The following is a 72,089-nucleotide window of genomic DNA, read 5'->3' as shown; positions in this document are numbered from 1 at the left end:
TTTGATGAACCGAGTGTTCAAGGATTATCTGGATAGGTTCGTGATTGTATTTATTGACGACATTTTGGTGTACTCTGAGACAGAAGAAGAGCATGAGTTGCATCTCAGAGCGGTTTTGCAAAGGTTACGGGATCACAAGCTTTATGCTAAGTTCAAAAAGTGTGAATTCTGGTTATCCCGTGTCTCATTTTTGGGGCACATAGTGGATAAAGATGGGATTATGGTGGATCCGGCCAAAATTGAAGCTGTTCGGGATTGGCCAGCACCGAAGTCAGCTACAGAGGTCAGAAGTTTTCTGGGTTTGGCTGGTTATTATCGTCGGTTCGTTGAGGGTTTTTCAAAGATTGCTGTACCCTTAACGGAGCTGACCCGAAAGAACCAGAAGTTTGTTTGGACTGATCGGTGTGAGAAAAGTTTCCTAGAGTTAAAGCAACGCTTGATTACCGCTCCTGTACTAACTCTTCCTTCAGATAAGGAAAAGTTTGTGGTATATTGTGATGCCTCGAGACAGGGTCTCGGCTGTGTGCTTATGCAGGCTGGGAGGGTAATAGCTTATGCTTCTCGACAGTTAAAGGAGTACGAGCAGAGGTACCCTACTCACGATTTAGAACTCGCAGCAGTGGTATTTGCGCTAAAGATTTGGCGGCATTATCTTTATGGCGAGAAATGTGAGATATACACTGATCATAAAAGTCTGAAATACTTCTTCACCCAGAAGGACTTGAATATGAGACAAAGACGTTGGCTAGAATTGGTGAAGGATTATGATTGTGAGATCCTTTATCATCCTGGTAAGGCCAATGTGGTTGCTGACGCTTTGAGTAGAAAAGGTCAGAGTCAGTTGAATACTATGAAGCAAATCTCCCAACAGCTAGCAAATGAAATGACTCGAGCTCAGATTGAGTTGGTTGTAGGGCAACTGGCTAATATTACCCTGCAATCCACTCTTCTTGAGAGAATTAAAGAAGCACAAAAGCAAGATTCAGAATTGATAAAAACCCGAGCTAGGGTTTTGGCTGGGAAGGCTAGTGATTTTTCAGTAGATGAAACGGGAATGTTGAGATTTGGGAATCGAGTTTGTGTGCCTATGGATGAGAACATCAAGAAAGAGATCATGGATGAGTCTCACACGACTCCTTATTCAGTTCATCCAGGGTCGACAAAGATGTACCAAGACCTGAAAGCCATGTTTTGGTGGCCAAGCATGAAGAATGACATCGCTGAGTATGTTGCAAAGTGCCTTACGTGTCAGCAAGTAAAAGCTGAACACCAGCGACCTGCAGGGTTGCTGCAGCCACTGAAAATACCAGAATGGAAATGGGAAGATATAGCTATGGACTTCGTGGTAGGTATGCCTAGAACCACGGGACAATTTGACTCTGTGTGGGTCATAGTGGACAGGTTTACAAAGTCTGCTCACTTTTTACCTGTTCGGACGAATTTCTCCATTGATCAGTATGCTGAGTTATATGTTAGAGAAATTGTGCGTCTGCATGGTGTCCCCAAGTCCATTGTGTCGGATAGAGATCCGAAATTTACATCGAGATTCTGGGAAAGTCTGCATCGAGCTATGGGAACTCAGTTAAAGTTCAGCACAGCTTTTCATCCTCAGACGGATGGGCAATCCGAGAGGACCATTCAGATTTTAGAGGACATGCTACGGGCATGTGTGCTTGACTTTGAGGGATCATGGGTAAAGTACCTTCCCCTGATCGAGTTTTCTTATAATAACAGCTATCATGCAACAATCGGGATGGCTCCTTATGAACTTTTGTATGGAAGAAAATGTAGATCGCCCATTCACTGGGATGAAGTGGGTGAAAGAAAGTTCTTGGGTCCCGAAGCTGTTCAGAAAACAAGTGAGGCAGTTGATAAGATTAGAGCGCGAATGCTCGCGGCTCAGAGTAGGCAAAAGAGTTATGCCGATCCAAAGCGTCGAGATATTGATTTTCAAGTCGGGGACATGGTATTTCTCCGAATATCTCCGATGAAAGGCATAAAACGCTTTGGGAAGAAAGGAAAGCTTAGCCCGAGGTTCATTGGACCTTTTGAAATCCTAGAAAGGATAGGGCAAGTAGCGTACAGGTTGGCTATGCCCCCAGCGCTGGCAGCTGTACATAATGTGTTTCATGTTTCAATGCTTCGGAAGTATGTCTCAGACTCGTCTCATGTTCTGAGTTATGAAGCATTGGAACTTCAACCGGATTTATCATACGAGGAACAACCAGTGCAGATACTTGATAGAAGAGAAAAAGTCTTGAGAAGCAAGACTGTGGCACTGGTGAAAGTACTGTGGAAGAACAGTAAAGTAGAGGAGGCAACCTGGGAGCTCGAGACGGATATGCAGCAGAAATATCCGGAGTTGTTCAGGTAAATTTCGGGACGAAATTTCTATAAGGAGGGGGTAATTGTAATACCCGGGATTAAGAAAAGAATTAGCAAAACCCTAACTAGATAATTATGAGTTAATTGAGGAATTATATTATTGTATAGTTCAACATATGTGAAATTATATGAATTTAACATGTTAAGACCCCGTTGGTGAGCCAGGGGCATTTTGGTAATTATGACCCGAGAAGGGTAAATTGTTGAGATTAATTTAATTACGTGCTTAATAGAACTATATTATTATATAGTATGCCTGTGTTGTCTTTTCAGGTGTGTTCTGACAGGTTGGCGCGGTATAGTCACACCCGGGAATTTCAGGCCGAACCGGGTTCGGGCCCGAAATCTAAATTTGATTGATTTATTTGGCATTATTATTTATGGGTGATAATCTGAATTTTTATTTGAAAATAATTGAGTATGAATTTACTTGAATGCCCTTGTATGTGTGAATAGGTGAAAAATTGGCCTTAGGGGCAAAATGGTCATTTGACCTTTATTTTCTATATTTGGTAAAAGCTGATTTTTTAGAGAAGTAAATGAATTTCTGGTTTTTGTATCCCTCACACCCGACCCCTCTCTCTCTCTCTAACCCTTTCTTTTAGAAATCTTGATTTTGAGAAAAAAGGGCTTGATTTGGTGTAGCTTTGTGGATGTTCTTGCTTGGGAAGAACTTGAGGAACTTGTGGTAATGATCTTTAGCCTTTTTGATTTATTAATTTCTGATGTTATGTAATGAATTAAGGTGTTCTTGATTTTCTTAAAATTATGGATGCATGATAGTGGAATTAGAGGTGATTTTGGTGTTAATCTTAATGTTTTAGCTTGATTATATTGTTGAGTTGAGGAGTATGTTTACTAGTAATTTCAGATGAGATTTCTAAGGTTATATTGTGTTTGAAATCTAACCTTAAGTTCTGATTTTTGTTGTGTTCAAGCATGAGGTATTTGGGGTTTTGATGTTCATGATTATAGACTTGATTTCTAGGTTGAATTTTGCTCAAGTGTTGAGCTTGGCTTGAGTGTTGTTAATCTAATTTGTGGGATACATATTCTGTGGTGAATTTAAGCATGAAATTTGTGTTTTTACTCTGTGATTTGGTTGAGGTTCGAAGTTATGGAAAATTAACATGTTTAAGACCTTAAAAATGGAGTTTTGGGGTGTTCTAAACCCAGTAGTCGCGACGGGATTTTCGGCCGTCGCGACTGGATCTGGCAGTGAGAAATTCTGTTTTTCTCAATTTTGTTTTGGCCATAACTTTTGACTCGGGACTCCGTTTGGGACGTTCTTTATACCGTTGGAAAGATCTTTTCGAGCTCTATGTGATTCTCTGTATTTGAAATGCCATGAATTTATTTTATGAATATGAAATCAGGGGTTAACCCTATTTGTGAAAATCCCGGATTGTGTGTGACTAGGATTACCGGCACCTGGTCAGGAGCACCCGAGGATTTGGAATCTCTACTATTGCGGGACAACAGGTAAGACAATGATTAGCACGTAGAGTATGCGCAGTGGCGCTTATGTTGAGAATGATATGCATGAATGTTTAAGTAACCGGGATTAGGGTTATTACCCTAATAGGAACGGTCTAATAGCCTAGGGTTATTACCCTAGTGATATATGTGTATAAATGCCATGCCATGTTAATTGAAATGAGATTTAAGGATTATGTGCTCAAGGCATAATCAGGTTGGACTCGGTACTCATAACCGAGATGAACCGCTTCTAAGGCCTTAATGTATTTAGACGTGTGAGAGTAACACGTGGGTCTACGTCATGTAGATTTAATTAGATGTGTGAGCGCAACACATAGGTCTATGCCACGTAGACATAAATGGGCATGATGAAATAATGATCAGGTCTGTGCTATACAGACATATGTGAATGAGCATAATATATTTGTTATGATTTATACTGTCTTGTTGGGCTTGGCTCACGGGTGCTCTACTGTGCAGGAAAGGGTAAGGCATTAGCTGATCAGCCATGAGTTTCAGGAGCAGGGCGAAGAATGTACATGTTCATGCCACTTCAGACCAAGCGGGTTATGGGTCTAACAGTGTTGACTTTTGTATTCTGTTTTGCCGCTTAGGTCGGCTAGTAAGAAAGAACTTGTAATAATTTTGTAAATATTTTTGGGATCCCAACTATGTTTGAAAAAGTTTAAATATATTACAAGTTTATTTTCAGTCTGTTTAATATAAAAGTTTAAATTCTGCGCTGTTTTTAATTAGTAATCCCGGTTAGGGGATTAGGGTTTCATAATCATTTTGGGTAGCGTGCCTAATTATTTAGGGCGTTACAAGATGCGTGAGTGGCTTTGGCGTGGTATGGTCGACGTCTTTAGTGTGTGTTGACTGTAGATTTATGTTTGTTGCCCCTGATTTCACCCAATATACGTGGACCAATCGAACAGGGACACGTGGATCAGATAACTTGTAAATATTTGCTAAGTCTTTGTATGCCACAAGGAAGCACTCTGGGCATAGGTCCCGGAGGAGGCACCCGGAGTGCAAGGTGCTCCCGGAAGCTCGCATAGCATAAAGCCTCTCCGTGAGGTGTCAGGCTTCTCCTGAGCAATCAAGTCGCATTTAATGCTGCATGGGAGGAAGCGTGTTGGGACTGCAACACGCAATAAAGTCTAACGGCACAACCTCCAAACAACAGCGCCACAGTAATGATCATTTAAGTCTAGCGACGGCTACTCTGCGAAGAGTCACATCAATCACAAGGCAAAAAGGACATTCCTCATAAAAACCCTACAGCACCTAGGGATTTGACCATGCATTACTCATGGTATATACATTGGGAATACCCAACTTTATGGATACTTACATATACGTTTGTAAGAACAATTCTAGGGATTACCCCACCAAAACACTATAAATACCCCCTCAAAGCTCATTAAATGGGATCGAGAATCTTGGGCTGCATATGAGCAAGAAGAGTAAATACTCACCAAGAACATTCTCTGTATTTATAAGGGTGACATTCCCTCAAGTGTGGAATCTGTATTAAAGACATCCATTAATAACAAAGACTCGTGGACTAAGGCTCATTAACGCCCCAACCACGTAAAAATCCTTCTCTCGCTTTCTTACAGCTCACTATTATAATCGTATTTTAGTAGTTGCTGAAAATCTCGGTCAACATTTTGGTGCTTTCATTGAGAGCTGAAGGAAGCTGCTACACCACAAGCATTTGACTTCACAAATATGGTGGAGACAAGAAGTACACGTCAGCCTCGCCCTCTGGAAGATGCTCAAGACCCAAACGAGGAAGATGTAGCCTCAAGAGCAGCAGAGGAGTCCGAGGAAGAAGAAATAGTCCCCGATGAGGACTACGAGGGAAACCTCGACGAGTATGCCTATGACGAAGGAAGTTACTCAGAACTGGTGCTTCTCAGACAAAAAGCTATCGATCACGAAGCCGAGATCGAAGCTCAGAAAGCGCAAAACCAGAAAATGCAGGAAGTGATGCTAGCCATGCAGAAGGCTATGGAAGCAGCTGGCATTCACGTGCACCCCAAGGCAATGACCGCTGGACTCAACAGGGAGCCAGCGACATCTTCGCCTAATTCCCAGCAGCAGAAATCTAGGGAACCTAGCCCTATAAGATATCCTGCTGAGGGAAATCAGACAAAAAACCCTACTTCTACCCCTGGGCGAAAGAAAAAGGTGCAGGATCCGCGAAAGGTCCGCTCAGATTTCCCTAAAGGGAAAGGTCCGCAGAGGGGCAAGCCCCAAAAAGGGAGTCTTGGCCCTCAGGATCAAGGGGACCGAAAAAGCGTTTCTGTGCACCAGGAACCAGGGGGTAGAGGGAGAAGAGGACAGAGATGTCCTCCCATAGATCTGAGAAATCAAATCAATGGGAATCAAGGTGACCTCCGGGATCACCTTGACTAAAAAAGATACGAACCCGTGGTTTCCCCGGGTACGTTAAATGAAGGAATTATGGCGGAACTCGCCATACTCCGAAAAGACATTGCTCGAGTCTCCCGGAGGCAGAAGGGAGACGACTCCGATTCAGACAGCGAGGATCGGGAGCCGTGTGCCAAGCACATCCTGGAGGCGGAGCTCCCTAAAAACTTCAAGATGCCCGAAATGGCGGCGTATACCGGGAACTCCGATCCCAGCGACCACCTGTCACGGTTCAACCGTGTCATGACGGTCATGAGGGTCAGCAATGACACCAAATGTCTGTGCTTCCCACTCACTCTGAGTGGGTCCGCGGAGGAGTGGTTCAAAAAGCTGGAACCAGGATCCGTGGGCTGTTGGAACAAGCTCCAGACCAATTTTCGGAGACAGTTTGTCGCCGCAAGAAAGGTCAACTTGGAGGTCAGTGCCTTGACTAATATCAAGCAACTGCCCACTGAGACCTTGAAGAATTACATCAAGAGGTTCCGAGAGGAAGCCTCGAAGACCAAGAAGGTTGATGACGGACAACAACTTGCACTTCTCCAAGCAGGAATCCGTACTGGGACTCCCTTCTGGAATGAGTTGCAGCAAGAAGGGGCTGCTAGCCTCCAGGACTTCCAGAAGAGAGTCCAAAAATATATCAACCTCGAAGAAGCCCAAATCGTGGCCTATGGAGGCTATTATCCCACCGGGATAGCAGGGTACATGCCCGGAGTATCACCCTTGGATACTGCCCCGGCCGCAACTCCACAAGTGAGTGGCATACAATTCTCTGCTACCCCCGGGTATAGCCAGGGCCAAGCTTTGGCGCCAGCATCTTCTCATTTTGGCAACCTGTCCGGGGTGAATGGGCAAGCTCCTTCACATGCTGCCCCGACTGCTAGCTTAACAGGCCCTTCCCAGGGATCGAGGAGTAAAAGGTCCTCCAAAGGTAGCACCCGAACGGGAGAGAAGCGTCAGAAAAAGGGGTACACCCCCCAATATACTCAATACACGGAGCTATCGGACTCCCAGGAACGTGTGTACTTCGCCACCAGGCAAAATACGCACTACCGGAGACCACAGCCGTTATATAAAGACAGCTCCCGGAGAGATCCGAGCAAAAGATGCGAGTACCACAACGACATTGGTCATAGCACCAATGAATGTAAGAATCTCAAGGACGAGATCGAAAATCTAATCCGATTGGGCCACCTCTATGAGTGGATCAAGAATAGGCTGCCCCACCTTAATCCGGGTCAGGTGGCTGGGGGTATGCCTCCGGGAACACCAGGGGGTACAGCAGGAGTATTGGCTCCGGCTGCTCCCGCAGGTGACGCCCAGCATATTCCCGGACTGCCGCCCCGGCCTAACGGGCGGGTAGCCATGATCTCCGAAGGTCCCCATATCGGAGGGAATACTCGCAAGGAGCGGAAACGATATGCCGAGGCCGCAAAACACAATGAGATATGGGAAGTTACTCAACTCCCAGCTCAAAGGCCTCGGCTGATGGACCAACCCATCACGTTCACGGAAGAAGACGCCAAGACGGTGCGCTTCCCTCATCACGACCCGTTGGTCATAGAGACCCCCATCGCGAATAAAGTGGTGGCCAGAGTCTTAATTGACAATGGGAGTTCCGTGAACCTGCTCTTCAAAGAAGCCTTCACCGCGATAGGCTTGACCGACCGTGACCTCTCGCCTAGTGGGTCCCAGCTCACAGGGTTTAACGGGGCGACACTTATCCCAATGGGAAAGGTGAGGCTCCCGGTTACTCTGTGCCCGGATACTCCCCAAAGCACATTTAAATATTGCACCTTCGTGGTGGTGGACTGTCCAACAGCCTACAACGCAATCCTCGGCCGACCGGCCCTAGTGGACTTTGGTGCAATCACTTCGATCCGACATCTGTGCCTAAAATTCCCTACCCAGGAGGCCGGAGTCGGGACTGTGAGGGGGAATCAGGGGGAAGCAAGGCAATGTTATAATGTTGCCACCCACCTACCCGTACTTATGGTCCGGGAGTTCGCTGAGCCAGAGATGGCTGAAGAGGATGAGTTGGATCCTCGCGTAGGATCCGAAAGGATCGTGGAACCAATGGAGGACGTCGAAGAAATACCAGTGTGCGACGTCGACTCCACCAAAGTACTCCGGTTAGGGAAGAACCTGGACCCTGAGGAAAAGGACAAAATAATAAAAACACTGAAGGGCGCCATCGACATCTTTGCATGGCGCCAAGAAGACATGACCGGCATAAGCCCTCATGTCATCACCCATGTACTTAATGTCAACCCGGACATGCCTCCCGTACAGCAAAAGAGACGCCCGCTCGACTCGGTGAAAGCCGAAGCTCTAGAGAAAGAGGTGGACAAACTCCTGACCAATGGCATGATCCGCGACGTGTACTATCCGGAGTGGCTGGCCAATCCGGTCCTTGTGCCCAAGCCGAACGGGACTTGGCGAGTTTGTATAGACTTCAATGATCTAAACAAAGCTTGTCCAAAGGACTGCTTCCCGCTGCCCAGGATCGACCAAATGGTAGACGCCACTTCCGGATTCAAGCTGTTATCCTTCATGGATGCCTATGCTGGATACAACCAAATAAAAATGCATACGGCAGACCAGGAGTGCACTAGCTTCAGGACCGATAAGGGGGTATACTGCTACCTGGTCATGCCTTTCGGACTGAAAAACGCCGGAGCAACCTATCAAAGAATGGTTAACCGGATGTTTAAAGGCCTCTTAGGGCGAAACATGGAGGTGTACGTGGACGACATGCTCGTCAAATCAAAAGCATGCAACAGCCATGCAAGCGACTTAGAAGAATGCTTTGAAGTTGTCTGGAGATACGGTATGAAACTCAACCCAAAGAAGTGCACCTTCGGGGTCAAATCAGGAAAGTTCCTGGGTTTCATAGTCAGCCAAAGGGGGATTGAAGCAGACCCGGAAAAAATCCAGGCTCTCCTGAATATGCCATCCCCCAAGAAGCATAAAGATGTGCAAAGCTTAACCGGAAAGGTGGCGGAATTAAGCCGTTTTATCTCACGGTCCACGGACAAGTGCATACCTTTCTTCAACGTGCTAAAGAAATGCCAAAAGTTCGAATGGTCGGACGAATGCGAGGAGGCATTCAAAAGGCTAAAAGATCACATGGCCAAGCCTCCTATCCTATCGAAACCCATCCTTGGAGAAGAATTGTTTCTTTACTTGGCCGTCTCCGAGCACGCGGTCAGCGCTGCCCTGGTCCGGGAAGAAGAGAAAACTCAGCATCCCGTGTACTATGTCAGTAAGCGCATGGTAGGAGCCGAGACAAGGTACCCGGTCATTGAAAAACTAGTATTTTGCCTCCTAATGGCGTCAAGGAAGTTAAGGCCATACTTCCAAGCCCATCCGATCAAGATTCTGACCAACCATCCGCTCCGGCAAGTTCTCCAAAAGCCTGAAGCGTCCGAAAGACTCCTCAAGTGGGCGATGGAGCTAAGTCAATTCGACTTGCACTACGTCCCCCGGATTTCTATAAAAGGCCAAGCTCTGGCAGACTTCATTACTGAATCCAACGAAGCCGAGGCAACAGCAAATACGCCGGTACCACCAATCCCCACCTGGAGGGTATTTGTAGACGGAGCTTCTAATGAGAACGGTTCAGGAGCCGGAGTGGCCATGATATCACCAACTGGACTGCGACTCCAGGCGGCCCTCCGATTTGACTTCACAGCTTCAAACAATGAGGCCGAATATGAAGCCCTGATAGCAGGGCTGAAATTGGCAAAAGCTGTAGGAGCCAAAAGAGTGGAAGTCTACAGTGACTCCCAACTGGTCGTAAACCAAGTATCCGGAGAATACCAAACCCGCGGCGAACGGATGGCCGCGTACGTAACAATAGTCCGAGAGCTGCTCCACGAGTTCACGGACTACAAAATAGAAAGAATCCCCCGAGAAAAGAACGCTCATGCGGACTGTGTGGCTAAGTTAGCCTCGGACAGCGAAATCGAAGAGCTGGGGGTAGTACCAGTGGAACGCTTGGCAGAACCAAGCATCAAAATAAAAGAGACCACACTAACGGTTGGGCAAGAACCCAGCTGGATGGTCCCCATCATAAAATACATAACAACAGGTGAGTTGCCCCAAGAGAGGGCACTGTCTCGAAAGATTCAGTATCAGGCTCATCGTTATGTAATGATGGACCAAATTCTCTACCGGAGAGGACTCAGCATGCCTTATTTAAGGTGCGTATCGGACCCTGAAGCTAGACAAATCATGCTAGAGGTCCACGAAGGGTTCTGTGGAGATCATACGGGAGGACCCAGCCTCTCAAAGAAAATATTGAGGCAAGGGTACTTCTGGCCAACAATGAAAAAAGATTGTATAGACTATGTCCAAAAGTGTGACTCGTGCCAAAGGTACGCGAACATACCGAGAGCCCCTCCAAATGAGATCACCCTGATGACCAGTCCCTGGCCCTTCGCGGTCTGGGGAATAGATCTCATCGGGTCTCTACCAACAGGAAAAGGAGGGGTAAAGTATGCAATAGTAGCAGTAGACTACTTCATCAAATGGACAGAGGCTGAGCCTATGAAGACAATAACTGCCAAGAAAGCATTGGACTTTGTTATCAAAAACATAGTGTGTCGATACGGCTTGCCTCACAAAATAGTCTCCGACAATGGAAAGAAATTTGATTGCGAGGAATTTACTGACTTCTGCAACCAACACGGAGTAGTGAAGAGCTTCTCCGCGGTAGCCAGGCCTCAAACAAACGGCCAGGCGGAAGCGGTCAATAAAATCCTAAAGGTCACCTTGAAGAAGAAGCTGCTGGCCTGCAAAAACAACTGGCCTGAAGAATTGCCAAGGGTATTATGGGCCTACCGGACGACCCCCAGAACCACGACCGGTCACTCGCCTTTTTCAATGGCGTACGGTTGTGAAGCAATGGTCCCGGTAGAAACATTATTCCCATCCCACAGGAGGACGACTTACGATCCTGCCACGAATCAGGCACTGCTTCAAGAAGCTTTGGATCTCCGGGATGAGTCTCAAATACGGATGGCTGCTTATCAAAAGAAGGTGACCAAGTATTTTAACTCTAAGGTTAAAAACAGAAAATTCGATATTGGGGATATGGTCCTAAGAAGGGTTTTCCCAGCTACCCAGGAACCCGGAGTGGGGGTACTTGGGCCAAATTGGGAAGGACCATATGAGATCGAGGACGAGATCGGTTCCGGCACTTACAAACTAAAAAGAATGGACGGAACCACCGTGCCAAGAGCCTGGAATGCCGATCACCTCAGAAGATATTACCAGTAGCGAAATAAAACTTAGACTTTGTTCAAAGGGTTTGTACCGTTCAAATGTATACCTCCTCTACATGTTAAATAAAACTGAGTGCCTTAAAAACAAAGTTTCTATGCCACTCAGGGGGGTACTAGGGTATACCGCACGGACAGACAAAAAAACAAACTAAGTAAAATATCCTGACCCAAAGGGCAGGTCAAAAAGTATGCGCAAAAATAAAAAGCATAAGTATAAAAACCCTGATCCAAAGGACAGGTTAAAAAGCATAAGTATGTGAAAAAAGAAAGGATCACATATAAAATATCCTGACCCGAAGGGCAGGTCATATACATATAAATGGCCCGGGGATAGGCCTTAAAAAATATTGTCTCCCCTTCGAATAAAAACTGCTACCTAGATATATTGTTCCAAGGCAGCAGCAAATATGTACAAAGAAAAAAAAAAGAGAATAATAAAAGAAGCGGGTGGAATCTTGGTTATACTGGGTCAATCATACAGCAGCTCAGTCAATGCGCGGAGGAAGGCGAGGTCCGATACGTGCCTCTACCATGGCATCAAGCTTCTTCTTCTTTTCCCGAAATTTGGCAATCATGTCCTCGGGTTTGGGATAAAAAGTAAGCTTGATATTTTGGTCGTTGGTGGACCAAGCCATGTAGACTCCATCATCGAAGCGCTTCGGACACCGGGCGCAGGAAACAGGAGAAAGGAGCTCGGCTCTTTTTGCCTTCTTGATGGATTGCTCCTTGTAGTCCCTGAGCTCCTTCAGCTCCGCAGCTAGAGCGGCCTTGGACTCTATGTTCACCTGGTGAGTTTCCTCCAAGGATCTCACCTTGGCAACCATCTCGTCCAAAGCCTCCCAGGCCTCCCAGAGTTCCCGCCTGGCCTTATCAGCAACCTCGCCTTGTGCCCTCAGCTCCTCCTGGTGTTGGGCCTCCAACCTGTCCCTCCGCTGGGCCTCGTCCCGGATTATGGCTTCCGCTTGAGCCTCCCTCCGTTTGGCCTCCTCCTCTTTGGCCTTGACAGCTGCCTCCTGGCGCTCAGCAGCCTCTTGGTAGATCTGCCTCTCCGCAGTAAGGTCCTGAAGGACCTTCCTGACGTCGTTCATGTCCCCAAAGTCAGATAGAACGAAGCCGTGGTTTATGATGTTCTTGGAGAGGCGGCCAGCCTCAGCAGCAAGCTGAACAATAACACAAGTATAAGGAAAATATTCCCAAGAAGAAAAATAAAGGGAAAAGCAAAATTGCGAAGTACTTACCACGGTGAGGGAATGGCTGAGGTCCTGGACCTGGAAGATAGAGTTCAGGGAGGCACAAGTGGCGAACCGCTTAGGCGCGCATCGGGTAAGCTGAGAAGCGAACTCGCCGGTCATCTCCGCGGCAAAGGGAGCCAAGGTGGGCCCAAGGAAGCGACGGAACCAGTCCGATAGGGGGTCCAAGTTAAGGTGCCACGGATCCTGGTACTCCGGGTTGTTGATACTCGCCTCTACCTCAACCCGCAAAACCCTCCTAAGGGCTTCCACCTCGGCATACCCCCGGGAGTACTCGTCCATGGCATAGTTATGCTTGGCTATCCGAAGCTCTTGCCTCACCTCATCCCCAGGGACCGGAGTAAGCACGATGTTGGGAGGAGCAGGATGTTCTTCCATGGGGGAGACCCCGCCGTCAAGACCATGGGCAGGAGTGTCGGCTCTCCGAGGCTTCTTGGGCTCGTCCTGGGCAATCATCTTGCCCTTGCGCTTACGAATCAGAGCCACCTCAGGCTCCTCTTCGCCTTCTTCAGCCTCCTCCGGAAGGGCCCGGAGCTCTCCCGCACCCTCGGCGACTTCCTCAGGAAAGCCCCATTGCTTTCCTTGGCCTTCTCCCGGAAGCACCTCCTCGTCGTCCACTAAATCAATAGTGTCAGGGGGAGCGCTGGAAGAGACCTTCAGGGAAGGGGCTATGGGGGAAGAGGTAAAGGCCGGAGGAGCCACGGGAGTGTGAACTCCGGCAAGCTGTTCCAAGATGGCATCCATGGAGACACCTGTTTCACAGAAATAAGCAAGTGTTAGATATCCGTGAGAAACCACTTACGTAAGATACAACAAATAAGCTACTCCTACCCGAACTTCCTAATTCGGCCCTAGCAAAGTCCTGAACTTTAATGCTGGCAGCATCATCTCCGAGATAGCTGTCCGAAGGCCGGAACCAGCTGGACGTAATGTAAGCTGAAGGACCTAAGGGAATAGGTTCCGGAGGGCCAGAGCCCATCCGGGACCGACCTAGAAAATCTCCTAAGTTTGAAAAGTAAAATTCCTTCAAATGATCCCCCCACCGGGTCGATGGCATCCTAAACCTATGAAGACGCTCGTCGAACCCTACAGGCCTATGACTGGCGTATTCGCCAACGGAAGGAACATAACGAATTATCAAAGGAGACTTACCGCCGGCACCGGAGGTGCTAGCACCAGGAGCCCCTAAATTTGGCTCTGGGACCGAAGGCTGTGGCCTGGGGGTTTTTCTCTCCGAAGAATCCTCAATGCGGAGGGGCCTCCCGACAGGACGATCCCCAATCTCTTCTTGAAGAATCTTGTCAAAAAATTTAGCCTCGGACTTCCCAGCAATCGCCTGGCTCCTTCGCACCACCGGGCTCCCCACGCGAAGTCCCCCCCCAGAGGCCGCCTGGGCCTGAGAGTATGCCTTCTCCTGGGCCTTCCGGTAGAGATAGTCTTGGTATTTTTTCTCTGCCGTGGCGATAATCTCGTCCCGGAAGGTCTTCTCCGCGACCGGCGCCCTTACATTGGGACAGATGACCCGTGAGAGGTTAGAGTCCTCCACGGATTGATGCGGAAGGATAAGTTTGGCCTTCCTGCAGTGTTCCATGGTGACCAAACCCCCGACATCGAGATCGGCGCGGTCGTAGGAGGCAAAGGCTTGGGCCCTCCGGAGGAAGGTCTGTGTAGGGGCCGTCCGCTGATAGGGTGGGATCCTCACCCACTCAGTAAGGAGCTCCGGGTGATCCACTGCCCTGAACCCGGAGGAAAAGAAAAAGCGATGGCGATACTCCTTGACGTGAGTCTGCCTATTATACGGAACCACCCCTTCGTTAGCGGGATGGATCCGGAACCCATAGAAACCGTCCTTAAGTTTGTCCCCTTTCTTGGGGACGGATACAAGTTCATAAAAATACACAATTTCCGCCGGGCGGGGAGATCCCCATCCGCGGGCGGCATAAAAAATAAATAAGCCTGAAAGCAGGCGATAAGCTTGAGGAATGAGTTGATATGGCGCAAGGCCGACAAAAACAAGAAAATTAACAAAATAGTCCTGAAGTGGGAGCATGGCACCGGCCATCAGGTGCGTCTGGCTCCAGGCTCCGAAGCCGCCGTAATTATGGTTAGGCGTCTCCGAGTCGCGAGGTGGCCGGTGATAGGTCCCCGAAGTGGAAGGTTTGATCCCAGCAACGTCCACAATATTCTCCAGTTGATGGGGACAGGTTAAGGTGGAATGAAGCTCAGCCGCTTCCCACCCGGTTGCTCGGGACTTATACCCCTCCTGGGCAACGGGTCCCAGGGAAACTTCCTTCAAAGTGGCCATGCGTTTCCCGCTCTTCTTCGAGGACTTCGAACCAGAGGCAGACATTTTCTATTCTGTGAAAAACAAAAAAGAAAGAGAAAATTCCAGCAGTTAGGTCCCATACCAAACCCTAAGTCAAGAAAAAGGGGAATGGGGGTCCCCTAACCGCTCGAAAGAGGCCCCCTCCGGACACGTGTCACATGGGAAACCCTAGAAAGATTCCCTGAACAAGTGTCGGGTGCAGTAAAATCGCAGAAGGTGGTTTTACACAGTAAGGGGAACAGAAAGAAAAAGACCCCATTCTATGCCCTAAGCAACCGAAGAACGTATGGTTTTCTCCAACAAAAATGCACAATAATAACAGAGGCATGATAATGGCGATCCTACAACTAAAGCCGTAAACACAAAGCAGAATACATGAAGAACCTAAACACTTCCATGCCCAGAAATCTCAAAATGCGAACCCAGAAAAAACAAACAAAGCAAGTAAAAGCATGTCATTACCAAAGGATGCAAGAAACTTACAGCGAAGTGTTGAACTGGGGGTCCTGATTTTAGTCGAGTAAAGATGAAAAGGACTGATAACAGCAAGCAAGGAAAACTGGGAAAAAATGGCAAAGTGTTCAGAAGGTTCGTGCTGTTTTTGAAGAATTTTCTCTCTGGGAAATTCGGGCAAAAATGGCAAGGAATGGAAAGTAACCGAAATGAAGGAAAGATGGTGGCTTTTATAGGCAAAAGTGCATGAGGAACAGGCGTCACCACCTACCAATCGAACGGTGGGGGAAACGCACGATTCAAATACCCGACGATCAACGGGCCAGATTGAGTTGCAATAAAGGCGGTGGAAACGTTTGAGTATCCGTCTGACACCATTAATGCGCCGCATCAATCAATGGGCATGAAACGAATCGACCTCTGCAAAAAGCGAATCGCTGCATTTAATGCCATCATTAAATACGCCCCCACGCGCTCCGAGCTTGGGCCAGGGAACCGAGGAGTCAACCGGAGGCACCTAAGCAAGCCTTGGTTTATTTTCCAAGTAAACAAGGCTTGGGGGGTAAATGTTGCCACTGATTTCACCCAATATACGTGGACCAATCGAACAGGGACACGTGGATCAGATAACTTGTAAATATTTGCTAAGTCTTTGTATGCCACAAGGAAGCACTCTGGGCATAGGTCCCGGAGGAGGCACCCGGAGTGCAAGGTGCTCCCGGAAGCTCGCATAGCATAAAGCCTCTCCGTGAGGTGTCAGGCTTCTCCTGAGCAATCAAGTCGCATTTAATGCTGCATGGGAGGAAGCGTGTTGGGACTGCAACACGCAATAAAGTCTAACGGCACAACCTCCAAACAACAGCGCCACAGTAATGATCATTTAAGTCTAGCGACGGCTACTCTGCGAAGAGTCACATCAATCACAAGGCAAAAAGGACATTCCTCATAAAAACCCTACAGCACCTAGGGATTTGACCATGCATTACTCATGGTATATACATTGGGAATACCCAACTTTATGGATACTTACATATACGTTTGTAAGAACAATTCTAGGGATTACCCCACCAAAACACTATAAATACCCCCTCAAAGCTCATTAAATGGGATCGAGAATCTTGGGCTGCATATGAGCAAGAAGAGTAAATACTCACCAAGAACATTCTCTGTATTTATAAGGGTGACATTCCCTCAAGTGTGGAATCTGTATTAAAGACATCCATTAATAACAAAGACTCGTGGACTAAGGCTCATTAACGCCTCAACCACGTAAAAATCCTTCTCTCGCTTTCTTACAGCTCACTATTATAATCGTATTTTAGTAGTTGCCGAAAATCTCGGTCAACAATGTTGGAAATTATTTTACCAGGATCTTAGATCTACTCACAAGTATGTTGATTAACACCCTAAATATAAACTTTCTAAAACGATGAAATAAACACATATAAAGTTTAGTAAACCTTACATTGGGTGCAGCGGAATAATTTGACTCCTTCCGTTCAGATATCTAGCCCTTGATTCCTTTCTGTAGCAGAGCATTATCAATATATGAACCTGGATCTCTTTCTCTAATTCTTTGGTGCTGAAACTCCTTCTTGCTGAAAGTCTTTCTTCACGATCTTCCTCACTATGATTGAGGTATCACTTGCTGTGTGTGGGCACTACTCTAATCACTAAGAAATTTCGAAATTGAAAGGAAGAAGAGAGAGAGAGTGTGGTCGGCCAAGAATAGAGAGAGAGAGGCTCAGGTTTTTCTTAATGAAAAGTCAGAAGTAAAGTGTAATTTTCTTGAAGCCTTCACTATCTATTTATAGCATTCCACTAGGGTTAGGTTTGAATTATTTGGCATTAAAATAATGAAAATATCAGAGGATAATCCCTATAAAAGTGGCCGGCCATGCAATGTGGATTTGGGCCTCACTTTTTGCAATTTTGCAGTTTTCTCTTTTCTACATCTGATTTTCTTAAAAACGCCAATTTTCAAATTCAACCATTTAAATGCCAATTCTACTTATTTAATAACTATAAATAATTATTAAATAATATTGTCATTTATCATATTTATTAATTGAACCATACAAAGTATCATAATTAACAAATATGCCCCTAAAACTCTTTCTTTACAATTTCGCCCTTACTTAGTGAAAAATTCACAAATAGACATAGTCTAATTTGAGAATTATAATTGATTAATCAAAACCAATTACATGAGTCTTACAAGCAATATTATCTCAACTAGTGGGGGGACCATAGGTCTATATAACCGAGCTTCCAATAAGCAGATCAAGAATTTATAACCTAAATTCACTGACTTATTAATTCTTCGTTGAATCCACGCATAGAACTTAGAATTGCACTCTCAGTATATAGAATGCTCTATATGTTCCACCATATAGACACATCATTAGTTATCCATTGTTATAACCCTAATTTGATCAATGATCCTCTATATGAATGATCTACACTGTAAAGGGATTAGATTACCGTTACACCCTACAATGTATTTAATCCTTAAAACACTTAACCCCGTATAAATGATATTTCAGCTTATGTGAAATGAGATCTCCACCATTTATTTTCGTTTGGTCAAGCTTGAAGGAGATCATCCTTTACTTACTATTCGCCAGATAGAAGCTATAGATTCCATGTTTATGTTAGCGCTCCCACTCAATTGCACTAAAGTGTTCCAAAAATGTACGTATCACCCTGACCCAAAAGTAGGCTTAACTAACAAATCAAAGAACACGAATAGCCTCTCGAGATCGAGCCTAATCATAACAGGATTAAGATCATTTGATCTAGGATCAACTAGGCGATATTGACTTGAATAGATATTACGGTAAGTTTAATAAATCTAAGTCAAAGTTCAATATCGGTCCCTTCCGATGCATACTCCATGCATCCAACCTGAGTTTTACTTTAACCAATGCTTTGGAAAGAACATAGCATTTCTCCAAATGCAAGTAAACTCTGTTGTAGATTATCATATCAGTAAAACCCTGTGTCTGATAAATCTAGGAAACTTTATTCACATAGTCATGTTTACTTTCCAATGTGTTGACAGCACAATAAACAGGATCAAGTATGTGAAAAGGATTTCAGATAAATTTATACATTATGTACATATAATCATGAAATAAATCATGTGAACCATGCAACATTAAATGTTATTTCTGATCTATATTAATAAGTAAATCTGATTATATTGAAATGAGTTTTATTTAGGGCATAAAACCCAACAAACTCCCACTTGCACTAATATAAAACAAAAAATGCATTTCTAATAATCTCAACACCTTGATATACAAATCAAGTGTAGTAGTAGTAAACTCCTCGTAATAGGATCTGAAAGGTTGAATTAAACACAACCTTTTCTCCACCATTACTCTTCCTTAATCACAAAATCATTGATAATGTGAAATTCCTCTCTATATGTCTACTCTTTTTGGGATACTGGATTGTATACCTTTGGCAACTACTTTTGGTTAATCGGGAAATAACACTAGTAGTTAAGGCAATTTGGAATGGTGCCAAAGATGTATAGAACTTTCCTTAGACTGAATAAGTACCTTTCCTGCAACTTTAACATTCAGTCCCTTTCTGGTAGACCTAGAGACTTCATATAGGTTTTTACACTTCTCCAAAATCACTATTCCACCCCCAGAGTAATCACCATCTTATCAGAAAGATTTTCTAGCACAAAGGCAAATTTCGAAATCTGATGTGGTGTAGTCTAAGAGTTTTAAACACACCCTTATAGACTAGCATATAGTTCCTCTTCTTTATCTTAAGATTTACTTGATTGTCTTCCGATGTCCTTTTCCTGGATTAATCTGATACCTACTTATTACTCCCACTCAACAACAGGTGTTTGGTCTAAGGCATACTAAAGCATATCTGAGATCTCTCACTGTTGATATAAGAAATTCTTTCATGGCTTTATCTTTTCTGGAATAGTTGAGACTTTTCCTAGATAAATAAAATCTATGCCTAGAAGTCGAGAAGCTTCTATAGATTGCCATTAGAAAGAAAATGCTTCATCATCTTACTAAAGTAAGTTGCTTGCATTAGAGTAAGTAATTACCAGGTATACCACAAGCCATAGGTTTAGATAAACTCAAACCTATAATACTAGGAACAGGAAGTTTGTTAAGTCCATAGAATACACTTATTAACTAAAATTTCCTTTTATGTCCTTGTAATAGAAAACTTTAGGTTATTCCATGTGAATGGATTAAACCATAGTTCTATTGGCTTTTCTTCTTAGTTTCTTATCTTGACAATCCATTACTTGTTTAAACTCACAATGGATTTTAATCACTAGTGTCTTCCAAGTCATAAGAAGTGAAGTTCCTAGAAACTCTCCCACTACGACAAGGTACCGTGAATTATGTCTAAGAAAAGTAAATGGTATTGATCTCTTCGGTTGTGACAAGACAACAGAGGCAATGGGATCATCATATGTCAAATAAGATGATAGAACACTTTTGGAATCAAGAAATAAATATCTCCTTTATTTGCTACTTTGTTTTCAGACTTAGTCATTTTCTTAGAAAAGTAGTATTTGTTTAAACAAACACTTTCTTATCTATTGACTATGGGATGGTCCACCCCTAATCACTTAGAATAGCTAACAAACATGCAAACCATGGTTAACAGTTCTAGCTTTTCTTAAGATTTTGATTAGGTCATCCATGAATCTAGTAATGATTTACATTAAGTATACAACCATTACATCATTCTGAAATTGTATTACCATAGAAGGATTTAGGAAACGACTAGTAACTAATCATCAATATGCAAATCAAAATTTCTGGGGAGGTAAGTTTGGATATAATTCAAAAATCAAATTAATGATCTTTGAACTGCATATCTACTAACTATTTCTCCACCCCTGAATGTGCATCCATCTGCGAATGAGATGAACTTACTTTCAGTGGATATAGGCATATTAACTCTTTGCAGAGATTGATCTTGTCAAAACCACTATGAACAAGATACAAATGTCATAGATTAAAAAAGTGTGGTAGTGTCTTTTGATGACTTAGGTTTAGTTACATCAAAGAGTTATTAGAATAGTGCAAGTGGATCCTGGTCACAGAATACTAAACTCATATTCCATACAGTTTGAATCCATTAATAGAAGATGGATATTAAACACTTGTGAAAGTGTAACTGTATCGTATTCTGGAATTAGAAATATAAGAAAATTTCTGTTTGGAATCTAAAATTAAAGTCAAAGACTTAAATTTATACCAAATATAATGAGTAATTCTTTCTTGGACCACCACTGCTAATTTAAATCTAAGTCTGATTTGCCCATACAAGTAGGAGATTTCTAAGATTGAGGATTTATATCAATTGGGAATAGAATTTTGGGATTATAATCATATGCGTCATTTAATTTCTTAAGAGAAAATATAGAATGACATGATATGATATATAGACCATTCATCCAATAATATGTTATTGTTATTGAGCTAATTTGAAATGAATAAGCTAAGAGGAATTAGGATAATTTTGTTTATAAATAAGAATCCAACGATGCTTCGATTAGCGAGAGTCAACGTAATCTAATTTATACAATCTTCTTATTTCATATCGTAAAAATACTAGTCTAAGGTGTCATCAATTGATGAACAGCTAGATGTCGCATATACAATATTTATCTTTCGAGATCTAACACTATTATGTGTGTCTAATGGTGAAAATCCATTAGGGATTTATCTCATTAGATAAACAAACCAAGTTAGACCAACAATGAAGATTCGAAATTAAACTACAATTTAATAACAGAAAATAACATGGTTCAATATAAATTCATACACAATTCAAAAATTATTAAACATATAGCAAGTAGGAATGACTAGTGAAAATACTAAAACATACAATCCTAAATAATTTCCAAGGTTTTCAACAAACTGATATCAGTGTCCCGTTTAGGCGAGAGTCAAAGCTACCATCTATTGAATAGAGTTGTCAGCTCATCTAAACTGTTAAACATTCTAGCAACCTTTTATTCGATCAAGATTGGAATTCAGCGTTGTCCCGTTTAGGCGAGAGTCAAGGCAATTCTATCTTATGAGCTTCCACCATTGTTTCATAATTTGCAAGTCAAATATGGTCCCCACCATTAGGGTGATCCATACCATATAAAACACTTACAAACTACTTATCTTTCAAGATTAAACGGTGGGAAATCGCTAATGAACGTTCCTCCATTAGGGAGGATTACTCACTAAAACAAATGCGATGTAAAACCAACAATGGAGATCGAATATCTTAATAATAAAGCTCATTATTTAAAGAGAGTTGTATTTTCTTTGAAACTCATTTTAATCTATTTATTTTAAATATATATATTTATTAATTAAAATTTCTAATTTAGAATGAAAATTCTAAATATAAATTTTAATTTAATATTTATAAATTTTACTTAGATGGATATGAAAATAACATGAATTTCTTCCATCTTAGTAATAATTTCCAATAAATATTTAGAAGAATATTCAATTTAAGTTGTTACAAAATTAATATAAATTAATTTACAACTCAATTTAATTTTTTATAAATATATATTGCATTTCGAAAAATTAAAGTATTTAAGAATACAATTTTCGAAAATGCATGTTAAAATAAATCCTGAAAAAATTATTCTAATTTAATGTTGGCCCAAAATTAATTAATAAAATTAATTTACAACAAAAAATATAATTTTCCTATTTAATTAAATATATAAGAAAATTTTCAAATATTTAAGTATGAAAATCAACTTAAATATTAATTTTCTATTTAATTAAATACACTAGAAAAATACTTCAAGCAAAAACAGATAATATCTATCTAGATTTTCATGGACTAATTGATTCATTTTCTAATTAAATATATTTTACTTCATTTATTTTAATTAATCATTAAATGAAAAAATCATTGATTTAAGTTGGTCCAAAATTAAAATAAATAATTTACTGTTATGAAATATTAGTATTATGTAATATTATAATTTAGAGAAAGAAAATAGAGAAGAGATGAGAATTTTCTGAGTGTTTTATTCCAATAGGGGATCTCCTATTTATACACATACAAGAGTCAAATATTAAGAAACTAAGAGAAAGGGAAACTAAGGAAAAGGGAATGTTGATTACATTAATGGTAATAAATAAAAGATTTGGACATCCACATAATTAATACTATTTATAACACTCCCCCTTGGATGTCCATAATAACTGCCTCATTAAAAACCTCGCCGAGAAAATCCAGTGGGACAAAACTCGGTCATGGAAAAAAGAGTGCAGTATGAAATTACTCCCCCTCTATTTGGCATTCGTGGAGATCCTTTAATCGACGCATTCCAATCTTGTGAACCATCTTCTCAAAAGTTGATGTTGGTAATGACTTCGTGAATAAGTCTGCAAGATTATCGCTTGATCGAATTTGTTGAACATCGATATCACCATTTTCTTGAAGATTGTGTGTAAAGAAGAATTTTGGTGAAATATGTTTAGTTCTGTCTCCTTTAATGTACCCTCCTTTAAGTTGAGCGATGCAAGCAGCATTATCTTCATAGAGAATTGTTGGTACTTCTTTATTAGATGTTAATCCACATGTTCCTCGAATATGTTGTGTCATTGATCTTAACCAAACACATTCTCGACTTGCCTCGTGAATTGCAAGTATCTCAGCATGATTTGAGGAAGTAGCCACCAGAGTTTGCTTTGTTGATCGCCAGGATATAGCAATGTCACCGCAAGTGAACAAATAGCCAGTTTGAGATCTGGCTTTATGTGGATCAGATAAATATCCTGCATCTGCGTAGCCAATAAGTTGTGACCTACAATTATTATAATAGAATAATCCTTTATCAATAGTACCCTGGAGATAGCGGAGTATGTGCTTAATCCCTTTCCAATGTCTATATGTTGGAGCAGAACTAAATCTTGCTAATAAATTGACAGAGAAAGCTATATCAGGTCTTGTACAATTAGCAAGATACATCAATGCTCCTATTGCACTAAGATATGGTACTTCTGGACCAAGGAGCTCTTCATGTTCTTCTCTAGGTCGAAAAGGATATTTTTGTACATCAAGTGACCTAACTACCATTGGGCTACTCAATGGGTGTGATTTATCCATATAAAACCGTCTCAAAATCTTTTCAGTATAAGTTGACTGATGAATGAAAATTCCACATTTTAAATGCTCAATTTGTAGACCAAGACAAAATTTTGTTTTTCCTAAATCTTTCATTTCGAACTCTTTCTTTAGATATTCCACAGCTTCTAAAAGTTTTTCAGGAGTTCCAATAATATTCAAATCATCAACATATACAGCAATGATAACAAACTCAGGACTTGAACTTTTTTATAAAAACACATGGGCAAATAGGATCATTTTTATATCCTTCTTTTAATAAATATTCACGAAGTCGATTGTACCACATGCGTCCTGATTGTTTTAATCCATACAATGATCTTTGTAATTTAATTGAGCACATTTCTCGATTGCTTGAATTATATGCATCAGGCATCTTAAATCCTTCAGGGATCTTCATGTAAATATCACTATCTAGTGATCCATATAAATAAGTTGTGACTACATCCATTAATCGCTTATCGAGTTTTTCACTCACAGCCAGGCTAACCAAATATCTTAATGTTATTGCATCCGCCACAGGAGAATATGTCTCCTCATAATCAATACCTGGCCTTTGAGAAAAACCTTGAGCTACAAGTCTTGCTTTGTATCTCACAACTTCATTTTTCTCATTTCTTTTACGTAAACATACCCATTTGTATCCAACGGGTTTCACACCTTCAATTGTTTGGACTATAGGTCCAAATACTTTGCGTTTAGCAAGTGAATTCAATTCTGCTTGAATTGCTTCTTTCCATTTTGGCCAATCTTTTCTATTTTGACATTCTTTGATAGATTTAGGTTCAAGATCCTCGTTTTCATTCATAATTTCTAGCGCTACATTATAAGCAAAAATATTGTCGACAATTACTTCGAGTCGGTTCCATTCTTTTCCTGTATTGACATAATTTATTGAGATCTCATTATTGCTAATATTTTCAGGTACCTGAATCTCTTCAAGAGATTTGTTTATGTCAACATCTTCCTCGAAATTTTCAGCCTCTTCATTAGGGCCATCTTGATTATTTGCTCCCTTTCTTTTTCGAGGATTTTTATCTTTGGAACCGACTGGTCTACCACGTTTCAAACGTGCTTTAGAATCATTAATTAATTGTTCTTCTGGGACTTCAATTCGAATTGGAGCATTTTCAGCTGGAATATGTGATTTTGTAATTTTCTTTGGGTCAGTGAATGCATTTGGTAATTGATTTGCAATATTTTGCAAATGAATTATTCTTTGAACTTCAAGTTCACATTGATTTGTACGAGGATCAAATTGAGATAATGATTGTGCATTCCATATAATTTCTTTTTCCAGCTGTTTCTTTTCCCCTCCCCCTAAAGCTGGGAAACTTGTCTCATCAAAATGACAATCAGCAAAACGTGCTGTAAATACATCTCCAGTTGTGGGTTCGAGATATTTAATGATAGATGGAGATTCATACCCAACATATATTTCCAGCCTCCTTTGAGGACCCATCTTTGTTCGTTGTGGTGGAGCAATCGGAACATATACTGTACAACCAAAGATTCTTAGATGGGAAATATTTGGCTCCTGACCAAAAGCCAATTGTAGTGGGGAGAATTTGTGATATGATATTGGCCTAATGCGTACAAGTGCCGCAGCATGTAAAATAGCATGTCCCCAAGCTATAATTGGGAGTTTTGTTCTCATAAGTAATGGTCTTGCGATTAATTGGAGGTGCTTAATAAATGATTCTGCTAGACCATTTTGTGTATGTACATGAGCAACAACATTTATCCCTATTGACATACAATAATCATTAAAAGCCTGTGATGTAAATTCACCAGCATTATCAAGGCGGATTGTCTTGATTGCATAGTCTGGGAATTATGCTCGTAATCGGATTATTTGAGCAAGCAATCTTGCAAATGCTACATTACGAGTAGATAATAAACAAACATGTGACCATCTAGTTGATGCATCTATCAATACCATAAAATATCTGAATGGTCCACATGGTGGACAAATAGGCCCACATATGTCGCCCTGAATTCGTTCAAGAAATCCAGGGGATTCAATTCCAACCTTTACCGGTGAGGGCTTAATGATTAACTTTCCTTGAGAACAAGCAGCACATGAGAACTCACTGGATAAAAGAATCTTTTGGTTCTTCAATGGATGACCATGTGAGTTCTCTATTATTCTATGCATCATAATTGAACCGGGATGGCCTAACCGGTCATGCCAAATAAAAAATAAAATTTTTCTGGTTTGTGAACTTCTCGTTCACAATAACATGAGTTTCTATTGTACTTATACGTGTAACGTACAAACCTGAAGACAAACCAGGTAATTTTTCTAATATGCAATTTTTTTTTCTTGAAACAATAGATGTAATGCAAAAATATTCAAAATTATTTTCATCTATTGTCTCAATATGATATCCATTACGACGTATATCTTTGAAACTCAACAGATTCCTTTTTTATTTGGTGGATAATAAGGCATCATCTATAATAATTTTTGTTCCTCTAGGCATCAATATAATGGCTCTTCCGGAGCCTTCAATTAAATTTGCAGTGCCTGATATTGTATTAACATTTGCCTTCATTCTTGATAAATTTGAAAAATATTTATCACTTCTAAGTATTGTATGAGTGGTTGCGCTATCCACCAAACACATATCATCACCGTTATTTGTAGAATTATGTATAGAATGACAAATGTCCATTACTTCATTAACAAAAAAAAAACATAATAAGTTCAAAATATAAATGCTTAAATAATAAAAGTTCATTACATAAACATGCCAAATAAAATAAACACCTTAAAGTAAATAAATGATAATAATAAAAAAAAAACAAAGAAAAGTGACTAATTGTGGATATTCCCATCCCCATTATCGATATTCATGTTGTTATAAATGAGATATTCATTAAAAAAATCTGCAACATCTAAGTGCGTAATATCCAAAGGCTCTTTGAGAAAACCATCATCTTGATAGGCAAAATTTGCTTCTATTTTCTCCTTTCCTTTCACAGATGCTTGATAAAGATCAGCAAGGTGTTTTGCCGTACGACAGGCACGTGCCCAGTGTCCTTTTATTCCACATCTGGTACATAAATTTTCAGAATTTCTATGATTATTATTTTGAGGACCTTTTCCCTTGTTCTCAGTAGTTGTGCTTTTCATTGGAGTATATGAATTTTTATTTTGACCATTACGATGCCAAACATTGCTTCGACCGCGATCGCGACCACGACCGCGACTTTGATTACGGTCACGACCACGTCTATTACTTCGATTATGATCTCGACTACGACTATGATTATGATTGTCAGCAATTGTAGCATTCACTTCAGGGAATGGAGCAGACCCAGTTGGGCGAGATTCATGATTTTTCATCAAAAGTTCATTATTCTGCTCAGCTACTAGAAGACATGAAATCAATTCTGAATATTTTTTAAAATTTCGCTCTCTATATTGCTGCTGCAGGAGCACATTAGAGGCATGAAAAGTAGTATATGTTTTTTCTAACATTTCATAGTCAGTAACTTTTTCTCCACACAACATTAATTTAGAAGTGATATTAAACATTGCAGAGTTATAATCACTTACTGATTTAAAATCTTGCAACCTCAGGTGCAACCAATCATTCTTAGCCTTTGGCAATATGACAATTTTTTGATGGTCATATCTTTCTTTCAAATTTTGCCAAAGCACAAGAGGATCTTTTACGGTTAAATATTCAGATTTTAACCCCTCATGGAGATGATGGCGAAGGAAAATCATAGCATTGGCCTTATTTTGTTTTGTTTCATTATTTTGATCTTTGATGGTGTCTCCAAGACCCATAGCATCTAAATGGATTTCAGCATCAAGAATCCATGACAAATAGTTTTTTCCAGAAATATCAAGTGCTACAAAATCAAGTTTTGCAAGGTTTGCCATGGAGAAAACTATATCAATATAAAGTGTAAATTATTAGACATATACATAAATTTTGGAAAAAAAAATACAACAAAATATAGTACAATATAGAATAAGATAATAAGATTAAACAATATAATATGATAAACAAATCAACACACATATATAATATATAAGCATCTATATAGATATATAAGCATAGACATATATTGTATAAATATTAATTCATTAAAAAAAATGGCTAACTCGAATGTGTTTCAGTTAGATGAGTATATATATACATATATATATTTAGTGTATCATGACTTTGAAGCAATTCGAGATCACATAACAAAAACATTGTCATACCTTGGTTAGAGGCTCGTGCTGATAACGTGTTATGAAATATTAGTATTATGTAATATTATAATTTAGAGAAAGAAAATAGAGAAGAGATGAGAATTTTCTGAGTGTTTTATTCCAATAGAGGATCTCCTATTTATACACATACAAGAGTCAAATATTAAGAAACTAAGAGAAAGGGAAACTAAGAAAAAGGGAATGTTGATTACATTAATGGTAATAAATAAAAAATTTGGACATCTACATAATTAATACTATTTATAACATTTACAACTTTAATCTATTTTTCAAATAAAATTCGAAATTCCAGCATTTAAGAAATGCAATTTCGAAATTTGATTAATAAAATAAAGAAAAAATATATTTTGAAAATTATTTAAATTTAGATGAAAAATAAATTTCAACTAAAAATAATTTTCTATTTAATTAAGTGTCATGAAAAAGAAATATTTAAGTATCATGATGAAAATCAACTTAGATATTTAATTTTTCAAATTAATTAAATGTATTAAATTCAAGAAATAAATAATTAAGTGTAGAGAAGGCTTAATTATTAATCTCTAGTTTAATACTAGGAAAAATATACTTAAAATAAATTATACCAAAATTAATTATTTAAATAATTAATTTCACAATGTATAATATTTTCCTATTTAATATTAGAAATAATAAGTAGTCTAGAAATAACTATCTAGAAAATATCTTATTTGACTAAGTATCTTTTCCACAAAATTTGAAAAAATATCTAATTTAAGTTGTATTAAAAAAAATCTAGAACTTCAATATTTTCAAATTTAAATTTAATTAAATATCAAAAATTAAGTTGTAACCACTTAATTTGAAAATATTTCATTTTAAGTTAATATTCGAAAAGATATCAATTTAAAAAATATCTAAAGAATCTTAATAACCAATTCCTAAAATTCCTCAACTTAATTTTGAAATTTTAAATCCAAAAGATATTCAGATTTAAGTTGATTAGTTATAGATAACTAAATATCAACTTAAATAGGAATATTTAATGAAAAATTTAAATTAAGCTTCAGAAAGAATCTAGATGGTTATAATTCTATATTTAATTAAATACAAGAAAATACATATAGTTTAGCTTAGAATAAAAAATTCTTTAAACTATGGTTTTCTTAAATTAATTTCAAAATAAATGAAATTGATTATGTTGCTAATCAATTTTATTAGGTTAAACTAATTTAATTAACCTAGTACAGTTATTCAAATCAGGCAAATGGGCCTTCACAATTGGGGTGGTTCATGTGAGGGGGTGCTGGGTTCAATATGTCGTACCCACTACTATGGCTCCCAACTCTCACACACGGCCCAAAAGAAAGGAATTTAACCTTAAAATGAACAACTGTTATTAATTGAATAGGCCCAAAAAGTAAATGGGCCTAAATAAAATCTATCAAAAACTATGATATTTTATTTAGCAACAACAACCTATATGCATCTATAATAAAATTAAACACATAGGCTCACACAGGCACACAATTTGGATGGATCCTATCATGTTGCTAGGTCATACACAGATGAAAGAAGATTGTAAATATACCTGTTACAAATTATTTACTTGACCAAGGGAGCTATGAGTTAAAATCAGATCATTGGATCTGTCAACAAGTTAACCATGGCTATTTGCAATCAAGCAATAATAGGTTTTAAAAACTTACAAACAAGCTAAAACACATACTCCTGCAACAAGGTTAGCTCGATAGTTGGATGTAGGATTTATTTAATTTTAAATAAATAATTTCGAAAAATTAATAAAATAAAAAAAAATTATTTTTGAAAATAATAGAATAAAATAAAATTTTAAAAAATTTCGAAATTAATAAAAAAAATATTTAAAATTAAACCTACAATTTTGAAAAATTAGGTTTCAACTAACCTAAATATCATTTCAAAATTTGCTAACTACTTTTTAAAAATTTAAGGTTATTTTATAAATAAAAAATTAAAAATTAAAAAAGATAAATAAATATCTTTTTCAGATTTTAAATGTAATTTAAATAAATAAAATAACAAAATTTAAAAGTTAGCAAAATATCTTACATCTATTTAAAATTACATGATTATAGTTATCTTATTTTAAATTTAAATAAGGTCAAATTATTTAAAAAAAATTAATTTAAAAAATTTAATATGTGACCTTAAATTTAAAAATAAGATAAGATATAATCAAATTTTAAAAATAAGATAGATAATTAAGCAAAAAAGATAGATATTTACTATTTTTCAAATTCAAATTACACTAATATCATGAATTAAATTTAAAAAATATTAATTAATTTAATTATGATAATTAGAATTGAATTAGGAATAGTAAATGTATAAATACAGAACTACACAAAAAATCGTAAGTTAAATCCATGAAATAGCATGAAAAAAAATGAAGAAAAACGAAAAAAAATGCGAGCTGTACGGACGGTATGCAGTGCATACACGTCCGCGCGCGCTGGTGGCTGGCTTTGGCGAGGAGACACGGCGCAGGGAGGAATTTGCATGATTTCCGCGCGCGTGTCTCTGTTGCTCAATCCCGAAATTTTTTCGAAACTTCAAAAAATCATAACTAATTCAAATTAAATCGAAATAAAGTTCTGTAAAAAGGTAACTTGCTTAATTTTTTCCATACTATCCAATAAAAATAATTCCAAAAACAGATATTCAATTATTTTTCACGAAAATTCACAAACATCAATCAATCATCATATAACACTCAATACAACATGATACCATCCAAAACATCAAACAATCGTTTTAAAGTCCAAATTTCTTGCAAGCAAATAAATTACCATGGCTCTGAGGCCAGTTGTTGGAAATTATTTTACCAGGATCTTAGATCTACTGACAAGTATGTTGATTAACACACTAAATATGAACTTTCTAAAACGATGAAATAAACACATATAAAGTTTAGTAAACCTTACATTGGGTGCAGCAGAATAATTTGACTCCTTCCGTTCAGATTTCTAGCCCTTGATTCCTTTCTGTAGCAGAGCATTATCAATATCTGAACCTGGATCTCTTTCTCTCCTTCTTTAGTGTTGAAAGTCTTTCTTCACGATCTTCCTCACTATGATTGAGGTATCACTTGCTGTGTGTGGGCACTACTCTAATCACTAAGAAATTTCGAAAATGAAAGGAAGAAGAGAGAGAGAGAGTGGTCGGCCAAGAATAGAGAGAGAGAGGCTCAGGTTTTTCTTAATGAAAAGTCAGAAGTAAAGTGTAATTTTCCCGAAGCCTTCACTATCTATTTATAGCATTCCACTAGGGTTAGGTTTGAATTATTTGGCATTAAAATAATGAAAATATAAGAGGATAATCCCTATAAAAGTGCCCGGCCATGCAATGTGGATTTGGGCCTCACTTTTTGCAATTTTGCAGTTTTATCTTTTCTGCATCTGATTTTCTCAAAAACGCCAATTTTTAAATTCAACCATTTAAATGCCAATTCTAATTATTTAATAACTATAAATAATTATTAAATAATATTGTCATTTATCATATTTATTAATTGAACCATACAAAGTATCATAATTAATAAATATGCCCCTAAAACTCTTTCTTTACAATTTCGCCCTTACTTAGTGAAAAATTCACAAATAGACATAATCTAATTTGAGAATTATAATTGATTAATCAAAACCAATTACATGAGTCTTACAAGCAATATTATCTCAACTAGTGGGGGGACCATGGGTCTATATAACCGAGCTTCCAATTAGCAAATCAAGAATTTATAACCTAAATTCACTAACTTATTAATTCTTCGTTGAATCCACGCATAGAACTTAGAATTGCACTCTCAGTATATAGAATGCTCTATATGTTCCACCATATAGACACATCATTAGTTATCCATTGTTATAACCCTAATTTGATCAATGATCCTCTATATGAATGATCTACACTGTAAACGAATTAGATTACCGTTACACCCTACAATGTATTTAATCCTTAAAACACTTAACCCCGTATAAATGATATTTCAGCTTATGTGAAATGAGATCTCCACCATTTATTTTCGTTTGGTCAAGCTCGAAGGAGATCATCCTTTACTTACTATTCGCCAGATAGAAGCTATAGATTCCATATTTATGTTAGCGCTCCCACTCAATTGCACTACCGTGTTCCCAAAATGTACGTATCACCCTGACCCAAAAGTAGGCTTAACTAACAAATCAAAGAACACGAATAACCTCTCGAGATCGAGCCTAATCATAACAGGATTAAGATCATTTGATCTAGGATCAACTAGGCGATATTGACTTGAATAGATATTACGGTAAGTTTAATAAATCTAAGTCAAAGTTCAATATCGGTCCCTTCCGATGCATACTCCATGCATCCAACCTGAGCTTTACTTTAACCAATGCTCTGGAAAGAACATAACATTTCTCCAAATGCAAGTAAACTCTGTTGTAGATTATCATATCAGTAAAACTCTGTGTCTGATAAATCTAGGAAACTTTATTCACATAGTCATGTTTACTTTCCAATGTGTTGACAGCACAATAAATAGGATCAAGTATGTGAAAAGGATTTCAGATGAATTTATACATTATGTACATATAATCATGAAATAAATCATGTGAACCATGCAACATTAAATGTTATTTCTGATCTATATTAATAAGTAAATCTGATTATATTGAAATGAGTTTTATTTAGGGCATAAAACCCAACAATTTAGCCAACCGATGCGGAGTCTGACTAGGAGCGTAGCTTATGACTGCTACGTGTAGAACGATAATAAATATAAAGAGACACACATATTTTATAAAGGTTCAGCCCCTTTTATTTACGTAATGACCTACTCCCCTTTTAGTTGTATTCACTATTGAGATAATACCAAGCACTTGCTAGGCTCTCTTCAGTATTATAATGAAGTTTGCAAGTGAGAAGTGTGAAAAGAGAGAAGACTTAGAGCTTATGAGCAAGATTGCATGTATTGTGCTTAGGACTCTGGTTGAGGTTCTGAACATGAAGAAGAGATACCTTTTCACGTATGACTAATGCCCTTTATATAGTATTAGGTTTTACAAAGCTGGGCATAGAGATCTCCCTGAAAAATAGGAAAGTTACAACATACATTTGAAATACAAATTAAATCCCTAGAGAATAAGGTTGTTATTTGTTGATGGAGAGTCCCTATCTTCGTGGGCAGATTGAACTGATCTGGAGTCGTAGGCATGTTGAAGGCAAGATAGAAAGCTTGTGAGAAAAATATAAGTGCTGGTGTATTCTTGCACCTTTGGTCGGCCAGAGTTGTTGAAGGCTGCCAATGCATGGAAGTTGTTGTTGCGACTAGAAGTATTGTGGTTGCGACTAAAAAATGGACAGAATGGGTATTTTTGACTTACTAAAGTCGCCACGACTAGATTGTTTGTGGTTGCGGTGACGGCTTGGTACAGGACAAGGGCAACTTCATCTTTTCTCAATTTTGGGCTGAAAAACTCTATTTTAATGAAAGGGATTGCGAATTGTAGAGAATATTGAGAAATATAACCCTAGAAACAAAAGAATAAGACTCTTGGAGCAAGCGTGGTGATCCGATCGAGTTCTCCACCTAGTTCTTTTCTCTTCCCTTTTAATTTTTTATCTTAATTTCTATTTCTAGTTTAAACATGAATTTGAATGTTGACGTTATGAACTAATTTCTCAATTTAAGGATATGATGAATGTTGAATGATTTATTCCACGAGTGAATGTGATTTGTTATTTCTTCTTTCTTGTAATTTGTTCATATTTGTTTTGATACATGTTCTTGACTGATCACCATTAACATGATTTATAATCTTAATATGAAATTTGAAAAGTGAATATTAAGAATGCTCTACTTGAATAAACATATGTTTTAATGTGAAACGAGAGTATTTACATAGCCTGTGTGACCTTTAGGTTATTTCTTAATAAAAATTATATATTAATCTATCTAAAAGATGTAATAGATGACATATAGTTTAGGACCTTTATGATCTGAAAAGAGTTAAGTTATTTTTCATAATCTATCATCACTTAAAAAAAAAACATTAATAAGGATAACTGAAATAACTAGATTCATAACTTTAATTTTTCATCGATATGAATTCAAGACACAATGCAAACTATTTGGAGTTTTATAGATTTCAATGTCAAAATTTTAAAATTAGGGACCTAAGAGCATTCTCAATAGATGAGTTAAAATAGCACCTTAGCTAAAATTTTAAAGAATTTGATAAAATTGCACCTCTAACAAGTGAGGTAAATGGTGAGCTAAACTAGCTCATAGCTATTCCTTTAGCTACATGTAGTTAAATGAATAGTGGTGAGCTAAAAATATTATGTATTATTTTTTCTTTTTCTCCCATTCTTTTAATTATTTTTTATTATTTCATTACTCTTTTTTGTCTTTTTTTTATTATTATTTTAATTAATAAAATATATGTAAAAAAATATAGAGAAATTGATGTATAGTGTAATATAAATATGTGAGATAAAATTTAAAAAAAATAAAAAATAAATCTTATGGTAAAAGATAGAGAAATTATTAGGAGTGCTCGGCAAAAAAATAAATTGTTCTTCTAGGATATTTGTTGTAGTATGATATATGAGAGAAGTAAAGAAAGACCTTCGTATTTCAAACTTCTCTTATCACATTCTCATTGCTTTAAAGAAGCCAGGGAAAAAAATGGCTAGGGATTACTTGGTCCAAATCTGTTATTAACATTTTTATAATATTCAAATTACCTTAAGAGGAACCTTATTCTAAAGTTTATAAATGCCACAACTCATTATTCATATTTCATACTATCATCATTGACCTATTATATCCAAACGGAATATACTTTGTAGCAAAATTGGTAAATGGGGATTGGGGAATTGATAATAGAATATACGCTGATGCCATTTGAGGTTAGTTTAGTTTAGGTAGTTAGAGGTTAAATTCGAATATTAAAACATTGCATCTTGATAATTGCATAGTAAAATTAGGACTAGATTTGACAAATGAAAGAGAAGTTAGAAGCATTGAAACATAAGTGGCCCGTGAGAATTGACATGGCATGCTTAAACGGAAAAACCATACACATTATCATACAACCAAGTCACCTATATAATTAGTACTTCTACTTAAAATGAAATTACCCATATTTAATCATTAAATTAGCTCACGTAAAATAGACGGAAGGCAATGAATGACCCTCTCACCAGTTTGTTTGGAGATGAGAAGGTTGAAGAGAGCTGGACCAGCTATGTTCCATGCAAATGAACAATAACTGGCACCACCTTTACTTTTGGCGTAGTCATAAATCAAATGGTATATCGCTAGTGCCTCATTGTGTATGTCATCTATATTCCTTTTACTGTTTTCAAATTCTTCAGCCTCATAAAGTATCTAAAGCAAGGATAGCATAAGTTAGTTAATAGGGCAGAAAGACTAAAAGCAACTTTATTTAATAGTTGAAAACAATTACCATCTTATACTTTCTTTTAATCTGATTTGAAGTCTGGTTTTTGACATCACGATCATCGATCGTCATGGCATTATTCATTTCTTTCCTGTATTCTTCGTAGTGCAAGTTCCATCGGTTTAAGCAGTCTTGAGGGACATCAACTTCGAAATGAGCCAGTTTCCAGATCTCTACATGACAGAAATGTAATGAAGATTGGTAACTCCTTTTTCCAAAAAGCTTTATTAAGAGTGATTTGATTACCACACTCAACAGAAATTGAAAATGCAGACAGTAAGTTTGTAACCTCATAGTCTAGTACAAAATATAATAAGGAAATGATCCACCACAATCTTGAAAGGATTTGAGTTATTTCTATTGCAATATTCATACAGACCTTTGCTTGAATGATCCTCTGCTTGATATTCCATCACCTCATCGTAAATTTTTCCCAGGATGGACGTAGACTTGTAACTATTTTTCTTTTCCATATAATGAGGAAAGACTTTCGTTTTCAGATCTTTTGGAACCTCAACCTGTTAAAAAACGTAGTTAAGAGGAAAAAGGAAGTGTAAACAAAATATGTGAATAGATTGAATGAGCAAATATCAGTCAACAATGACCAACGAGAAAAGATGTTTATCTCCATTTGGTCAAAATTAATCACTAAATGCTATGATAAGCAAATAAGTAAGAAGCTAACCTTTGCTCCTTTCTTAGGGGCATCCAATGCATCATAATATATGTCAACTAACTTGCTTATCTTGTCCTTGACAATGTTTTTCTCTTCAGCACAGTCATCTCCCAGAGTCAAAACTCGATCCATTAATGCTGTCAAGCTGTCTGCTGCCTCTCCCATTGCATAACTGAATTTTAAAAAAAAAGGCTACCACCGAATTTAGAATCATCATAACCCTCTTACGAGACGAGATGATAGATGAACACAATAAGAAAATCGATTAAGATGTATCAATATCAGTTTGGACAAGTTTGAGACACCAACCATTGATATCTTGCTCCAGCAGCAAAACGGAGAAAAAAAATTGACATGAAAAAGTTGTTTCAAATGGAAAAGGTAGGATTTTTGTGTGCATTACATTAATTAAGAACATAGTAAGAATGATTGGGTATTTAACAAAGAATAAAACTTTATTGGCGTTCAATTGTTAGATTAAAAAGAAAACAATACATAATCAATTAATTGTGATCATCTATGATTGTTCATGGAAAATAAATGCAGATTTTCAGTAGAATTTCTAAAATTAACCAGCACACAGAAAAAACAGTGAAAATATAAAATAATTGCATTAACATGACATGATTCAAACAAATGCATACCTTGGTTGAAATCTAGTCTTCAAAAACAATTCAAAAAGCTTGTCCTCTAATTCTTCCTCTTCAAACTCCTCAGGTGTTTTACCTTCAACCTTCCGTACCGAGGAATTCGGACTCCAAGGTTCACTTGGCTTAAAATGTTGCAATAGCTAGGGGTAATATGATTATGAGCAACCAATAAATGCCTTGAAATTTCACTCTATGAAATTAATAAACAAAGTAGTGGTCTCACTTGTGTACACTATGAAGAACAAAACTGGATCCACTTTAGATTAGTGAAATAAGACTACTGCTTAGAATTAAAAGGCAAATGCCAAACCTCGGAATTTCGTGAGATCCAATACATATCTCCATCAAAATCTCCCCCTGCAATCTGATCAGCAATTGACCTTGGTCCATTTCTGGAAAAGAATATGGCATACTTCGCATTTCCAACAAAAGATTCCAGTTCCTCCACATAAGTAGCCTTTAGAACGTGAACATCACCAAAGTGAACTCCAGGATTCCGATACACCAAAACCTTTCCAGAAACTTGTCCATTGTCACTGAACATATATTATCAACAGAGCAAAAGTTAATATGGAAACATGAGTGTACGTATAACTGTTTCAAACACGACCGCTCTACATTTAGGGATTTAACGTATTAATATGAACTAGCTAAAATCTGCTAATGCTATAGATATATGTAGTAACATGGAAAGTCTTATATAACTTACAGCACAATGCAAACTTCATCACTTTTAAGTTTGCCAGTAGGATCGGCTGTTCCCATTAAATAATAACAGTCATCAGCACAAAGCTTTCCCCCTCTGAGGCTCATCTTTTGCTCCTTAAGAAGTATAGATAGTCGATGTTGCAAATATGGCTCTTCAAGAGGAATACCGCAAGAAATCATTCTTTCAACTGTTGAATCCTTGTCCATGGCCCCATGGTTCATAGCAACTGAAATATTGGAAATAAATAAATGAAACCAGAACACTTATTTTTGTGGATATATGTATATGCATATAATATATATGTGTGTATAAGACCTCTCATTGCAGCAGACTTATTCCTGAAAGCACCATGAGCTTCTTTCAAAGCCTTTCTAAGTAAACCAGTGAAGAATTTATCTGGGACCCCTCCGTAGCTTAAAAGTGCAATCAAATTCCTTGACAAGTAAGCTTTCTTTGGTCGATTACTGGTCATAAAAAAGTTAATAGATCTCAAATTAAACCATAGAAATCAGATCAGTTGGTACACATGATCCATCTTATCTTCCTTAGCTATTGATAAAGCATATCATAAACTTACATTTTAAGAGAAAATAAGAGAGCAAATGCATCTGTTGTAATGTATATAAAACAATGTTATATTGTATTTTACTACTTTGCTTGTCTTCCATTTATAACGGTTGACAGAGGTTATAGTTCAAAGGTTACTCGGCTTTGCTATGCGTAATGTTGAAAACCATAAAATGTTACTTAATTTGATTAGTTTATACTAGTTCTACAGGCACACACACATATTTAAATTTCATTTCACAAGTTTCTAATTCAAAATGGTAATTAAGCAAAAGAGTAATACTATTTCTTAGCAAAGGAAACAAGATTTGTTGTTATAAAAACAACCCTTGATAGACACCTCAATCAAAACATTTTAAAACAAAGACAATTTTTTAAAAATAATGAAAATGACATTATGCAGCATACGGTTGATGGTATTGAACAATTTAACATGAGATCATACACAATGCAGTTCACACAAACATGTTGAAGTTATAGTCTTGGTGATACCTTGTTCCGATTACTTCCAATGAGTTCTTAGTATGAATATTCTGAAGTTCTGTATCTTGCTCAACTTTTACCATCGAACATCGAACCTCAATTGTTTTGGGTTCAAGCTACAAAATTTTAAATAGAAGAAAAAACTTCATTTTAGATATCAGGAGAATATAACATAAACAAAAAGAAGATGATAAACATCAAACAAACAAGGAAACAGAAATGGAAAAAAAAATATTTTTTTTCCACATTTTGATTTACTAGTGAAAAGAAACCAAACAACCATTGAACTTTAGCAAAGTATTGATAGTAAGGCTACAATATTATTTATAACTACAGAATTATTTCCATGAATACGAATATGTAAAACATACCTTCTTGTTCACAAGAAGGGTTCCTTTCATAGCGTAGCCTTCGTTAAACAAGCGCATCTGCATCAACATAGGCTAGAGAGTGCAGGGGAAAGACAATTAACAGAAATTAGATGAATTCCAAGCCAAAATATCAACTCATGACCCTCAACATTACTCAAAAAGAGAAGCACATTAAGAGTGTGAAAGAGAGAGTCAATTGCCATAATCCCATCTACATACTGGTTCTTGTGTCTCAATTTCTTGGTCATTTGTTTCCATAACATTGTCCCCATGCTCGTCATGATTAAGATTAAGAAATATCTGACAACATAAATAAGACACAGTAAGAATCTCCAGCATTGAATCGATCAAATTAACCACCATATAGCTGGATGAGAACAATATTACAGTTTCATGAAAATTCATGAAGTAGAAAAGCAGATAAGGCTTCTACTTCATGAAAATTCATGAAAATTAGGTACTCTTAAATGCCCAAACTGTGATACAAAAGTAACTGATTAATGTTTACGTAAAATTATATATTTTATTCCTAACTTTAGTTTTCAATCATGAATACAAGTGAGACTTATCAATAAACTTAAGTGGGGGTCAGTCTAAGACAAGTGACCTCTATCTCTTTTTCAAAAAAAAAAAAACTGAAACTTAGCTTCTTTTTTGAAAGGTTTGCGTTTTACATTGCCCTACAAAAGACTAAAGCTACTTTTAGTCTCTCTTTGTGCTCTTAATGGATCTTTCATAAAGAGAATGCTTGCGTTTGATTAGATAAGATAGTGCATGACATTAATAATTTCAATTTATGAGAGAAAATAAGTTATCAAAATGACCAAAAAATACCTTATCATGAAATTGAATTTTCTAAACCTACAAGTAATGACGATAAAATTATGTTGAGCACATCATTCTATATAATATTGTTGATAAATTTGATAGGCATATCACTACTACATCAGAATTTTTACAAGACACCAAGATAAAGACTTGTTATATGATCACTTACTTATCATCACTTTTTACTAATTTACTTGCATGTATGATTTAAAAACAGTGTAAAGATAAAAACCTCCGCATCCTCATTTTTGAGAAGTCTCCCCTCATGTAAATTTTTTGGACACTTCACAGCCAAATCCTCTGATATGAAACCTGTTCCATCTGTATGAATGAGTGCTTTACCATCTCTAGACATAGGATTACCATGTTCATCCTGCATTTTTTTAACAAAACATATAAATGAGAATATGCATTAATTAAAAAAAAACTATGAATTCAATTGGAAAGAAGAATTAATGGCTTACTGCACACTGAACATCTGGAACTATTTTGACATTTACAGAAGAGAGGTCAATATTTAATGTGTATGTTTTTGACAAAATAAGAGAAAACCTGAATTTGCCAAAAGGAAGTTCAAATTAGCCTTGAAAAGTGCATAAAAGAAGCTTTTTACAAGAAACTATTGAAATCAACATACCTAGCCATATAATTGGCCACACTAGACACTTTGTGTGCATGCATAAATAGCTTTCTTGCTTCAGAAATTGTTTTGTTAGATAAACAGTAATGTGTCTTTTGATCAATTCGTGCATCTGAATGGATGCGAACAAAGAAACACTTCACGGGTGATGAATTTGGATTTTTCCTCTTCTCTTGATTTCCACCATCTTTGAAAACTGTCAAAGGTCAACAATACAGATTAAAATGCCACATACAAAGAAAATAATGTCTTGAATAAAGATTTTTCTTTGTGATAAAAAAAAATGTGCTGAATAAAGTGAGAATAACTAGCCAGATTTAGCTTCCTAAGATAAAAGCAATAGCTGATTTTCTACCCCACTGTGATTTCCTAAACGAAACTAAATTGGGATATATGGATCCAAAAAAAAATTGGCATATATGGATGAAGCCTAGTAGTACAAGGATGTATGTTAACATCTCTTGGTGCATCCTAGAATGGTCAAGAGCACAAGATCTTTAGAAGCCTAAGAGACTCTTTGAATAATCTACACGAGAAGGACAATATATTTGAGAAACATGCCAATATAGACTAAACAAGTGTCATAGACATTCTTTTTCAAGAAAAATGATTATAGCAAGGGAGTATGTGATTTTCGTAATTGTATATAAAAGATTAAAAAAAATAAACCATATGGTCTAAACACTTTTATCACTGTGATTTTTAATCATGTATAACAGACATTAAGTAAACTAACAAGCTGACTATGTACATGATCCCCCACCCTAAAAATAAATGAACACAAAAGTAGTGATGGTAACAAAAAATTTAACAATTAGAACTTCAACTTGAACTAACATTGACATGATCTCGCCAGTTCCCTTATAGTAGTGATATGAATAATTTAAATTAAAAAAATAACATATTGAAACAGAAAGAGCTCCAACACACAAAGCTCACCGAAAAAGCAATACCGGCGTAAACCAACTAAGATCCCTTCTCTTGCTATCTTCTTATAACCGGCATAGTAATGATCACGTAAATCAGTACCAGAATTTCCACTTAGCTCCTCAGCAAACTTTACTCTCAAAATATTGTCATCCCCTAGAACCTTTTGTAAGTGAGTTTTTGTGTTGCTTAAAAAGGGGCCCTGGATTAAAGGTCAAAATCATCAGCATTTGCAATAGTCTTTCAAGTGGCAAACCAATAATACCAACATGGGCTTGACATCAGAAAATACCGTTTAGAATAAATGTATAGATACAAGGTCATTGGATAAGTTTAATTTACAATCGAGCAACTGTATCAAGTTTTTCATGATGTTACTATATTTCGAAGTTAAGCAGTTGTTGCACATTAAAATCCCACACTAAGGACATTCTTCCCATCATTGAAGTGAATAATGCAGGACTAAGCCTTCTTAATCATGAAAATAAAAAGTTATCTTATAGAATAAGTCAGAACTTTGAATCAAGTTATTTAAGTTTTCTAAATTAGAGAAAGGCCTCTACAACACATATATTAGATCAGAGATTGGTGCATTTACTAATCCTTGTAAAAAAGGTTTCATCACAAAAAATTTGATAGTCTTTTTTAATTTCACTAATACTTGAGAAATTCTCGAAAATTAATTCACAATCATGAAAGACAAAATAAAACATTTTCTTTAATTTCCTTATTATCATCACACATTACAGATTAGTAAAAACAATCTAAGATAAATGATCAAGATACAACTTTTCTAAGAAATACTTTTACGCTTATAATAAAAGTCCCTAATTCTATATGATCATGTATGTGCAAGTGGAATAAGCTAGTATAGGCAAAGAAAGCAAACCTTGAACCTGTAACTTCCTTCTGTAGAAACATAGCAATCATAGATATACGTTCTTCCTTTAACATCCCAATCGTCATACTGTATATCACCCCAAAAAAGAAAACCAGGAAAAGCATTACAACTAATACAAGGTGACTAATAAATACCCTCTATTATAAACACAGTTACACATATAACAAAAAAATAATCTTAAGCTTAGTCCTACTAAATTTTATTGATTAAATGATAACTCACCATGCGACGATCTTCTTTTTTGACGTATCTTTGACCAAAGAGTCTCCATACTTCTGCTTCAAACCGCACCATCGTAAGTTGATTCAGGCTCCTAATATCTTCAGCCGTGGTAACCTTATGAAGCTCATTTCTGTAGTTATTTATACAAAAATTGAAAAATAATAAATAAATAATATTAATTGGAAAATGATAATAAATAAAAACTTTAGATTAATACCCGGCAATGTAGTTTAAGATTAAGAACTGCTTATTAAACTCCATTTCCCCTAAAGCTTCTAACGCTGCCTCTGCTTCAGTTTGTAAGGGAGTCCCAGTCTCTAAATTGAGGGAGCAAGGAATGGGGCGACCGGTAATACCTGTTCCACATTAAACGACACCGTTCGGTAACATCACTGAAACAGAGTAAACAAGAGAAAACAATCAATTGTTGGAAATTTATAGGTGCTTCAATAGAAAGACCAAAGTCAAAATACAACTCAAATTGAAAAGTACAAGAACAATAATATTGATAAAATAATGTTACAACTCTAGACAAAAAACATACATAAGTACTATAGAAAAATAAGATGAAGAGAAGATTATAAAATACAATATAAATAGTAGTATATATATAGATGTGAGAACAATCTCAACAACACTAACACCAAGTGTCAAGTAGGGGAATCACAAAACTTGAACAAGGTTTTACACCTTTGTCCAAAAGCTTATTTCCCCCTACCACAAGCACTTAGGGAAGAAAGAAAATGGAAATAGCTTTCTGGAATTATCAAGCTTATAGTTTCTAGCAAGGTGCTCTCTTTGATAGAAACTCACAAAAAATATTGTCCCTTTCAAGTGAAAGAAAAACCTCTATTTATAGTGTTTGAAGATCACATATTTTGAAATTCAAATAACCTACACCCAAGGGTTGTTACCATTTCTTAATGGGGTGTAAATGAGATTAAATGGGTAATTTGGAGGTTATGAGAGTTGTTAAAAACCATCCTTATAGGCAAAAAACGTTCAACAATTAAAGCTGAAAAAAACAGTAACTAGTTACTAGTTACCAAATTTTTCAGCTTTTGCAAACAACTCTTCAAACCATTCCAAACCATTGCCACTTTATTTTATATCACTTATACACTTTATAAATGACAAAATTTAATCTCCAACAACTATATTTGAATTATGGTTTTGAATTTCAAAACAATTAAGTTGTGTAACCACTCTTTACACACTTAATTAGTGATCATGTGGAAGTTACAAAATATGAGTAACTCCACCTCTAATGTTACAATTTATGTGAATATTATTATATGTATGTAACTCTCAATCATATTATATACATTAATCTCATATTAATATATAATATGTCTCATTTTAATATTTTAATCTATCTTATATTATAACAATATAATATAACATTCCCCCACTAGATTAAAACTTGTGACACACCATTGTAACATTATTTAATCAATCAAATATTATATATCCCCCACTTTGATTGAATAAATCAAACACTTTTATAGAGATCTTGCTTAGATGCATAAAGTAAAATGTCTTTCGACTTGAATTTTACCTTAGTGTAGTTACCACAAAGTTTGTTGAAATTTTGGTTGCGTAACATTGAACCACTATCCCTTTAATACAAACCGGTGATAACACACACATCTTTGCTAGAGTTCACTTGAGACTTCATTTTAGATCGCTTGTGCACCGTTAATGGCCATGTGCAACATCCATTTCATAGACTCTCTAGAGAATAACTCCCAATTCTCATAAGAGGCACCACCTCTAGTCCATATAGGTAGAAATTAGTGTCTCACAAATTCTCTTTAGACACATCATTCTATTAAAAAACCTTTCGGTTTTTAACCCTCTAAATTTTACCATTAGTACTCTTTCATAGATGGGACAAGTTGAGTACTACTTTTTCACTCTATTGACTTGTTATTACCTATTGAACTTAAGACTAGATTTTTACTAGTGTTAAGATAGGTTACCATCAATGAGTAAAACTCTAAGGGAGTTTAGGTCCCATCCCTCAAAATTTCATGCTTTAATCTTGTACGGAGATTAAGCGATTTGTTATAACCACACACTTTTCGATTCCAAACGAATCTTGCTAGCCAAAATTAGTGACCATTTTTACATGACCACTTTTCTCCTTAAGTATACTTAAGCTTTGAAAATTAAATCACATAAGATTAATTTTCACACTTACTCTATTTCTTATAAATTTTAATACCAAGCATATTAAAATTATGCACTAACTTTAGACACTAAACATGTCTAAGTCTTACTCAAATTTTAGGCACCAAGCATGCCTAAATTTCACATGGCATCCATTCTTTTACTAAATTGACTTGATAAATATTGGATGTCATCCCCACACTTCCACACATTTAATAGATATGACTCTATTTTATTTCTTTCTTCAAACAATTTTCTTTACACTATCATTGACACCAACCATGTCAAAATTTATAACCTTTGTACTCATAATCAATCGAACAAATTTTGATTAACTATTTGAGTCTTACCCCCACATTTTCACTATTACTATCATATACATTAAATATGATATGTTACACATATATTATTATTATACAATAATAATGTCTATAACTTTCATTCAAAAAATTGTAACTCCCACAACTTTATGCTAATAATGTATGTTATACTATCATCTCATATATAACATACATAATATTAATGTTTATCACAACTATATATGTTACATATCTCACATACATGTAACATATACACTTTAATATACATATCAATTTATCATAATCTATATCATCTTCACATGATATATATATATATATATATTGTATGCATCTTATGCTATATATATTATATATGCATCTCATAAATAAATATTCTCATCACAAATATATATCATGTATTACATGCTCAACATATATAATATATACATGCTATATATTATATATCTCACATATATATTAACATGCAATATACTCAAACTAATAGAATTATTTGTAAATTTGTTGTACACAAAATTCTCATTCTCAAAATGATATACCAAACACATAGAGTAAAGTGAAATGAACTTTATTTATTTATAGCTTCACAAGCATTATTTAAATATGTCAATACATAGACAATCATCTCACAAAATAATATAAGCATGACTATGCCATAATCACTTCCTCATCATCTATGGTATTAATCTCATTTTTCATTAGATCCTTACGATGCCTACAATCTCTTGCGTAGTGCCCAAATTTTCCACACACAAAACAATGGCCTCTCACTTCTTTGAATTGGCTATTGTCTTTTCTTGGACCCAAATATTTTCCACCACTTTTATTATTGTTGTTGCCTTTGTGATGCTTGTTTGAGACCGCATTGGCCTTAGAAACCTCATCTTTAGGTTCTTTCACATTTCCCTTATCTCTCAATCTCGATTCCTCTTCGATTCGGATATGTTTTTGGATCTCTTCCAATGAATAATCCTCATTTTTATGGAGGATTCTTTTCCTATAGCCCTTCCAAGTTGGTGGCAACTTTGCCAATTGCACCAACTTGGAATGCCCTCGGGAAGCTCAATCTTGAGAACCTTTAACTTGTTCACAATGATTTGTAACTCATGGATTTGAGGAAGAAGATCTTTAGCATCACTAAAAGAAAATTCAAAATATTGTGAAATTAAAAATTTTCTTGTACCTTCTTCTTCCGCCTTGTATTTTGCTTCCAAAGCATTCCAAATCTCCTTCGCGGAATTAGTATTAGTGTAGAGATCATATAGCCTATCAGACAAGGCATTTAGAATATGACCTCTACATAGGAGATTGTCCTCCTCTCTCTTCCTTCTCTTCTCCACCATCTCGGGAGTGTCTTTCTCGGATTGAGCGGGTAGAGGCTCCAAAGTAGACTCAAGAATATGCTTATCTTGAGTGTGGTCAAGAGAAACCTCACTTTATCTTGCCACCTAGTAAAGTTGGATCCATCAAACCTATCCAACCTCACTAGGTCTTGATTCATCATTTTGATGGTCTCACCTTCCATTGAAGCTAGGTAGGATGGGTAAGCTTTTGATTGTTGGAAATTTATAGGTGCTTCAATAGAAAGACCAAAGTCAAAATACAACTCAAATTGAAAAGTACAAGAACAATAATATTGATAAAATAATGTTACAACTCTAGACAAAAAACATACATAAGTACTATAGAAAAATAAGATGAAGAGAAGATTATAAAATACAATATAAATAGTAGTATATATATAGATGTGAGAACAATCTCAACAACACTAACACCAAGTGTCAAGTAGGGGAATCACAAAACTTGAACAAGGTTTTACACCTTTGTCCAAAAGCTTATTTCCCCCTACCACAAGCACTTAGGGAAGAAAGAAAATGGAAATAGCTTTCTGGAATTATCAAGCTTATAGTTTCTAGCAAGGTGCTCTCTTTGATAGAAACTCACAAAAAATATTGTCCCTTTCAAGTGAAAGAAAAACCTCTATTTATAGTGTTTGAAGATCACATATTTTGAAATTCAAATAACCTACACCCAAGGGTTGTTACCATTTCTTAATGGGGTGTAAATGAGATTAAATGGGTAATTTGGAGGTTATGAGAGTTGTTAAAAACCATCCTTATAGGCAAAAAACGTTCAACAATTAAAGCTGAAAAAAACAGTAACTAGTTACTAGTTACCAAATTTTTCAGCTTTTGCAAACAACTCTTCAAACCATTCCAAACCATTGCCACTTTATTTTATATCACTTATACACTTTATAAATGACAAAATTTAATCTCCAACAACTATATTTGAATTATGGTTTTGAATTTCAAAACAATTAAGTTGTGTAACCACTCTTTACACACTTAATTAGTGATCATGTGGAAGTTACAAAATATGAGTAACTCCACCTCTAATGTTACAATTTATGTGAATATTATTATATGTATGTAACTCTCAATCATATTATATACATTAATCTCATATTAATATATAATATGTCTCATTTTAATATTTTAATCTATCTTATATTATAACAATATAATATAACATCAATCACAATTACTCAGCAACTCACCTCGCGTTTTCTTGAAAAGCGGGACCGTGCGCGTGTTGGGAGAAGAAGAGGGCGGAGAATGAGGTTCGTAGGGAAGGAGAAGTTTCCGTTTGGAAGGAGGAGAACGCGAAGGAGATAAAGACTGTGAGAACATGAACATAATGTATTTAGAGAGGTTATCAACCTTTCTAGTGGCTAGTATCCTGAGCTTCTCAAGTGCCAATTCTTCTCCGGCGGCAGCCAACTTTTGCCTTGCCAAGTCGTCCGCCTTCAACAGGTGCTGAGTGAAGCAAATCTTGTCCAGTATTTCCTCCACCGAACGAGGAAGAGGCACTGATCCCGCGCGATCACCCATGTGGCCGACTCCTCTTTTCGTAGTAGTGAGTGTGTATCTGAGAGAAAAGGGAGAAAAGCAGAGAAAATTGAAATGAAGAAAGAGAGATCAAATATGGGAACCATAATATTTTTATTACAAGTCCCGCCCAAATTTATAACGCTGAAGGAATGAGTACGACTCCGTCCGTGTCCGTACGCTTGTGCTTACGTGGCAATTCTGGTTAGGCGTGCCTAAAAGTTCTCTGGTCACCTCAGAGTCAGAGTATTTGGGGATAGCACAGTCTCGTCTTTCGTTGTACGCAGAAATTCAGTGTAATAGTTCGGGAAAAAGGAAAGGGACAACTCTTATTACTCAAAAAAAAAAAATTGAAAAATAAGAAATAAAAACCCCACTTTATTTAGGTTAATTAGTAATTTTTTTTTACATATACTAAATTATGTTAAGAATTTTTGTCTAATTTCAATCAAAAAATTCTAATTTTTTTTTCCCAACTTTGACTTGTATTAAACTATGCCCCTAAACTTTACTGTTTCATTTAATTTCATTTTCCCAACATGGACTAATTCATTTAATTTTACTGTTTAAGTGATTCTTTATGTACTAAACCATGTTTCCAAAACTTTGATATTTACCAAATCATGCCCCTCAAACTTAAATATATACTAAATCATGTTATTTGAATTTTCATCCATATTAGAATTTTTTTAACGTCCAAAAAAATTTAAGGGCATGATTTAATAGAAGTCAAAATTGGGAAAAAAAATTACTAATTAGCTTTTTATTTATTTTTATTTTTTTTTGGTTAATTATGAAAATAAATTATTTGTTTTGATACGTGGTGTTCTTTTTTTTTTTTTTTTTGAACTAGATACGTGGTGTTTCATTAATTTGTATCAACTATTTGATCTGTACCTATAATTTAGTCTGTAATCTATCAATTCTAATTCTATACTATACTCTAAAAGAAAATTATTCCAATACACTGTTTTTAGTAATTTTTTTTAATTATTTAGAAGTATAATTTTGAAAAAATTTCAAATAATTTACTGTATTGAAAATAAAATTTCAATATTTTATTTTATATGTAATTATTTTTTTTTTTACGTATAGTAAAAAGTTGTTTGAACTCTTATTTAAGCACTATAAACTATTCGAAATATTCTAAAAATTTATAAATAATCTTAAAAAAAATTACAACGTAGATAATCATAAAGTAATACTCTAAAACATTCTTTTATACATCAAAAAAGATAAAAAGTATATCAAAACATCATTTTGAAAAGAATGTACTATCAATTTTTTTTATGATTTATAACTAAGTGTGTTTTTACAATGCACCTCTTTAAAAGGGATGCACTGATGCGCCATCTACCTATTTTGGTATTTAAAAAATTTTTAGTCCAATTTTTTTTTTCATATTTGTGTATATTATAGTTATTTAAGATATTTTATAAAATTTTGAGAAATTCGAAATAATTTACAATAGAGAAAGCAGTGTTCAAACAGTCTATTTCACACGTGTATAAAATATAATAGTTATGCGTGTAACACAATATTTGGAACCTATTTTCGATGTATTAAATTTTTCTAAATTTCTTAAAATTTTGCAGAATGTCTTAAATAATTATAACGAGAAAAAAATTAACTAAAAAATTATTTCAAATACCAAAATACATAAAAATATATCAGTGCATTCCTTTTAAAAGGTACATTAAAGAATTTTCCAATATCTAATATTGCTAAAACCTTAACAATAAATAAAGGAGTTGGTTATATAAATCTTTTCATTTCTTTGTAACATTGTTGCACTACATAGGTCATCAAATGCTCTTGTTTGCAGATTTCGGCCACCATTTTTTCCCAATTTATTTTCTGCATTTTAAATTGAGTAGATTATTCTAATTATGAAAAATTCTTAATATAAATAATTTTTTAAACTTTTGAATCATTGAATGATCTGCATATTGATTATGTAATATCATATTTATGGTAAGTGTAATCTTTTATTTTTTTTTGGTAAGGATGGTAAGTGTAATTTTTATTCTTATTGACTTTTTGCATTTTGCATCATTAATATATAAATATATATATATATAACCCATATATATAACATACATTTGCCAGGCACCGAATATATTTGATTAATATTAGTGACAAATTTGTGCATCATGAATCTTTATATTAGTTGTCTAATAATACTAATAAAAGGGTTTAAAATTGACAATTTATATTTATTGTTTTAAAATAAAAAAGCATCATAGTGGCTAACACTATAAAAATGTAACTTATATATATTGTATTGATAATTCAAATTAAATTAATTTATTTCTTAAAAAAAAAATTACGCATATTCATTTACATCATTAACATCAACAATATAGGAGTGGTTCACTCTATATTGAAATTATAGAGAGCTTATCTTTTTCTTATTGGAATTGTGTTGGCCACACAGTTACCCATGCTCTCAAGTCTCAAATACATTACATTGTGTATAAAGAAATATCTAAAGCAGCTTTTAAGATTCTTTACTAGCTTATTGCTTTGCTCCTTCATGGTTAAGGTAATAAAAGAGATGACTTTACAATGCATATAATAACATATATAAAGAAATTAAGTGTAGCTTTTATGAGTCTTTCTTTCTTTGTTCTCTCCCTAGCTAGCTACAACAAAGTATCTTTTCTCCATTTCAAAAGAAAGAAAAAAAAGGTGAACCTTCATGATTAGGGTTTGTTTTTTATTGAAACGTCGTGATTTGTCATTCTAAAACAGATTGAAAAGAAAGTAGGAAAGTAGTGTATACGAGCCATGAACTTAGTATATTAATTACAACCAATCCATGATGAGCGCAAGCGGCTACATTATCTCATTATATTAAGGGTAGTATAGTACTATATAAGCTTCGAGAACAATAATTAATACAATATTATGATTAAAAATTACAAAGCATAATAAAAGACAAGAAAATAAGCATGTTTGACGTATACGATCAACATGGGTTCAAAATTTCCTAATTCTTATTATTGTACGTTAAACTTTGAAATTTTGGTTATGAGTAATTATTTTCTTCATCTGCCTTTTTGTGCGTCTAACCCTACCTTTAGAAGTTAGGTTCTATAAAGAGAAGTATAAAGCGGTAATGTGGCACCCTATAATCACTTTAATCTAACTATCTCTTCTTTCCTTACTTCTCTTATTTTTTTTTATTTTTTTATTAACTTCATAAATAATAATTTCAAAATCTATATTTAATAATAATTATTTAATTAACTTTATTGAGTATATAATTTTTTTAGCTTTATTTAACATCACATTTTTAGCTTTTGATATTTTTTATTATTTTTAAAAAACAGATTTCACACGTATTTACTTTTTTTCTTTTTCTTTTTTTTGGTTTTTTAAAATATCACACTTTTAGCTTTTGATTTGTATTATATATTATTATTTCTCATACGTATTTGTTTTTTTATCTTTTTTTTTTTTTTAATTTTTTAAAATTAAAATATTTATCTAATACCTAACCTATAAATATATACCCTATAAATATATACATAAACATCACTTTAATTTCATAGTGTAGGTTTTATTTTTTTTTTCCTCATTTTTTCATTCTTATGTCATACTATATCAATCAACATCTCTAGGTAAAAGTTTTATTTATTCTTTTTGGTGCATCAATAGTTTGCAATTTTTGTTTAGTTATTTTTATGAGTACTTAATTTTTAACATTTTTTTTCCCATATATGTATGTATCTTTACATTTATTCTCTATACGGTTATACTTTCTATGATCAATTTATAGTATTTTTTTCTAAAAAGAATATACATAACACACAACTTTCTTTCATTTAATATTTATTATTATAGAAGATTTTAATGTGTCATGACTTGATTAAATATATGCATGATAGTATCCATTCTATATATGCATATTTTAAATCCTTATTATACAATAATGTGAATCATGTGGTGAATGCATTCTCTTTTATCACTACAAATAGTTTTTTTTGGAGATCACAAGTTCTTTGAAGACCAGTACGATACTCTTTTTATTGTTTGCCTAAATCACCAATCACCAAACCACTGAATATACTCATCGCAAGGTTTTTTGAGTTTACCCTATTTGTTTCTTCATAAATTTTGTTTCATTTTAATTTTTGTAAGTGTCATGTTTTGTGTGGCAAATTAGATATTGCTTTTGTTCAGTATTTGTTGTCTCTAACATCTGTTCTGTAGTTAGTTGCATCTGTTTTCACTAATATCATTTTAGTGCCATGTCAGCTTTACGCTAGTTTGTTAGGGTGTGCCACCGTACTTTCTTTGGTTGGTTAGTTAGTCTGGTTTATTATCTTTAGTATATAAATTCGATCAGAACCGTTGCACTAACTAACTCTCTTCTGTTAGAATCTTCTTCTTGATTCTTGCTCTGCTAGGGCAACATATTTTTCTGTTTTTGTTCTTGTTTGTGCAGATTGAAGTTCGAGAGATCTTCCTGAGGTTGAAGATGAAGTTCAAATCTGCTTGATCTGAAGGGAGTTCAGATTCTTTGCTGAAGGTAGTTCAGCTGTGTGTTTCTTGTGTTTGAGATCTAAATGTGTTTAGATCTCAAAGCTTGAGGTTGTTCAAGCACTTGGTAACTTTGTATAAAAGTCAATTTAGATTACATTGTTTGATTTGAAGAATCAGAACTGGTTATTGTAATTGAATTGATTGTTTAGTGAAAGTTACTGTACCCGATTCAAGGGAACCCAAGCACTACTCGGTTGGAATGCATTTCCAATGCAGAGGAAGCTTGTAAATTCTGTGTTCATTGTTTTTAATTTCTAATTCATAACATAGAAATAATCTGCTAAGAATCATCAATTTGAACTGGTAGTAATTAGGACTTTCAATTGGTATCAGAGCTAACTTTTTCAAGTAAAGAAATTGCGATCTTGGATTTGTCCTATTGTCTGCACATCCTTAAGTTTCTCTGTCAATCTTTATTCTGTAACTTTCTGGAAAACTAACCCACCACGAGTCTCATCTCGTTGTGCAACAAAGTTCTTTGCTGAGTGTGTGCAGATCTACCTGAAATGGAAATGTTCAGAGAAGGAGGATCAACTTCCAGACCCCCCATGCTGGAAGGTTCTAACTACCCCTATTGGAAGACAAAGATGAGAGCTTTCTTGAAGGCTGTGGATGAACGAGTCTGGATGGCGATTCTTGCCGAAGGTTGGTCACCTCCTACTGTTACTGACGAGGAAGGGGACAAGATCAAGAAATCCAGTGAATGGACTACTGACGAAATGGAACGAGCTAATTTCAATTCCAAAGCTCTTCATGCCCTCTTCAATGCTGTGTCGACTAATCAACTGAAAGTTATCTCGAACTGTGAAGTTGCCAAAGATGCTTGGGAAAAGCTGAAAATCAAGAATGAGGAACTGATGCTGTTAAAAAGGCTCGACTTCGATCCCTAGCAAAATCCTTTGAGAATCTGTCAATGGAGGAAGATGAATCCGTCTCAGAATTTCATGCTAAGCTGTGTGACATTTCCAATGAATCCTATGCTCTTGGCAAAACTTACTCCAACAAGAAATTGGTGAGAAAGCTATTAGGTGTTCTTCCAAAAAGATTCATGTCCAAAGTAACGTCTATTGAAGAAAGCAGAGATATTGAAGCACTTGATCTAGACGAATTGATTGGGTCACTCCAAAATTATGAGTTAACTCTTGAGAGATGGGAGAAAGGGAAGAAAACCAAGAGTTCTGAGAAGGAGAAGATCGAAATGGGAGTTGCTTTCATCCACAAGGAAGAAAACTCTAAGGAAGTTGATTTGTCTGAATCTTTTACAGATGCGAATCTGGCCCTTCTGGCAAAGAATTATGCCCGATTCTTAAAAAAGAACTTCAAGAAACCTAATCCTGGTAATAAGGAAAATTCTGCTGGAAGGAACTTCCCTGGTCCTACCCGACAATCCCAACAATCAGAAAAGAAAGGAAAAGGGATTCAGTGTCACGAATGCTCAGGTTTTGGTCACATACAGGCAGAATGTGCAAATACACTTAAGAAAAAGAAGGCCTTGGCTGTCACATGGAGTGATAGTGAAGAAGAAGAGGCTAGTGATGAATCGAAGGATGATAAGTCTGTAATGGCATTTATGGTCAGGGAATCTGTCCCTGAAGAAGTTGAGGGAGATGACTCCTTGTCTGATTCTGAATCAACAGTTGATGAGAAAAATAAGGCTTATGAGGAAATGTTTGCACAATGGGGCTATATGGCTAAGAGAGTGAAGGAACTACAGGATCTGAACAAAGCTCTTGATGATAGTAAATGTGAACTAGAAGATAAGCTCAAGAAGATGACATTGGAGTTGTGTTCCAAAGACAGTGAGATATACATATTGACTTCTGAACTTGTGAGAGCAAAGCAATCCCTTTCTCATGTTCCCTCGGGCACTGCTGCACTGAATCAAGCTTTCCAAAATCAGAAGCCGTATGGAGACAGAACATCTATTGGATACAAACTGTTATACAATCAAGGGAATGATTTGACTATTGAAGATAACTCAGCTTCATCCTCTGGTGATAAAATAAAGTTTGTGTCTGCCTCTACTACCATCAAGGATGATCAACCAGAGATAAAACCTGATGAATCTAAGCCCAACTCTGTCAAAAGAGGTCCTATGAGTGAAAAATCAAGAGACAAACAGGTTGATCGATTTGTTCCAACGTGTCACTTCTGCAATAAAAGAGGACACATCAGGCCAAGATGTTACAAACTCCGAACTTACTTGACAAACCTTATCAATAGGAAATCTGGGCACGGTAATTTCCCTTTTGCCCCTCAACAAGGAACCAAGAAGAAGAGGAAATCCAAACGTGAAAATCTGGCTCTTGTTGCTCATACCTCCCTGTCAGCTATGAAAGATAACTGCTGGTACTTTGATAGTGGATGCTCACGACACATGACAGGTTCCTGCAATGATCTTAAGAACTTTCATTCATCCAAAGAAGGTTTTGTCACCTTTGGTGATGGAAATAAAGGGGAGATTATGGGGCAGGGTGATCTAGATCTCTTCGATGTCTTCTCTCTGACAGGCGTGCTATTCGTGAAAGGACTGAAAGCAAACTTAATTAGCATCAGTCAACTATGTGATGCTAACTATGATGTGAACTTCACCAAGACACAATGCTTAGTCTCATCTGAAGGGAAAACAGTTCTCACAGGGAACAGAACGGCTGATCATTGCTATGTTCTGACCAATCAAGTGAAATGCCACAGGGTGTTCTTGGATAAACCTGATTTATGGCACTACAGACTGGGACATCTAAACTACAGAGACTTGAAGAAGATTGTCTCCATCAAAGCTGTCCGTGGGATCCCTGAATTCAGATTGGGAAGAGACAGGGTGTGTGGTCCCTGCCAGCAAGGTAAACAACTTAAGTCCTCTCATCCTCCTATAAATGCCCTACTTACTTCCAAAGTACTGGAATTAGTTCATGTTGATCTAATGGGTCCAATGCAAACTGCTAGCATTGCGGGGAAACGGTATGTGATGGTGTGTGTAGATGACTTCTCAAGATACACTTGGGTAAACTTCCTTAAAGAAAAGTCAGATACCTTTGGAGCCTTCTCCTCTCTTTGTCTGCAGCTGCAAAATGAAAAGGGTGTCACCATTGGCAAGATATATCGGGTCAGAAGCGATCATGGGAAGGAATTTGAAAATGACATATTTGCTCAATTCTGTAATAAAATGGGTATTAGCCATGAGTTCTCTGCACCTAAGACTCCACATGTAATGACCGCTCTAGTAATGTGGATTAGAAAAGGCAATTAGCACTAATTTTTATTATTTTATTATTTTAGTATTATTTGTGAATTAATTTTTGAATATGGATCCCAATATTTAGAAATAAATATTAGAGTTATAATTTCTCAATTCTGGAGATTTTATTAAACTCTAGGGGTATTATTTAGCTTATATGTGAAATATGTTAATTTTGTAATTTTTGCTCGGCGACAACGGAAAATGCGATGGATGGCTAGATTGATCACATGGGTAAGTTTAGAACCTTATTTCATAGTGGGAAATAATTTAGAGAGAATAAAATATCGGGATTGAGCGGGGTTATGGAATTTGACCATTTTACCCCTAGCTTTGAAAATACCCTAGTTTTAAGTTAAAGGGCATTTTTGTCATTTAAAAATAATAAGTGATAGGTGGCTGCCTTAGGTTTTTGACACCTAATCTAGTTAATTTCAGCAAGGGATTAACTTAACCCTTTTGTCTCATTTGAAGAAAAACCAAGGAAAAGGAAAAATTAGAAAATTACATTGTTCATGAATCTCTCTCTCTTTCTTGCTTTCGGCTGAGACAAACCAAGGGAGTTTGTTGTTGTTTGTTGGATTTCAGCAAGGATTTCATAGGAGATAATCAATCTAAGGTAAGCTTCAATGAACCCTTCTTAGTTTTTAAGTTTTTAAGTTAGGTTGAAATGGTATTTTGGGGTGTTAGGAGCTGTTAAGGTTTGAATTGCTTAGGGTTCGAATTCTAGAGTTATTTTGAGTTGATTGAAGTCCCTAGCTACTGTTTTTAATGCTTGAGAATGATTTTAAGCAAGCTTGAGTTTTGAAACTCAAGCTTTGAGCTTTAATGGCATAAAGTGAATTATTGGTTTGTTCTGTGATTTGTTGATTGGAAATGGATGTTTATACATTGTATAGGTATACTGGAAAGTTTGGTTAAGTTTGGGATTGATTTGAATCAAGGGGGATAAATTTTTGGGTTTCTGCAGATGAACCGGAATTCCGGTTCTGGGTGGTCTATACCAACCGGTCGACCGGTTGGTGACCCGAAGCAGGGATACGGTTGGATCCTGCACTTTGTTGGGGGATTTTCCAGAACCCTAGTTTTGACCAATTTTGGGTTATATAGGGTATTGCCATGAGGTTTATTGATAGGGAAACTTTTAGTTTCGAGTTTTAAGTCCCGGAAAGTGATTTGGCGAGTCACTCATCTGTGTTACCGTTATTGTGATTAGGGCATCCATCTAGCACGTGAATTCCGTTCAGGTCGGCCGGCCAAAGACACTTGAATTCGGAAAACAAAAGAAGCTGTGTATAATGTATGATGTGATTATCTGAATGTGTGTATATGTGTTTATATATGCATGCTTGAGTTATGTTAAACACTACCAACACTTGTATGATTAAGTTATAGAGTGTATTGGTACAGTGATTGTTGTTGATTTGAGTTCAATACAGTGATACCAACACAAGCATAGGAAAATGCTAAGGTGTGTGGTACATCACTCAGTGTTACTCACTGATTGGAATAAACCCTACCAACACTCGTACAGCTAGGTACGTTGTGTATGTGGTATAGTGATTGTACCCTGGTATTGAACGTTCATGCTCATCGGTTAAGCTCTGTAAATAGGTGTATGGGCGCCTATTTACAGGTCGGAAATTATATGGTATGTTATATGCATTTCTTACTGAGTCTGTTGACTCACAGTTTCTACATCCATGTGTAGGTAAAGGAAAGGCAAAGGCTGAACAGGAGTGAACCTGAGCTTGGGTGAGATTGTACATGTCAAGCAGCGCGACCTGGAGTGTTCGGTCTCGGGACATCTGGGTGTTGTATTTTGAAAGTCGCTGTGCGACCCAGAACTTGTATATTTTGAATGTAAAGTTTAAACAGTAAATTTTCAAAAGTTTGAAATCGGGATCCCGGGATTTGTAAATATTATATTATTTTATAAAGTTTAATGTTTAAAGCAAAAATTTTAATTTGACACGCTTTTTTTGAGAAATTACTTTGATTAGCAAAGTTTGCACAATAATTGAAAAAGCACTGTAGCGTGCCTTAGCATTAGGGCGTTACAATTTTGGTATCAGAGCCGCCAGGTTTGTCTACCGAAGCTTGCTATGACATGTACAATCTTCATCAGAGAAAGCTCGGTTCACGGTTCAGTAAGCCCGTACTTGTTTAGTATTTTAAATAAGTGTGATGTAAAAGCATGTTAGGAAGCATATTAGATTTAAATTAAATATATTTCTTTAAAAAGAAAAGAAAGTGCGTTGCCTTTTTGCTATTAAGAGCGGTGTTAATTTTGATTGCCGTCTAACCTGCCTACCTTATGGATTCGCAGGCTAAGTCCTATTAAATGGACGCCCCGCGAAATACAAGAAGCCAGGGTGGCATGGTTGAGGCCGGAGGCGGTCAGGGGAATCCTCAAAATCCCCGTGGTCGCGGCCGTGGCCGTGGTAGAGCTCAGGGTGGTCGCCCTGTAAATCCACCTCAAGCTCCTCCTGATTGGGAGCAAAGATTTGCTGAAATGCAAGAGAGAATTCGTCAGCAAGATGAAGAGATTCAGAGGTTGAGGCAGCAGGGTCCTCCTGCCGTGCCTCCTCAACAAGTTCAGGCCGTTGCAGTTCCAGCGGTGCCAGCAGAACAACCTGTTGTTGGCAACCGTATGGAACCGTTGTACGAAAGATTTCGAAAACAGGCACCTCCAGTGTTTCTGGGAGGCCCTGATGTGATGAAGGCCGAGCAATGGCTTTCGATGATTGAGCGTATTCTCAACTTTATGGGAGTGGTTGGAAATGATCGGGTGACCTGCGCCACTTTCCAGTTTCAGGAAGATGCCCTTGTGTGGTGGGAATTGATAACCCTCACACGGGACGTCACGCTGATGACTTGGGAAGAATTCAGGGAGTTATTTAACTCCAAGTATTAAAATGAAGCGGTCCGCAGTGCAAAGCGGAAAGAGTTCACTGATCTAGTTCAGACTGAGGGTATGTCAGTCACTGAGTATACAACGAAGTTTGATCGGTTGGCTAAATTGGCAGCAGGAATTGTGCCCACGGACTTTAGTAAGAAAGAAAAATATTTAGCAGGTTTGAGTGCAAAGATCCGGCATGATCTGGTTATTACCACTACCGAAGCAACCACGTATGCAGATATGGTTGAGAAGGCTTTGAGAGCCGAAGGTGCAGTAAAATTTCTTCAGGAGCCCCGGGTGACTCCGAGTGTTGGTGGAACCCCCACTGTTCCTACTCCTGTTTATGGTAGGGATGGTGGTGACTCCACCATTGAGCAGAAAAGAAAGGTTGTTCCAGCTTCTGGTGGCTCGGGGCAAAGCAAGCGGTTCCGTGGGAACCAAGGTAGAGGAGGACGACAGGGTTATTCTTATCCTGAGTGTCCAAGGTGCAAGAAACATCATCCGGGAGAGTGTAACCGGAAGACATGCTTTCTATGTGGCATGGTGGGGCATTTCAAGAAAGATTGCCCCCAGGCAAAGAAAGAGGAGCCAAAAGTTGAGGTGAAACCGGTTCCTGCTCGTGTGTTTGCCATCACCCAAGCTGATGCTGCAGCCAGTCCTTCTGTGGTGACAGGTCAGCTTCCCGTCAACAACTTGTTATTTACAGTATTATTTGACTCGGGAGCTACACGTTCATATGTGGCTACAAGGGTGATTGACCTTTTGGGTAGACCTTGTGACATTTTAGAAAGAGGGTTTGGAACCCTAATGCCTAGCGGGGAATTGGTTATCTCTAATAGGCGCATTAGGTCTATGCCGATTAGGATCGAAGATAGGAAATTGAGTACCGACCTTATAGAATTGAAATTAACTGAGTTTGATATTATACTGGGAATGGATTTTCTATCCAAGTATTCGGCCAGTATAGATTGTAGGCGTAAAATGGTGACTTTTCAGCCGGAAGGTGAAGATTCATTTGTTTATGTTGGATCGGTTCAGGGGTCTCGGATCCCGGTTATTTCTGTGTTGAGAGCCAGGGATTTACTATGCAATGGTTGTGTAGGATTTCTAGCGGTAGTATTTGACTCCAGCAGACCTGAAACATTTGGGCCTGAGGTAGTTCGAGTAGTGAAAGATTTTCTTGATGTGTTTCCCGAGGAGTTGCCGGGATTGCCGCCACAACGAGAGATTGATTTTGTTATTGATTTGGCACCTGGAGTCGAACCTGTTTCTAAAGCTCCATATAGGATGGCTCCAGCAGAACTCAAGGAGCTTAAGTTGCAACTTCAGGGGATGCTGGATATTGGGTTTATTCGACCCAGTGTATCGCCACCGGGGAGCTCCGGTTCTTTTTGTAAAGAAGAAAGATGGTTCCCTCAGAATGTGTATTGATTATCGGGAACTAAACAAGCTGACGATTAAGAACAAGTACCCGTTGCCTAGGATCGATGATCTGTTCGATCAGCTTCAAGGAAAGACGGTGTTTTCGAAGATTGATTTACGGTCTGGTTATCATCAACTCAGATTTCGGGAGGAGGACATACCGAAGACTGCTTTTAGAACCAGATATGGGCACTATGAGTTTCTGGTAATGTCATTCGGATTGACTAATGCTCCTGCGGCCTTTATGGATCTCATGAATAGGATATTCAAGGATTTCCTCGATAACTGCATTATAGTGTTTATCGATGACATTCTTGTGTACTCTCAGTCAGAAGAGGAGCACGAGCATCATCTCCGAATGGTGTTACAGCGACTTAGAGATCACAAGCTGTATGCCAAGTTCAAAAAGTGCGAATTCTGGTTGTCCGAGGTGTCCTTTTTGGGTCACAAAGTTGGGAAAAATGGAATTATGGTTGATCCAAACAAGATAGAATCAGTGAAGAATTGGCCGAGGCCCAAGTCTGTGACAGAAATTCGAAGTTTTCTCGGGTTAGCAGGGTATTATCGACGTTTTGTCGAAGGATTTTCTAAACTTTCTATGCCCCTAACTGAATTGACCAAGAAAAATCAGAGATTTGTGTGGTCAGATAAGTGTGAATCAAGCTTTCAGGAGTTGAAGCAGCGTTTGATAACAGCTCCGGTGTTAGCTTTGCCATCAGATCAAGAGAAATTTGTTGTGTATTGTGATGCATCCAGACGAGTGCAGGATGCGTTCGATGCAAGCCGACGAGTCATAGCTTATGCCTCTCGTCAACTGAAGGATTATGAGCAGCGTTATCCAACTCATGATTTAGAGCTCGCTGCTGTGGTTTTTGCTTTAAAGATTTGGCGACATTATCTTTACGGTGAAAAGTGTGAGATTTATACGGATCATAAAAGTCTTAAATACTTTTTCACCCAAAAAGATCTGAATATGAGGCAGAGAAGGTGGTTGGAGTTAGTTAAGGACTACGATTGTGAAATACTGTATCACCCCGGGAAAGCCAATGTGGTGGCCGATGCTCTGAGCAGAAAAGGTCCCGGTCAAGTGTGTACTACGGTTATGATAGCTCCTCAGCTAGCCTCGGAAATGGTTAGTGCAGGAATTGAATTCGTAGTCGGGAAACTACATAATTTAACACTCCAATCTGATCTGTTGGAAAGAATCAGAAGGGCACAACTGGAAGATCCCGAACTAGTTAAAGTTCGAGATGAAGTGATAGCTGGTCGGCCTAAAGGTTTTACAGTCTTGAACAGTGGAATGTTACTTTATAAAGTTCGAGTTTGTGTTCCTAGTGTGGATGAGCTTAAGAAAGAGATACTTGATGAAGCTCACACCACACCTTATTCGTTGCATCCGGGAACCACCAAGATGTATCAGGATTTGAAACCCTACTTCTGGTGGTATGGGATGAAAAGAGATGTGGTAGACTACGTGTCCAAATGTTTAACTTGCCAGCAGATTAAGGCTGAACATCAGAGGCCGGCAGGGTTATTACAGCCTTTAGTCCTTCCAGAATGGAAGTGGGAGGACATCGCAATGGACTTTGTAACTGGGTTACCTAGAACCACAGGGATGTATGATTCTGTATGGGTCATTGTGGATAGATTTACAAAGTCGGCTCACTTTCTACCAGTGAAAGTTACCTATTCAGTGGATCAATATGCTGAATTGTATGTGAAGGAGATAGTTCGTCTCCATGGAGCCCCTAAATCTATTGTGTCAGATAGGGATCCAAAGTTCACATCGAAGTTTTGGGTGAGTCTTCAGAAGGCTATGGGTACCAAGTTAAAGTTTAGTACAGCCTTTCACCCTCAGACTGATGGTCAGTCAGAAAGAACTATCCAGATTTTGGAAGACCTACTGAGAGCCTGTGTCATGGACTTTGAGGGTTCATGGAGTAAGTACTTGCCTTTAATTGAATTCTCCTACAACAATAGCTACCAAAGTACAATAGGGATGGCTCCCTATGAGATGTTATACGGTAGAAAATGTCGTTCTCCTATTCATTGGGACGAGACAGGAGAAAGGAAGTACCTGGGTCCAGAATTGGTGCAAAAGACCAATGAAGCTATTGATAAGATCAAGGCTCGGATGCTTGCTTCTCAAAGCAGGCAGAAAAGTTATGCTGATCCGAAGCGCAGAGATGTCACATTTCAGGCAGGGGAACATGTTTTCCTGCGAGTTTCACCCATGAAGGGTATTCGGCGCTTCGGGAAGAAGGGTAAGTTAAGCCCTAGGTTCATTGGGCCATTTCAGATACTTGAGAAGGTCGAGCAGGTAGCGTATCGGCTAGCCTTACCACCAGCATTATCAGCTGTTCATGACGTATTTCACATCTCTATGTTAAGGAAATACGTGTCAGACCCGACTCATGTCTTGAGTTATGAAGCCCTTGAACTACAACCAGACTTATCCTATGAAGAGCAACCTGTTCAGATTCTGGATAGAAAAGAAAAAGTTCTTCGCAACAAGACTATTGCGCTAGTTAAGGTGCTCTGGAGGAACAGTAAGGTGGAAGAAGCCACCTGGGAATTAGAGTCAGATTTGAGGACTCAACATCCAGAGCTATTCAGGTTAGATTTCGGGGACGAAATCCTATTAACGGGGGGATAATTGTAATGACCGCTCTAGTAATGTGGATTAGAAAAGGCAATTAGCACTAATTTTTATTATTTTATTATTTTAGTATTATTTGTGAATTAATTTTTGAATATGGATCCCAATATTTAGAAATAAATATTAGAGTTATAATTTCTCAATTCTGGAGATTTTATTAAACTCTAGGGGTATTATTTAGCTTATATGTGAAATATGTTAATTTTGTAATTTTTGCTCGGCGACAACGGAAAATGCGATGGATGGCTAGATTGATCACATGGGTAAGTTTAGAACCTTATTTCATAGTGGGAAATAATTTAGAGAGAATAAAATATCGGGATTGAGCGGGGTTATGGAATTTGACCATTTTACCCCTAGCTTTGAAAATACCCTAGTTTTAAGTTAAAGGGCATTTTTGTCATTTAAAAATAATAAGTGATAGGTGGCTGCCTTAGGTTTTTGACACCTAATCTAGTTAATTTCAGCAAGGGATTAACTTAACCCTTTTGTCTCATTTGAAGAAAAACCAAGGAAAAGGAAAAATTAGAAAATTACATTGTTCATGAATCTCTCTCTCTTTCTTGCTTTCGGCTGAGACAAACCAAGGGAGTTTGTTGTTGTTTGTTGGATTTCAGCAAGGATTTCATAGGAGATAATCAATCTAAGGTAAGCTTCAATGAACCCTTCTTAGTTTTTAAGTTTTTAAGTTAGGTTGAAATGGTATTTTGGGGTGTTAGGAGCTGTTAAGGTTTGAATTGCTTAGGGTTCGAATTCTAGAGTTATTTTGAGTTGATTGAAGTCCCTAGCTACTGTTTTTAATGCTTGAGAATGATTTTAAGCAAGCTTGAGTTTTGAAACTCAAGCTTTGAGCTTTAATGGCATAAAGTGAATTATTGGTTTGTTCTGTGATTTGTTGATTGGAAATGGATGTTTATACATTGTATAGGTATACTGGAAAGTTTGGTTAAGTTTGGGATTGATTTGAATCAAGGGGGATAAATTTTTGGGTTTCTGCAGATGAACCGGAATTCCGGTTCTGGGTGGTCTATACCAACCGGTCGACCGGTTGGTGACCCAGAACCGGGATACCGGTTGGATCCGGTCTGCCTGTTGGGGGATTTTCCAGAACCCTAGTTTTGACCAATTTTGGGTTATATAGGGTATTGCCATGAGGTTTATTGATAGGGAAACTTTTAGTTTCGAGTTTTAAGTCCCGGAAAGTGATTTGGCGAGTCACTCATCTGTGTTACCGTTATTGTGATTAGGGCATCCATCTAGCACGTGAATTCCGTTCAGGTCGGCCAGCACACTTGAATTCGGAAAACAGGTAAGAACTGTGTATAATGTATGATGTGATTATCTGAATGTGTGTATATGTGTTTATATATGCATGCTTGAGTTATGTTAAACACTACCAACACTTGTATGATTAAGTTATAGAGTGTATTGGTACAGTGATTGTTGTTGATTTGAGTTCAATACAGTGATACCAACACAAGCATAGGAAAATGCTAAGGTGTGTGGTACATCACTCAGTGTTACTCACTGATTGGAATAAACCCTACCAACACTCGTACAGCTAGGTACGTTGTGTATGTGGTATAGTGATTGTACCCTGGTATTGAACGTTCATGCTCATCGGTTAAGCTCTGTAAATAGGTGTATGGGCGCCTATTTACAGGTCGGAAATTATATGGTATGTTATATGCATTTCTTACTGAGTCTGTTGACTCACAGTTTCTGCATCCATGTGTAGGTAAAGGAAAGGCAAAGGCTGAACAGGAGTGAACCTGAGCTTGGGTGAGATTGTACATGTCAAGCAGCGCGACCTGGAGTGTTCGGTCTCGGGACATCTGGGTGTTGTATTTTGAAAGTCGCTGTGCGACCCAGAACTTGTATATTTTGAATGTAAAGTTTAAACAGTAAATTTTCAAAAGTTTGAAATCGGGATCCCGGGATTTGTAAATATTATATTATTTTATAAAGTTTAATGTTTAAAGCAAAAATTTTAATTTGACACGCTTTTTTTGAGAAATTACTTTGATTAGCAAAGTTTGCACAATAATTGAAAAAGCACTGTAGCGTGCCTTAGCATTAGGGCGTTACACCACAGCAGAATGGGATCGTGGAACGCAAAAATAGAACTCTTCAGGAGATGGCTCGGGTCATGCTGTGTGCAAAGGGTGTGGCTATCCGGTTTTGGGCCGAAGCTGTGAATACTGCATGTTATATCTGTAATCGAGTTCATCTGAGAACTGGTGCTTCTCAAACTCCTTACGAACTGTGGAAAGGCAAGACTCCTAATCTGAGTCATGTACATATATTTGGGTGTACCTGTTACATACTCAATGATCGTGATCATCTTGGAAAATTTGATGCTCGGAGTGATGAAGGAATTTTCCTTGGATACTCAACTAACAGCCGTGCGTATAGGGTGTACAACAAACGAACTTTTACAGTCATGGAATCAATGAATGTAAAGTTTGACGACTTGGAGGTGTCAGACAATGGGTCTGGATCTGGAGAGGAAGATTCCCATGACCCATGTATCCCATCACTCCCTCTGGTTACACTTAATCAAGAAACACCAGAGATAACACCATATGACAGCCAACCAGTCTCATCTGAGAATGATGGTACCTCATCTGTTGATTCTATGGGAGATGAAGCCATCTCAGCACCTCAGCCCATCAGCAAGGATGCAGTGTCCTCACCTCACTCTCGATTATATAAGAAGGGTCCCCCGTCGTGGATTCAAAAAGCTCATCCTCCCACAATTGTCATTGGGGACCCAAATGCAACTATGGTCACTCGTCGCAAGGTGCTAAATGTTATTGCATTTGCGTGCTATGTGTCTCTGGTAGAACCTCAAAATGTAACTGAGGCTCTTCTGGATGAATTCTGGAACAATGCAATGCAGGATGAAATGGGGCAGTTCAAAAGAAACCGAGTGTGGATCCTAGTTCCTAAACCTGATGGAGTAAACATTATAGGCACCAAATGGCTCTTCAAGAACAAATCTGATGAGTTCGGGACAGTGGTTCGAAATAAGGCCAGGTTAGTTGCTCAAGGCTACAATCAAGTGGAAGGGGTTGATTTTGAAGAAACTTTTTCCCCCGTGGCTAGACTTGAGTCTATCCGGTTACTGTTAGCTGTGGCATGTTTCCTGAAATTCAAACTTCACCAAATGGATGTCAAAAGTGCCTTTCTCAATGGAGTCCTACAGGAGGAGGTCTATGTGAAACAGCCCAAAGGATTTGAGGACCCGAAGTTCCCAGACCATGTCTATAAACTCAAGAAAGCTCTATATGGGCTTAAACAAGCTCCTAGAGCTTGGTATGACAGGTTAACCTCCTTCCTTCTTGCAAATGGGTTTGCCAGAGGTACTGCTGATAACACTCTTTTTATTAAGCTCTTGCAACCAGGTATTTTTGTAGCTCAAATTTATGTTGATGACATCATTTTTGGGTCTACTTGTGAAAAGGAAGTTGTCAAATTTGTTGATCTCATGACTAGTGAATTCGAAATGAGTCTTATAGGGGATCTGAGTTTCTTTTTAGGTTTACAGATTAAGCAAACTGATCAAGGTATTTTTATCTCACAATCCAAATATGTTAGAAAAATGCTTGAGAAGTTTGGCTTAGATCACACTAAACATGCCCCTACCCCCTTAAGTACTACTACCAAACTTAGCAGAGACGAGTCTGGTGAGTCTGTTGATCCCACCCTATATAGAGGCATGATAGGTAGTCTTCTCTATTTGACAGCCAGTAGACCTGACATTTGCTTTAGTGTAGGCTTGTGTGCTCGTTATCAAGCTAATCCCAAACAGTCTCATCATCCGTCTGTTAAGCGTATCTTTAAATACCTATCTGGAACTTCAGAGTTTGGCTTGTGGTACTCCAGAGATACCAACATGTCCATTGTTGGATACAGTGACTCCGATTGGGCTGGGAGCTTAGATGATAGGAAAAGTACGTCGGGAGGGTGTTTTTACTTGGGAAATAACCTTGTGTCATGGTTAAGCAAAAAACAAAACTCCATTTCCCTCTCCACTGCAGAAGCTGAGTATATCGCAGCTGGAAGCTGTTGTACTCAACTGATCTGGCTTAATAAAATGGTTACTGATTATGGGTTTCCACAGAACTCATTGGTCCTATATTGTGATAGTACAAGTGCCATTAACATTTCCAAAAACCCAGTTCAGCACTCACGTACAAAACATATAGACATGCGTTATCATTTCATTCGACATATGGTTGAATCTAAATTGTTGACTATTGCTCATGTGTCTACAGGTGCTCAACTTGCTGATTTATTCACCAAGGCTCTGGATGCTCACACCTTTGCTCATCTTCGCAACTCCATTGGAGTTTGCACCATCTGATCTTGTGGAAGTTGCATCTTACACGAGGCAACTGCCTCTGGCTATGGTAAGTTGGTCAATATTCTAAGTCTAGGGAGTTCACATGGTGTTTGGATTATTAATTGGCTGTGTCTAGGGAAGAATCATTCACTACCCCAGTTGCAAAGGCTACCTTTCTTGGATGAAATGGGAAGAGCTATCGTTGTACCTTTGAGTGCCTAGGAAAGTTTGCTCCTTTTCGAGTCACTCTCAGAGAAAAATTTAAAGGATGACGGCTACATCTCCCTGAAAGAGTGAAAGCCTCAACTGGTTGGCAAAACCCAGAGAGTGTGTGTCTATCAATTATTAGAAAAAGGGAAAGAAATTTTTTGAAAAAAAACAAACAAACAACTGGGACAGTCATCTCTCTTCTCTTTTGAGTGTCTTATTTGAGATGAGTGAAGTGCCTTGATCAACTTCTTGGTGCTTCACATGAGGTCACTACACACACAAATGGTAGTTGGGTGATTCATCCTTGCTCATATGTCAATTGTTATCCTCTCATGCATATGATATTGATCCCTGTTGTTCTCAAATCTTATTGACTAACTTACCTGTGCTCTAAGTGTTGTTGTCCTGTGTAGGTGTCCTTCTACAGATTGTCTCTCAAAGCATTGGTATTTGTTTCTGAAGAGCTAATTTTTTTTTTTAAAAATTGAGTGTCTGTTTTCACATGTGGTAATTTTCATAATTTTTCCTCCCTGTCGTTTTTTTTGGTACGTATTGCCTATCTCGAGTTTGGGCTGTTGTTTTTTTTTGCTCTATTGTTAATGGGCTTGGGCTTCATTCTATATAATGATCAGGGCATTTTGGTCTTTTTCAATAAATGGTAATAAATATCTGTTTTTACCATCATTTGCTTTCACCAAACTTGTCAACTCAAACTATTCATCTTCTTAAGCTCAGTTCAACTTCTCTGTGGGTTTTACTGTTTCTGGGGTGTATTGGTTGTGCAACAATGGGCAAAAAGGCTGGGCGTCTCGTGAAAACGTCTGCGTTAACTGGCGATGGCTCGTCGTCTCTCTCCCCACCGGTGCAACCCCACTCGTCCCCCACTAGGTCAGAATCGCCTCCATGCACACCAATCCCAGGTAAGCCTTCTTCCTCTGTAAGTCTTCCACGAAGGTTTACTAGGTCAATGTCAATTCCATTTGCCTCGACTAAGGCTCCACCCTCATCCACCACTTCACCCCTGCCTCCCACTGAGTCTGACTCGTCTCCGCCCCCTCTGCCAAAGTCTCACCCAAAAAGGAAACATGTTTCCTCTGATGCTACTCCTTCGTCTGTGCCTAAGAAATTCAAAATTCCTGAACCTAGTGTGTCTGAGCAAAACCTGTCCAATGCACCATTTTACTCTAATGATAAACTGCTTAGATTTCAAGAAAATGTATGTCGTCGCCCATTGTGGCCTGAATACCGTGTTAAGCTCAAGCATTTTCCTAGAATTAAGGAGTTAATTGAGTCTCGTGGGTGGTCATTGTCTGTTACTCATCTCCAACCCCCAAATGAGAATCTGGTGAGAGAGTTTTATGCCAACCTTGATGAAAGCATTCTCAATAGGAAGAGTCAGTTCCTTTATCTAGCTTATATTAGAGGTAATCGGTTTCGGTTTGCTCCCTCCACCATTAGTTGTGTCCTGAAAATCAAAACCATCATCCATCCCACATTTAATGATGAATATAAACCAGAGTTTAAGGGTGTAGGAGCTGAGATTACTGGCAATCCTAATTTTGTTTGGAATGGGAAGGAGTTACCTGTCACTGTACTTTCAGAATTTTACAGAGTTCTCCATAAAATAGCTATGTCCAACTGGTGGGCTAATTCACATATCTCCACGATCAACTACAACACAGCTCGATTTTTGTATGCCTTGGGAACTGGTGTGAGTATTGATCTCCCAACTCTTATGTATGATCGGATTATGAGCTCTGCCTCTGCCAAGAGTATCAAGCATACTCTGCCTTATCCCAGCTTGATCAACAGAATAGTTAAACGAGGTTCTCCAGTTGTGTATGAACAAGATAAAATCCTGCCTGTCCCATCCATTGGTAAATCCTTCAATCCAGTGCATAGCAAACCACTTCCCTTATCAGTAATGGATGTCTCTGCTGTTGGGGCATCACTTATGGAAGATTTACCATCTGCATCAACTGGTCCGTCCTCCTCTCGCGATGGTGCTGCTTCAACTCCTTGGCAATCTCAATTGCTCACCACAGTTACTGATCTGGCCACCTCCTATGCTCGTGATCAACTCAGGCAACGTCGTTTTGAAAAATCGGTCATTAATGTTCTCACTGCTATGGCCAATGTCCTCAAGGAATCTGAAGCTTCTCCAGCTGCTCACTCTCAGGGGATTGTGTCTAGCTCTTCTGCAGATGAATCTGACCAGCATCAGCCTGCTCCTGGTCTCTCTCCATCTCCTGCAGCCATAGACCCATCTGCTGGTCAAAGTCAGCCACAGATGTCTGCAGCCACTCACGTTCCTTTATCTGCTGATGTTCAAGGTGCTCAGGGTATTTCTTCATCAGCTGGCATTGACAAAGAGATTGATTCATGGTTTCCACAAGGCGAGGATATTGGGACTGGTATTCAGGGGGAGTCGTCACTCACTGCTGTAGTCCAGGGGGAGCCCTCAAATGTGGCAGCTGTTCAGGGGGAGACTTCCAATGTGGCTCCGGTCTCTGCTCCAGATGGTGGTGACTCAAGGATTCTTGGTGCTCCTCTGGTCTCGTATTCCAGCAGTGATTGATTATGATCATCGAGGGGGAGTTATTTTACCTTTTGAATATAAACTTTGTTCTTACCTTTTGATATAAACTTTGTACACAGTTTTTTTTTGGGGTTGTGTTAATATTGTGGATACTGGCTGTGTTTTAGTATTGCGTATGTCTAAACTGTTGATGATTTCAATGTGGTTTGTCGTTGATCATAATTTGCCAAGGGGGAGATTGTAAGTGTCATGTTTTGTGTGGCAAATTAGATATTGCTTTTGTTCAGTATTTGTTGTCTCTAACATCTATTCTGTAGTTAGTTGCATCTGTTTTCACTAATATCATTTTAGTGCCATGTCAGCTTTCTGCTAGTTTGTTAGGGTGTGCCAGCTGTACTTTGCTGGTTGGTTAGTTAGTCTGGTTTATTATCTTTAGTATATAAATTCGATCAGAATCGTTGCACTAACTAACTCTCTTCTGTTAGAATCTTCTTCTTGATTCTTGCTCTGCTAGGGCAACATATTTTTCTGTTTTTGTTCTTGTTTGTGCAGATTGAAGTTCGAGAGATCTTCCTGAGGTTGAAGATGAAGTTCAAATCTGCTTGATCTGAAGGGAGTTCAGATTCTTTGCTGAAGGTAGTTCAGCTGTGTGTTTCTTGTGTTTGAGATCTAAATGTGTTTAGATCTCAAAGCTTGAGGTTGTTCAAGCACTTGGTAACTTTGTATAAAAGTCAATTTAGATTACATTGTTTGATTTGAAGAATCAGAACTGGTTATTGTAATTGAATTGATTGTTTAGTGAAAGTTACTGTACCCGGTTCAAGGGAACCCAAGCACTACTCGGTTGGAATGCATTTCCAATGCAGAGGAAGCTTGTAAATTCTGTGTTCATTGTTTTTAATTTCTAATTCATAACATAGAAATAATCTGCTAAGAATCATCAATTTGAACTGGTAGTAATTAGGACTTTCAATTTTAATCTACTAAGTGTGTTTTTACAATGCACCTCTTTAAAAGGGATGCACTGATGCGCCATCTACCTATTTTGGTATTTAAAAAATTTTTAGTCCAATTTTTTTTTTCATATTTGTGTATATTATAGTTATTTAAGATATTTTATAAAATTTTGAGAAATTCGAAATAATTTACAATAGAGAAAGCAGTGTTCAAACAGTCTATTTCACACGTGTATAAAATATAATAGTTATGCGTGTAACACAATATTTGGAACCTATTTTCGATGTATTAAATTTTTCTAAATTTCTTAAAATTTTGCAGAATGTCTTAAATAATTATAACGAGAAAAAAATTAACTAAAAAATTATTTCAAATACCAAAATACATAAAAATATATCAGTGCATTCCTTTTAAAAGGTACATTAAAGAATTTTCCAATATCTAATATTGCTAAAACCTTAACAATAAATAAAGGAGTTGGTTATATAAATCTTTTCATTTCTTTGTAACATTGTTGCACTACATAGGTCATCAAATGCTCTTGTTTGCAGATTTCGGCCACCATTTTTTCCCAATTTATTTTCTGCATTTTAAATTGAGTAGATTATTCTAATTATGAAAAATTCTTAATATAAATAATTTTTTAAACTTTTGAATCATTGAATGATCTGCATATTGATTATGTAATATCATATTTATGGTAAGTGTAATCTTTTATTTTTTTTTGGTAAGGATGGTAAGTGTAATTTTTATTCTTATTGACTTTTTGCATTTTGCATCATTAATATATAAATATATATATATAACCCATATATATAACATACATTTGCCAGGCACCGAATATATTTGATTAATATTAGTGACAAATTTGTGCATCATGAATCTTTATATTAGTTGTCTAATAATACTAATAAAAGGGTTTAAAATTGACAATTTATATTTATTGTTTTAAAATAAAAAAGCATCATAGTGGCTAACACTATAAAAATGTAACTTATATATATTGTATTGATAATTCAAATTAAATTAATTTATTTCTTAAAAAAAAAATTACGCATATTCATTTACATCATTAACATCAACAATATAGGAGTGGTTCACTCTATATTGAAATTATAGAGAGCTTATCTTTTTCTTATTGGAATTGTGTTGGCCACACAGTTACCCATGCTCTCAAGTCTCAAATACATTACATTGTGTATAAAGAAATATCTAAAGCAGCTTTTAAGATTCTTTACTAGCTTATTGCTTTGCTCCTTCATGGTTAAGGTAATAAAAGAGATGACTTTACAATGCATATAATAACATATATAAAGAAATTAAGTGTAGCTTTTATGAGTCTTTCTTTCTTTGTTCTCTCCCTAGCTAGCTACAACAAAGTATCTTTTCTCCATTTCAAAAGAAAGAAAAAAAAGGTGAACCTTCATGATTAGGGTTTGTTTTTTATTGAAACGTC

The 72,089-nt window shown here is 37.1% G+C and overlaps 2 protein-coding genes and 1 long non-coding RNA gene across 4 annotated transcripts; 2 read left to right on the top strand and 1 right to left on the bottom strand.

The window, feature by feature from the left end:
• The first annotated feature begins 2,715 nt into the window (after positions 1 to 2,715).
• On the top strand, positions 2,716 to 4,575 carry LOC133033674 (uncharacterized). The gene is made up of 2 exons (XR_009685798.1): positions 2,716 to 3,073; positions 4,345 to 4,575. It is a non-coding gene; the product is annotated as an uncharacterized LOC133033674 (long non-coding RNA).
• Positions 4,576 to 35,025: 30,450 nt separating this feature from the next.
• LOC115705817 (probable RNA-dependent RNA polymerase 5) lies at positions 35,026 to 48,113 on the bottom strand. 2 transcript variants are annotated; one of them, XM_030633257.2, is made up of 20 exons: positions 48,000 to 48,113; positions 47,477 to 47,847; positions 42,645 to 42,783; positions 42,428 to 42,557; positions 42,194 to 42,271; positions 41,317 to 41,506; positions 40,375 to 40,573; positions 40,202 to 40,289; positions 39,970 to 40,110; positions 39,129 to 39,209; positions 38,910 to 38,981; positions 38,548 to 38,654; positions 37,804 to 37,952; positions 37,489 to 37,714; positions 37,090 to 37,315; positions 36,774 to 36,919; positions 36,139 to 36,301; positions 35,833 to 35,971; positions 35,460 to 35,626; positions 35,026 to 35,380 (listed from the first exon to the last, which is right to left on the bottom strand). In XM_030633257.2, exons 2-20 carry the CDS (start codon positions 47,808 to 47,810, stop codon positions 35,144 to 35,146), a joined length of 3,012 nt encoding a protein of 1,003 aa, XP_030489117.2. In that variant the 5' UTR covers positions 47,811 to 47,847; positions 48,000 to 48,113; the 3' UTR covers positions 35,026 to 35,143. The 2 variants fall into 2 exon arrangements, with proteins under 2 accessions (XP_030489117.2, XP_030489119.2); XM_030633259.2 differs by having other exon boundaries at positions 47,477 to 48,105.
• A 5,158-nt stretch (positions 48,114 to 53,271) lies between these two features.
• On the top strand, positions 53,272 to 56,205 carry LOC133035615 (uncharacterized). The gene is made up of 2 exons (XM_061111651.1): positions 53,272 to 55,566; positions 56,185 to 56,205. The coding sequence occupies exons 1-2, from the start codon at positions 53,272 to 53,274 to the stop codon at positions 56,203 to 56,205; spliced, it is 2,316 nt and encodes a 771-aa protein (XP_060967634.1).
• The last annotated feature ends 15,884 nt before the right edge of the window (positions 56,206 to 72,089 follow it).

This window comes from Cannabis sativa, chromosome 1 (genome assembly GCF_029168945.1).
Source record: "Cannabis sativa cultivar Pink pepper isolate KNU-18-1 chromosome 1, ASM2916894v1, whole genome shotgun sequence".
NCBI lineage: Eukaryota > Viridiplantae > Streptophyta > Magnoliopsida > Rosales > Cannabaceae > Cannabis > Cannabis sativa.
This window is presented reverse-complemented; position numbering and strand designations above follow the sequence as displayed.

Excerpts from the sequence above, each read along its gene's own strand:
- LOC115705817 (XM_030633257.2), bottom strand. The coding sequence starts at position 47,810 with ATGGGTGATCGCGCGGGATCAGTGCCTCTTCCTCGTTCGGTGGAGGAA. Across the intron at positions 42,272-42,427 it reads AAAAAGAAGATCGTCGCATG|TATGACGATTGGGATGTTAA; the intron begins GTGAGTTATCAT and ends GGTGATATACAG. Across the intron at positions 35,972-36,138 it reads CCCCTAAGAAAGGAGCAAAG|GTTGAGGTTCCAAAAGATCT; the intron begins GTTAGCTTCTTA and ends GTTTTTTAACAG.
- LOC133035615 (XM_061111651.1), top strand. The coding sequence starts at position 53,272 with ATGGAGGAAGATGAATCCGTCTCAGAATTTCATGCTAAGCTGTGTGAC. Across the intron at positions 55,567-56,184 it reads CTGCACCTAAGACTCCACAT|CAAGGATTTCATAGGAGATA; the intron begins GTAATGACCGCT and ends GTTGGATTTCAG.